The sequence below is a fragment of the Talpa occidentalis genome, unplaced genomic scaffold (assembly GCF_014898055.3).
Source record: "Talpa occidentalis isolate TD23 unplaced genomic scaffold, MPIMG_talOcc4v2.1 talOcc4.14, whole genome shotgun sequence".
In the NCBI taxonomy this organism is placed as follows: domain Eukaryota; kingdom Metazoa; phylum Chordata; class Mammalia; order Eulipotyphla; family Talpidae; genus Talpa; species Talpa occidentalis.
Window position 1 is genome coordinate 42466740 of NW_023601433.1, and position 71943 is coordinate 42538682.

Genomic DNA, 71943 nt, shown 5'->3' on the forward strand with positions numbered 1-71943 from the left:
ATTTTTCTCATCTTTGTGAAACCACTTGAGTATTTTACAGAAAACCAAGATAAGGGACTCAAATCAAAACCAGGTCAACCAACTGAATGTTGTGGACTCAATTTTTCTATTGTGGGCTATGCATGGTCATATTCCCAGTGTGTTCTGTTAAGTAGTTTTCAAAAAGCAAATCGTTTAAAGATACAAAGTCAAATCCTATCTTGCTACCAACGCTGCTGCAGTCAATGATTAATGATAACTAGTATGTATCTTTTATTACCTAAAGTCAATTTACCAAATATTCACCAGTACGAAAACAGACACTACAGAACAAGTCTTACATCTAGAAATTAACACTAATGCAGGTAGGATGGAGGCTTGGGAAAAATTATCTGATTTTAAATACCAGGGAAATTACCATCAGATAGCTTCTGAGCTGGACCTTGAAGGATGGGTACAACTTTGCTGCTGAAAATGAGAAACAAGGGGGCCTCCCCGGTGGCGCAGCGGTTGAGCGCTGGGTTGCAAAGCTGCCCGCGGCCTCTGCGGCGCCGGTTCGATCCCCGGCTGCTCCCAGGCCACCAGAGGAGGGTCCCACATGGCGTGCAGACCTCTCCTGCCGCCCGCTGCTCCCCTCAGCAGTGTACTTCGGTCCTTCTGCCTGCTCTGCTCCCAGCTCTGGCTCTGGTGAATTCTCTCACCCTCCCGCGCTTCTGACTGTACCCAGTGCATGTATAAACAAAAAAAAACAAACAAATAAATAAATAAAAACATGCCTCTATTAAAAAAAAAAAAACTTAAAAAAAAAAAAAAAGAAAAGAAAATGAGAAACAAGGAATACAAAAGACAAGGTGGCCAGAAAAAGTAGGTTAAAAGGTAAAGATTTGGGTGAAGACAAATCTGGGAGGCAGGCTGAAAAAAAGTGCCAAGTATCTCCTTTACCTGGCAAAATAGCCTGGCCAAGCAGGTTAGAGCTGTGGTCCCCAACAACATATTATTTTCAACTTTATTTTTAAGCAATGTCTCTCTGCTCCATGTGCCCCCTCCAGGTCTTCTGGCTCTACATCCTGCTTCCTTCCTTCCTCAGTCTCTTCTGCAGCTTCTTCTCTCCTTGCTCAGCTCCACCCTCAGGTTCCAGCAACTTCCCTGTGGTGGTGATGGGATTTGTCTTTCCCAATGTCCTGATGGCTTTGGTCTGGAGTGGGGGTGGGGTCCACAAAGCCTGTATGGGATTAGCTCAGGACATCCTTTCCCCCAACTCTCTTGCAGCTCTTCCGAAATTTTGTTAGGGGGAAAGGATGTCCTGAGGTAATTCCATACAGGCTTTGTGGACTCCACCCCCACTTCAGACCAAAGCGTTACCCTGTAAGGAGCAGAGAGATAGTCCCTGTCCCTTCACCACTTGCTAGTGATGTTACCTACACCTACCTTGTTACTCGACCTCCTTCCCTGCACTAATCCGGGGGTTTTTGTAGGTGTTTTTCCTCTCTTCTGACTGACACCCCACTCCAGCAGTTTCCTTATTCACGATTCAGGCCTCAACTACTCTGCAAAGACTTCTTTCCCAACACTAGGTCTCGCTCTAACAGAGCAAGGCACAAATGTGCACGAGAATCCCAAGCCCTCCCACCTGACGTCCCTTCTGCCCGCGAAGGCAGCGGCAAAAAAGTCCCGGAGCGGAAGGGGCGTGTTCCTGGAGCGGAAGTGACGGGACCCGGAAGTGCGGCTCGCGTGCTGCCGCTCTCTGTGGCCTGGCCGTAAAAATGCCTTTGGAAAGAGAAAAGAAACAGAAGAAAAGGAGAAGTGCCCAGAAGGGGTGAGTGGCGCGCGGCATATTTACCTAGGCTGGGGGCAAGAAAAAGAAGTGCCCAGGAGGGATGTGGGGGGCGCAGCCTGTTTGCGTGGGCTGGGGGACGAAAAGGAGAGGTGCCCAGGAGGGGTGAGTGGCGCGCGGCACGTTTACCTGGGCAAAGGTGTGCCTTCGGGCTCTCGGGCGGGCGAAGCGGAGGGGCGTGGCGTGGTGTCGTGTCGCTGAGTTTCTGCCATTGGTACCTAGAGAGAACCCGGACGATGGCGTTCGTGGGAGTCAGACAGGAGACTATCTGGTCGGACAAGTCGCCAATAGCTTATTCCACGGCAAGCCCCCCTCCAGCGGCAGCGCAGGTCCACTGGCGTCCCTCTTCGGCTCCTTTGACCCTCAGCTTCAACCCGTGTACGTGCCTGTGCCTAAAGTAAGTCACTGGGTTCTGTTCCGAATGGTCCATTAGAGTAACTTTAAGCAATCTACGGTGCAGGGCATGGCAGGTGGGACAGGTGGGGTTCAATCTAAGTAACTTTAGTTACTGGACATACCAGTGAGAAGAGATGCTAATTTAGAAAAACCACTAAGTTATTAAAAAGGATGAAGTCTCAAAACATAACTTCCAACTTTTAAAAGGAAACCACCAAAAAAAGGAAACAGGATGAGGAGGAGGAAAGTACATCCCAAAATCAAAGACCAATTTTGGAAGAATCTGCCAAAAAAATGAAAGTGAAGAAGAAACTTTCTGTTGCAGACAAAACGTTGGCAAACAGGTTGGTAAAATTGCGTTAGTTGATGTTAGAGATATAAGATGGTAGAGAAATTGGGATTGTTGTACATGTCATAGCTTATTTTTTCTGCTCATTTCAAAGTTCTAATTCAATTTTTTTATTATGGAAAATATACATATTTAAGAGTTGAATAAGGATCTCCATGTTTGCAGCACCAACAATCATTAGTACTCTGCCAGTCTTATTTTATCTTTACCCCATTTATATCCATCTCACTATTTGAATGCAAACTTAAACTTGTTTCGTCTTTAAATATTTCTGCATGTAGGTAAAAGATGCATTCAATTTTCTTAAACTACCTCAGAGATCAAATTTCTCCCATTAACTTGTTTAAATGAACTTCTGTTGCTCTATTGCCTGACAGTTTTCACATATCTTCAAAAGTTTGACTTAATTTTTCCTAACCCTTTAGTTTTTCTGAAGATACTAGTCACTTTTAGATAATGCCACTTTTAAAATTTAGAGATATTTTTGATTGCTAAGCTTATACATACAATAACCAGAAATAGGTGGGAAATTAATCACTATGCTTTGTCAGATTCTCCACCTGACTTCCATGACACTTTTTCTTTCTTTCTTAAAAAGAGAAAATGCTCTAGCAAGTGCAGATTTAGAAGAAGAAGAAGTTCACCAGAAACAAGGGCAGAAAAGGAAAAATTCTCAATCTGGTGTTAAAGTAGCAGATAAAAAAGAACATGATGATGTAGACCACATAGTTGTAAATCAAAGAAAGAAAATTAAAATCAACCAGGAAGAAGAGAGATTAAAGAATGAGAGAACAGTGTTTGTTGGAAATTTGCCTGTCACATGTAATAAAAAGGTGAGTTTGTACTGTATATTGTAAAAATTCAGAGAAATTAATTCATTAGTTTGTTTACTCTTTATTAAATAAGCACATAAAAAGTCATTAATACATAACTTTATTATAAATGACTACTATACAAATTGTTCTACAGACAGATTCTGTATTCCATACCATTCCTTTCCCATAGTCACTGCCCTAATTCAGACTTTTGCAAATTCTTTTGACCTCTTGCTGTGGTCTTCTGTCTGGGTTTTTTCATTCCAGCCACATGCCACCTCTGTATGTGTAGGGATATTTATCTTTTTTCTTCACTGCTCTGTCCTTAGCATCTCAAAATAATACTTAGTGCACAGTAGAAGCTCAATAAATATTAGTTTGTATAAATGAATTAATACAAAAATGTGTAGGGCCTCCCCGGTGGCGCAGCGGTTGAGCGCTGGGTTGCGAAGCTGCCCGCAGCCTCTGCGGCGCCGGTTCGATCCCCGGCTGCTCCCCGGCCACCGGAGGAGGGTCCCACATGGTGCGCAGACCTCTCCTGCCGCCCGCTGCTCCCCTCAGCAGTGTACTTCGGTCCTTCTGCCTGCTCTGCTCCCCGCTCTGGCTCTGGTGAATTCTCTCACCCTCCCGCGCTTCTGACTGTACCCAGTGCATGTATAAACCAAACAAACAAACAAACAAACAAATAAATAAATAAGACATGCCTCTAGAAAATTAAAAAAAAAAAAATGTGCAAATGAATTTTCTTCCATGTGATAATCATACTTTTGGCATTCCTTGGGTCACAATCCTGCCCATCCCTTGAAGGACAATTTAAATTCCACTTCCTTAGACACAAAACAGTACAAAAAATTGCCTGGTTTTTCTCTATCCTTTTTACCCTTTTGTCTCCTAGTATTTTATTTGCGATTATTTTTACAGAACATAATACATTATTTTACTTTGTAGCATAGTTTTGGTTATTGATCTTCCTGTTAGATTATAAGGAGCTCAAAGGAAGGGAGTATGTGTTGTGCTTTGCACATTCAGTAAATTATTTTTGAATTAAAATTGGTTATAGAAATTATTGTCCTAGCTGTCAAACACATTCTTGGCATTCTCCACATTCTAAGCTAGTCTTAAGAAAAACATACAAAATTTACCCTCTAAATTTCAATACGCAATTTTTTTTTTTGAAGATTTCTTTTTTTTTAGATTTATTTATTTATGCATACAAAAGCTGGGGTACAGGCCAGAGATGTGGGGGATGAGAGGATTCACCAGAGACAGAGAGGGGAACAGAACAGGCAGATTGACCAAAGTACACTGCTGGGGGGAGGAGCGGGCGAGTCAGGAGAGGTCTGCTGTGCTATGTGGGTTGCTTCCTGGCTGGCTGGGAATTGAACTCGTGCTGTAGTGGCTGAGGACAGCTTCATAGGTTGCGTTTTAACCCTTGTGCCAACAGGGAGGCCCTAAAGATTTATTTATTTATGCATACAAGAACTGGAGTGTAGGCCAGAGGTGTGGGGGGTGAGAGGATTCACTAGAGACAGAGTGAGGAACAGAACAGGTGCATTGACTGAAATACACTGCTGAGGGGAGCAGTGGGCAAGTCAGGAGAGGTCTGGTGTGCCATGTGGGCATCTCCCTGGCCGGAGATTAAACTTCTGCTGCAGTGGCTGCAGATAGCTTCATAGGTTGCGTCTTAACCCCTTGCACCACCAGGGAGGCCCTCAATATGCAATTTCAATATGGTCCTAATGCCTAGCACTTAGAAAATTTCTCATACTGACATAAGAATCCGTAAAATTCATTTCTGGTTGGCGCCAACATGAAAAAAAAGGTTACATTATCTGTGGAATATATAATCTGAGTTTTCATGTGGTGAAGATTATAAAAGACTGAAAGATAAAAATGTATAGTGGGCCTCCCTGGTGGCGCAGGTGGTTGAGCGCCACACCATGAAGCTGTTCGCAGCCTCTGCAGCAAGGATTCGATCCCGGCCGGCTGGTGAGAACCCCACATGGGGTGGCAGACCTCTCCTGTCTCGCCTGCTGCTCCCCTCAGCAGTGTATTTCATCAGTCTGCCTGTTCTGTTCCCCGCTCTGTCTCTGGTGAAGCCTCTCACCCTCCCGTACATATGGCTTGTACCCCAGCACTTTCATAAATAAAAAAAAAAAATCTTTAAAAAAAAGATGTTTAGTCCCTTATGGATACTAACATGAAATTATGTTTTCTTTTTACTTAAATTTCAGAAAATTTTTTTGTCTTCCAACTGACTGGTCACCCTTTCTCCCACAATGTTCTTATAACAAAACCTGGTAGTAAAAGATTATCAGATGGCTTGACTTTGTTCCTTTTTGTAACCCTTATTTGATATTCTGAAAGTAGACTAAATAAAGAATATGTATATATATTTATGTATTTATTTATATTTTAGAACCTGAAGTCATTTTTTAAAGAATATGGACAAATAGAATCTGTGCGATTTCGTTCTCTGGTAGGTTTTTCCCCCTCCACTCCTTAAAATTGCATAATCTTAAAGTCTATTGTATTGAATCAGAGTTATAAACATCTTATGTTAGTGAAATGGAGGTGTACTTGCCTTTAAGATTTTGAGTCAGCAGGTCGAAATCAACCCAAAAAATTGTTGCTCTTAGTGACTCTCGAACTTTGTCAGTTAATTCAATGAATTCACGTAATGAAATAATATACTTATTGTTACTAAGGCCAATTACGTATTTTGTGGGATGGCGGGTGACATTTGTTTGTTGTGTTTACTAAATAATCAGAAAGGTTAATACTTGTTAAGAAGCATTTCTGGAATCATAGGTATTCAATATGGGAGGTTTGTGTGACTGCTGTAGACAGTACTTAGGTTCTGAGCATGAAAAAGTTTTTTTAAAGCATCAATTTAATGTTAAAACTATATAAATGGTATCTGATTTTACCAACTAACTACTCTAATTACACCATGATCCTCAGAGCATGTAATAAGCATCCCTTGTGTTTTTGTAATTAATATGCATTAGAATACAAGAAATGCTTTTTCCTTATTTCTAACTGCCCTTTCTCATGTGATTCTCTAAAATGGGATTTCTCAACTTAAGTACTCTTGACATTTTGGGCTGGATAACTCCTTGTTGGAGGCCACCCTCTACATTGTAGGATATTTAGTAGTATTCCTGCCTCGGCCTGCTAGATGCTGGTAGTGCCCTTTCTATCCCAGTTGTAACAACCAGTAATAGCTCCAGACATGGTCAGATGTCACAGTGGGCAAACTGCCTACTTCTCTAAAAGTTGACATTTCCCAAGATTTTGGAGCAGTCTATAATTTCTCTGATGGCATTATTGTCTCACTTTTATTACATATATTTGATTTGCCCTTCTGCCTTTTCCCCATATCAGGTTTATGTGTGACATACACACTCTGGTGTCTTGAAACCCCAGTTTTAACATGTCTGTTCTTAAACCTTCATCCATCCCTCACCCCACCTGTGCTGTCTGTTGATTTTCTATATTATTTAGTGCTTCCCAGACTGTGGGCCTTGTGGTTGTCTTTAACTCTTTTCTTTGGCCCACCCAATCTATTGTTATCTTGGCCTGTTTTTCAACTGTGTTTTCTTCTCAAGATTTTTTTTTTCATTGTTTCACCTAAGTTTTCTTTTTTTTAATTTTTTAAGATTTACTTATTTATACAAGAACCAGGGTACAAGCCAGATTTGTGGGAGTGTGAGAGGATTCACCAAAGACAGAGTGGGGAACAGAACAGGCAGACTGACGAAATATACTGCTGAGGGGAGCAGTGGGTGTACAGGAGAGGTCTGCTGCGCCATGTGGCACCCTCGGCAGCCACGGCCGGTATTGAACCGGCACTGCAGAGGCTGTGGACAGCTTCACAGTGCTGTGCTGAACGGCCTGCACCACCAGAGGAAGCCCTCCACCTAAGTTTTCACTACCTTTTGCCAGAACAGTTGCTGAGGCCTATTATAGTTACTGCCTTTAGCCTACCTCTGATTTAGCCAAAATACTGCTGTTAGCTTAATTGCTCTGAAGTACTTCACTCTGAACTCCTGCCTGATATCCTCCCTCTCTCCCCGCTCTGTATGTGCCGCATGCCACCTCTGCATTATGTGCAGGGATATTTATCTTTTTTCTTCACTGCTTTGTCCTTAGCACCTCAAAATAATGCGCATAGTAGAAGCTCAATAAATATTAGTTGTGTAAATGAATAAATACAAAAATGTGTAAATGAAGTTTCTTCCATGTGATAGTCATTATACATTATTCTCTCTCTCTCTTTTTCTCTCTTACCTCTGTGTATCACCCATATATACCTACCTTGGCCTGGTATTATTTTTTGGCAACCTGCCCAGATTCTCATATCACTAGGCCACTGGCATCTTTGGTGACCCTGCTCTGTGCTGTGCAGCACCCACACTGCAGTGTAGTCCTTGTGATACTGTCCTGTAATTTTTTTTATGTTGTTTGTGTACCCCACCAGACTGTAAGCTGTGACTATAAATACCCAGTTTGTCTTGGTTACCAGTACCTGTACATTATGCACAGCAAGTAGGTATGGAATTCCTTAAAAGCTTTCTGTTAGTCTTGCTGTCACTGAGATCCGTCCATCTTAGCCTGGTGGTCTGCACAGGGTGGCCCCGAGGCTCTGTGTTCCTCCACACATAAGTCCTGCAGCCCAGGAGCTATGCCTGTTGCTGGGCGTACCTGTAGCCTTTCTCACCCTTGACCTTTTCTCAGTTCATTTGTTTTGCAGGGGTTCCTTCTTAAACTCCATTTTGCCTCTTAAAATACTGGAGGCAGTTGCATTGTTATTCAAGATTTCATCAGATGACTAAGAAAGAAGTTTTTCAGAGATTTACAACTCCCCTAAATGAGACTGACATTCACAGGTGCTTCTAGACTGTGAACTGTATCTTTTTGCCTTCATCTTCTCAGTACCTGGCGGTATTAACACACACCTGACAGTTATAGTTGTTGATTGAATTTCCTCCATGCAAGTTTCATTACCTGCCCCCTCTACTCTTAAGCACTACATAAGACTATAGTAAAGTGAACCTAAATATAAAAGGGAATTCCTTTTTTTCCCAATTAAAGCTACCACAATTTTTTTTTTCCAACAGCCATATATGAGCTTTTAGAGATATGGATGAAGTAATATGTCTTCTTACATTATAATTTTAGCCTGACCTTTTTTTTTTAAAGATTCATTGATTTATGCATACAAGAGCTGGGATATGGGCCAGAGGTACAGGGGGTGAGAGGATTCACCAGAGACAGAGTGGGGAACAGAATAGGCAGACTGACTGAAATACACTGCTGAGGGGAGCAGTGGGCGAGACAGGATGTGTCTGCTGGGCCATGTGAGCAGCTCCCTGGCCAGAGATCGAACTCGTGCTGCAGTGGCTGCCAGTAGCTTCACAGTGCTGATACTTAATCACTTACACCACCAGGGAGGCCCTAGCTTGACATATTTAAAATCACATGGGATTTGCAAAAAACACCAAGTAGAAATGTTGCCTTTTCATGCTTGTTTTATAAAACAATTTTCTTTACATTCTTCATGTGCATCTTTAACATCATTGTCCCCTTATGATCAAATACCACTTCAAGTCATCTGACAAAGTTTGAGGCCACAGTATGTTTGCTTCTGTTCAGGGCCTGTTGGATCTAAGTATGGTACTATCTTTGGATGTTTCTGTCCTCAGCTACCAGCTCCCATTCACATAGCATTAGGATAGTTGTTTCTGGTTCACTTTCAATCACCTCATATCAGAGTTAGAAATTTAGAATTCAATTAATTAACATTTAATTTGCTACAATATTTCAAATAATTAATTTTCTCTAATTTTTTTTCTCTTAAAAGATTCCCGCAGAGGAAACCATGTCCAAAAAGGTGGCAGCAATAAAGTAAGTTTATAATTAAAGAAAGGAAGTAGTTTTAAACTGTTTGGGAATACATCATGCTTTGACTGTTTCCTATTGTCTGTAATAGCATAGGAATTTGTCACCTGTTTGTCTTTAGGCCTTAATGGAAATTGTAGAGTCATGGGACATATTGTAAAATAACTTGCTAGTAAACGTACCCCAAGAAACTTCAAGGGGGTCGATCAATTTGGTGTAGTTTCGTCATTTTAGGGCACACATTCTCAGATTGAAATCAAGATGCATCTGAAAATCAGAGGTGCTCCATAGTTGTTGGCTGGTCAGGTTTTTGTAGGGACAGTTATGTTCTCTGGGATACTGCCAATCCAAGACCACTTTAAATTCTCTATAAGGGTTTCTGAACCAAACAGGTAGTGTGGCTTCATTCTGATACGCAGGATTCCCGTTTCCTTTCCCATGTATTTCCGCCCTTGTTGCCAAGGGGTGAGCTTGCACGTTTCTTTACTAAAAGTTGTTTCTCATTGATTTTCTTAATTCAAGTATAGTTGCCATATGTAAATTTTATAAAGCCTTTATTTCTCATTTAACTTTAGTTTTTTGTGTTTTTCCTATTAGTCTCCCAATCTGGGGTGTTTTGTCTTTTTTTTTTTGAAAGATTTATTTATGCATACAAGAACTGGGGTAAAGTCCAGAGATGTGGGGGGTGAGAGGATTCACCAGAGACAGAGTGGGGAACGGAACAGGCAGATCTACTGAAATACACTGCTGAGGGGAGCAGCAGGCGAGACAGGAGAGGTTTGCTACACCACGTGGGTCGGCTCCCTGGCCGGGATCGAACTTATGCTGCAGAGGCTGCTGATAGCTTCATAGTGCTGCGTCTCAACCCCTTGTGCCACCAGGGAGGCCCTGTTTTTTCTTTCTTATTGGTACTTGAAATGATGGATTTTAGAAGCAGAGGGGTATATATTGTACACATATACTCACACACATACACATATACATAAGATACATACATAAGATCTCTATAATTTGATCTCTATATAGATAGTTATATTAGATAACTTATAATGTACTGTAAAAACATTCCTCAGGATCCTCTTATATATAAAGATATTTGAATCATCCCCTTGAACATTTTGACAAGTTTATTTCTATGTTCATTCCTAATTTGGAATTATTTGGTGGACCAGGTCTTTGCCATTTTTTCCCCATAACCATTCCAGTGCCAGATACATAGTTCACACTTGATCAGTACGTGTTAATATGTGTTCCTGACTCCCGTAATTTTTCCTCAGGTAACCAAACGTCAGTCTTTTATACAAGACAATATTCAAACGCTATGGGGAATGTAAAACTTGGCAAGACACAGCCCTTCTTCTTTGGAGATTATGGACTTTTGTTTCTATGTAAGATTGGAATCCAGGGGCCTGAATTCAATAGAAGTAAAGGTTCTGTTACAAGAGTATGTCATAATAGTACTGAGGAGATTTGGTGCCAGAAAAATGGAGTCAAGGGCCTCCTGACCCCATTTAAAAACACTTTAAATTTAATTATTTGAATAAGAAATAAAGGAAATGGTTCAAAAGAAAAAAATGTAATAGTGTATGCAATGAAAAGTTCCTACATTTCATCCCTAGTCAGCCAATTTACTGCCTCAGACACCTGTGGTTTTTACTTTACCTTTAAAAAAAATTATATTTATTTATTTTTATGCATCATTGTTCATTTTTGTATAATGTTTGATTTCTCCCCTCATGTGTAATCACCATAAAATTCCCACCACCAAATCACCTGTGAACTGTCACCACGTCTCTTGTGCTCTTTCCTCTTCTTTTTTGACCTACCCCCCTCTCTCTCCCTCTCCTGTGGTGTGTCTCAGTTCTGGAGTTTGCCTGCTTGTTTTGTCCTTTGTTTTCTTACCTGACCCCTTGTTCAGTTTCCCTATATTCCTCCCATCAGTAAAATTACCTGATATTTTTCTTTTTCCTTCTGACTTATTTCACTGAGCATAACCCCTTCCAGCTCATTCCATGTTGCTGTGAATGGCATGAGTTTATCTTTTTTGATTGCTGAGTAGTATTCTGTTGTGTATATGTACCACATCTTCTTGATCCTATCATCTGTTTTTGGGCATTTGGGTTGTTTCCATATCTTAGCTATTATAAGTAATGCTGTAATGAACATAGGAGTGCAGCTTTCCTTTCTAATTAATGGTTTTGTGTCCTTTGGATAGATTCCTAGGAGTGGAATTGCGGGGTCAAATGGTAGATCCATTTTAATAATATAAGGGTCCTCAACACAGTTTTCCATAGTGATTGGACCAGTTTGCAGTCCCACCAGCAATCTAAAAGGGTTCCTTTTTCGCCACATCCTTGACAGCATTTGCTATTGTCATTTTTTTTATGTGGGACATTCTTACTGGTGTGAGGTCATCTATAACCTTCTGGTGACATTTTATGCATTTACAAACTAATATACATGTATGTTCATACCCCACACATAACTTTTGGACCAGTGGTATTTAATATAAACATGTTACTCTACTTCTTCTTTTTACCACTTGCTGTAACTTAGAAATCTGTTCATATCAGTGTAAAAATTGCTTCTCCATTCTTTTACAGGGCATCTTTGTTTTCTATAAGGTATACCGCAATTTGTTTTAACAAACCCATCACTGATGGACATTTGGATTTTTTCCCTAGTTTTGTGTCTATTACAAGTAATGTAGAGTGTGAGTGACCTTGTACTTATTTAAGTTTGTACACACGCAAATTTATCTCTAGGATAAACTTTTTTTTTTTAAAGATTTATTTATATATGCATGCAAGAGTTGGGGTACAGGCCAGAGATGTGGGGGATGAGAGGATCCACCAGAGACAGTGGGGAACAGAACAGGCAGACTGACTGAAAAACACTGCTGAGGGGAGCAGCGGGGAGACAGGAGAGGTCTGCCTCGCCGTGTGGGTTTCTCCCTGGCCTGCGGGGGGTTGAACTCATGCTGCAAATGCTGTGGATTGCTTCATAGTGAGGTTCTTAACTCCTTGCGCCACCAGGGGGGCCCTAGGATAAACTTCTACTAGTGAAATTGCTTGATCAAAAGGTTATTTGCATTTGTAATTTTGACTGCTTTCCATCCCATAGAGATGGTAGCTTATTTCTGTTCTCATACCTTTACCAATGGTATGGTTTTCAGCTTTTTCATCATTGGCAATATCATAGGTAAAATGATATTTCTTTGTTTTTTTTTTTTGTTTTAAAGATTTATTTATTTATGCATACAAGAGCTGGGGTACAGGCTGGAGGTATGGGGGGTGAGAGGATTCACCAGAGACAGTGGGGAATAGAACAGGCAGATTGACCGAAGTACACTGCTGAGGGGAGCAGCGGGTGAGCCAGGAGAGGTCTGCTGTGCCTTGTGACTTGTTCCCTGGCTTGCCTGGGGACCAAACTCATGCTGCAGAGGCTGCGAACAGCTTCATAGGTTGCGTCTTAACCCCTTACACCATGAGGGAGGCCCCTAAAATGATATTTCTAATCTATATTTCTTTTATGACTGAGCATCTTTTCATATAATCAAGAATCATTTCTGTTCCCTTTTATGTAAATTGTTACACATTTCCTCAATTTTTTTCTACTGAGTTTCTCTGTTGAAATCTGCTAGGTGTAAAGAAATTAGCCTTTTGGGACACAGAAACATCAATTCCAAAGAACACCTGCACCCCTATGTTTATAGCAGCACTGTTTACAATAGCTAAGCTTTGGAAACAACCCAAATGCCCAAAAATAGATGACTGGATCAAGAAGATGTGGTACATATATACCATGGAATATTACTCAGCATTCAAAAAAGATAAACACATGCAATTTGCAGCAACATGGATGGCGCTGGAAGGGATCATGCTCAGCGAAATAAGCCAAAAAGAAAAAGAAAAATACCGGATGGTCTCACTCATAGCAGGAATCTAGAAAACTTAAATAAGGGACCAGGAAAATGAATATAAGAAAGTGAAAATCAAAATCAACAAAAAACTATGAACCAGAGACACTTTTAGGGGGGGGGCGGGAGGGAGGGATTGGGGTCAGAATGGGGGGCTGCAATTGTATGGGGAATATAACAATAAAATTTATAAAAAAAAAAAAAAAAAAAGAAATTAGCCTTTTGTTATTTGAGTTATTTTTCCTATTGGTCACTTGCTATTTTTCTTCTACTCACTGGAGATTTTATAATGTAAAACTTATTGCCTTTTAATTTTATAGTTAAACATTTGTCAACTTTTTTTCTACTTTATGAAAGCCTGGTTTACCTTCAAAAGACTGCACAAACTTTATTTATTTATTTATTTTAATTTAAATAAATTGTATTTTTATATTCCCCATACAATTGCAACCCCCTTATTTTGACCCCAATTCCTACCCGCCCCGTCCCCCCACTCCCCATAGAGTGTCTCTGGTTCATATTTTTTTGTTGATTTTGATTTTCACTTTCTTATAGTTATTCATTTTCCTGGGTCCCTTATTTAAGTTTTCTAGATTCCTGCTGTGAGTGAGACAATCCGGTATTTTTCTTTTTCTTTCTGGCTTATTTCGCTGAGCATGATCCCTTCCAGCGCCATCCATGTTGCTGCAAATTGGATGTGTTTATCTTTTTTGAATGCTGAGTAATATTCCATGGTGTATATGTACCACATCTTCTTGATCCAAGACTGCACATACTTTATATGTATAATTTTTAATTTTTTTATTTTCTGTATTTTTTTTTTTAATTTCCTAAAATCATTGCCATAGTCAAGATACTGAATGCTGGGCCTCCCTGGTGGCGCAGGCAGTTGAGCGCAGCGCTGTGAACCTGTTTGCAACCTCTGCTGTGCCAGTTCCATCCCCGCTGGCTGTGGAGAAACCCACATGGCTAGGCAGACCTACTGTCTCGCCCTCTGCTCCCCTCACCATTGTATTTTGGTTGGTCTGCCTTTCTGTTCCCTGTTCTGTCACTGGTGAATCTTCTCACCCTCCCACACATCTGGCCTGTACCCCAGTTCTTGTATAAAAATAAATAAACTTAACCAAAAAATTTTTAAAAATCTTTTCCAAAAAAAAAAAAAATACTGAACGCTTCATGACCCCACCCCTGTCACCAGGTCATCACTGACCTTCTTCCTGTCTTTGTTTTTTGTTTTTTTTTAACATTTATTTTATTTATACAAGAGCTGAGTTACAGGCCAGATGCACGGGAGGGTGAAATTATTCACCAGAGACAGAGTGGGGAACAGAACAGGCAGACTGAAATACACTGCTGAGGGGAGCAGCAGGTGAGACAGGAGAGGTCTGCTCACCATGTGGGTTGCTCCAAGGCCGGCGGGAATTAAACCGGCACTGCAGAGGCTGCGGACAGCTTCACTGCGCTGCGCCCAACCGCCTGCACCACCAGGGAGGCCACTTTCCTGTCTTTGTATGTTAGTTTTCAGTTTCTAAGATTTTATGTAAATGATTTCATTGCACAGGATATACCCTTCTCTGACTTCAAAACAATAGAGTAATGTCTTCTAAGAAGGATTTGTGGTCATTCTGGTTCCTTATTGCTGATTGGTCAAATCTCAGTTATATCACCATTTTGTCAAGCTAGTGACATAATGGGTTTAGACAGTGAATAGCAATGGCTGTGGTCATTAAAAAGTGAAAAGCAGGGCCTCCCTGGTGGTGCAGAGCGTCGAGTGCAGCGCTATGAAGCTGTCCTCAGCCTCTGTAACACGGGTTCGATTCCCAGCCAGCCAGGGAAAAACCCACATGGCGTAGCAGACCTCTCCTGTCTCTTCTGCTGCTCCCCTCAGCAGTGTATTTCGGTCAGTCTGCCTGTTCTGCTCCCCGATCTGTCTCTGGTGAATTCTCTCACCCTCCCCTGCCTCTGGCCTGTGCCCCAGTTCTTGTGTAAATAAAAATAAATCTTTAAAAAAAAAAATGAAAAGCAGTCATTATACCTTCCCACTGAAAGATCAAAACACTGCCTACTGTCTTAACAAAGGGGTTGTGTTTGTTTTGCTTTCATTTTAGAGTGAGAAGAAAAAATCCAGTTGTCTTTTTTTGCATTTCTGTATATATGTTAAATACAGAGCTGCAGCTGAGATTATTTTCCAGCCGTGTGGTGTTACATGGATGGTCCACCTGCTCTCACAGTGATGATTTAGTAAGAAGGCATGGGTTACATGTTTCAGCCAATGTCTGTACAAGTTATGTAATTTTTTGAATTGTTCCTAAATATTTAGGTGATGAAACTTTCTTCAGAAATTTTTGTCATATGTGTTGAGTGAGAGTGAAAAACAACCTGTATATATTTTATTTATATTTACTGATGGAAACATTTTAACACTGTCTTCTTTTTTTCCTGGACTATAGACGTAAAGTTCACCCTGACCAGAAAAATATTAATGCTTATGTTGTGTTTAAGAATGAGAGTGCTGCTACACAAGCGTTGAAAAGGTAATTTTATCGCTTTGAGGTTCAGCAGAATTATTTAAATATACATGCTTTATTCTTTGGTTTCATTTTAGGACAAATATTACAGTAACCTGGGGCTCATTTTTAACAGTCATTTCTTCCTCATATTTATAATACAGAAATGGTGCCCAAATTGCAGAAGGATTTCGAGTTAGAGTTGATCTTGCATCTGTCACTTCCTCTGTAAGTAGTACTTGAGTTGTTTAAAAAACTTAGTCTTGGGCCTCCCCGGTGGCGCAGTGATTGAGCGCTGTGTTGCAAAGCTGCCCGCAGCTTCTGCAACGCCGGTTCCATCCCCAGCCACTGGGCGAGGGGCCCACCTGGCATGCAGACCTATCCTGCTGCCTGCTGCTCCCCTCAGCAGTGTACTTCATCATTCTGCCTGCTCTGCTCTCCGCTCTGCCTCTGGTGAATTCTCTCACCCTCCTGCACTTCTGACTTTACCCAGTACTTGTATAAATAAATAAAATAAAATCTTAACAAAAAAAAAAAAAACAAGAAAAAGTCTTGTAGAGAGAAATGTTTTCTTCTGAGCTTTTGTTAGCAGTGAGCTTGAGGGACGCAGAGAAAGAAATAACCTTTGTCGGGCCTCCCCGGTGGTGCAGCGGTTGAGCACTGGGTTGCGAAGCTGCCCGCGGCCTCTGCGGCGCCGGTTCGATCCCCGGCTGCTCCCCGGCCACCAGAGGAGGGTCCCACGTGGCGCGCAGACCTCTCCTGCCGCCCGCTGCTCCCCTCAGCAGTGTACTTCGGTCCTTCTGCCTGCTCTGCTCCCCGCTCTGGCTCTGGTGAATTCTCTCACCCTCCCGCGCTTCTGACTGTACCCAGTGCATGTATAAACAAAACAAACAAATATAATAAATAAATAAAAAAAAATAAAAAAAAAAATAAAAGAAATAACCTTTGTCCTCTGGAGTCACAATATCAGTGCCAGTAATGGTCCACCAACTTAGGTCTACATTTGCTATAGGATTATGATCCCCCCAGTCCCACCATTAGAATGAATAATCAGAGAGTTAGGTTGGAAGATGTGTTAGACAGCATCTAGGCCAGTGCTTTATAGAATGAGGACTAGAAAGTTAAATAATTCATTTAACGGTTTTTAAGTCTCTGCTTTGTGTCAGCCATATAGTCTCAGTTTCCTAGATGTTCCCATTATAAAGGTGAAGATAAAATTGGAATGATTGAGGTACTGATGACTGTGGCCAATGAATACTGTCAGAAAGGCTCAGGGTACTTCGTCAGCTCTGGTATGGGCGCTTGGCGGGCAAGGTGCCAACAAGAAGCGACAAAGGAGGGTTTTTAGGAAAACAGGTGTTACATCAGACATGAAAGATGAGTCCGTGATATCCAGGCAAAAATTACAAAAAGAGAATATTGGATTAGGACAAACAGTGCAAATGTGAGGACCCAAACTGAATTTGCTCAGGGAATGTCAAGGGCTTGATACAGTTTTAGTGGGTAGCGTGTGAGGCTGGGTAGGACTAAGAGTTGCTATTGGAGAAATAGGTAGAGGCCAAATCATGAAGTCTGTATTCTGCCATGTTGGTTCTGGGTTTTGTGTAGGTGCTATGGTACAGGTGTAAGCATGGGAGAGTTGTGACCAGACTTGGCATTTTACGAAGCTCCTTTGAAATGAAGGCTGGGCTTGTAAAAACTCTTAACATTACTTCAGTGTCAAAGTGACCTGGTTGAGAAATGATAAAGGCCTGGTTGACAGCACTGTCTTTGGTTATGGATCTAGCACAGGTGAAGAAACTGTCTTGGGGGCCAAAACCACTTGCCACATATTTTTTGAAATAAAGTTTTATGGGTACAAACCATACTCATTAGGTTATGTATTGTGCTAAATGACAGACTTGAGTGGTGGCAATACATGGACTACAGTTGCAACACATGGACTACAGAGCCTGAAATATTTGCTCTCTGGTACTTCACAGGAAAACCTTGCCCAGCCCTAACATAGCATGCCTTTCTTGAGCACTGCCATGTGTCAGTGTTGGGTCACCAGTAATCTGAAACTGGTCTCTGTACATGAAGGGCAAGGAGAGATGGAAGAAAAAGACAGACTAGACTACTCCATATTGGCAGGTGGCAGTTTTAATAAGCAAAGGTACTTATATATAGGCTTGTCTTGGGCATCCACAAGACAGGTGGTTTTCCACCCCTGTCCCCCAAATGTTAAAAGTTTGTCTAGAGGCTTTAACTGGGTTTAATCAGGTACACTGTCGAGATGGTCTTAGCAACATATTTTTGTCTCAGGAACATGTCCTAAGCAGTATAGGAGCAAGGAGGCCAAGTGGAACCCCTGTGGAACTCACATGGGAGGTGGGGTGTTTTGGGGAGGCTTTAATTGCCAAAGTCCAGCTACCAGGTCAACAAGTGGTCACATTCTTTGGGTTCCCTTCCCTAACCCAGTGCCAGCTGTGAACAGATAAAACACTCCCTCTTGTGGTGCTATTCACCTCATTATAGGCTACTCATAATAGAGAGGGGAAGGCTGCAGGGAAGGCTGGGTGTGTGACTAAATCAGAGATGGAGGCCCAACAGATATGTGGGGTGAGGGAAAAGGATGGGTTTTAGGATGACTTCCATTTTCTGCTTCATTGACTGATTTTTATTAACTCTTTGTGTTTCAGAGGGAGAAGAGATCAGTGTTTGTGGGCAATCTCCCATACAGTAAGTTTAAATAAAGTTATTTAAATAACAGGGACATAACAACTGAGTTGTAACCTAATGTTTTAAGACTAAAAATTGAGGTATGTTACTTCACTAATTTTCATTGGATTAAGCTTACCTTGCTGTATTTAACACCTGCAGTTTTCTAAGGCAATTCCAAGTCTTTATTTCCTCTTTGGTTGAATTTATTTGTAGGAATTGAAGAATCTACAGTTGAGGAACACTTTTTGGACTGTGGCAATATTGTGGCAGTAAGAATTGTGAGAGATAAAGTTACAGGAGTCGGCAGAGGGTTTGGCTACGTGCTTTTTGAGGTATGAGAGACTAATGCATTGTCACTGTCCTCTGAAATGAGGCTGAGAGGGATTGTCACTGCTCTTTCATCATTCAGACGTAACTGTCACACCCTCAAATTCCATCTTAAGAGAACTAATGAGTAGAGTTCCTCTAATTGCATCTAGCCAAAAGATGTTCTATCAATAGTTCCCTCTTTCTCCATAGTAATGTTACTGAATAATGTTTGAGAAACTGGATATTAAAGATATTAAATCACTAAATATCCAACTTCTGTGAAATGGAGAAAAGAATTGATTGTTCACTTCAAGTAGACGAAAATTTCAGTCTTTGTATAAATTGGTTATATTTAGCTCACCAAATATTAACCACTGTTTCATGCCTAACATTATTACATTATATTTAGTATTAGACTATACATTCTATTCAAATATACATACTGTCTGCTGGCACTTGAGTTTTTCTTCCCTCATTAATACATTTCCTTTCAGTTTTTTCCTGTGCCTTTTTTATAGTTTAACTTATACCTGTGGACCTAAAAATTTGCAACCTGCTTCACTTCGTTTATGTTATGTAAGCATCCTCCATTGAGTGATATAACATTATTTAGACTGTCTTTTCCCTCATGTTTCTCAGATTTTTCATGTTCCCTATTCCTATAATAAGGAAATTGGAGTGGTTGTTTTTTTCTTTAAATGTTTGCCTTTATTTTTGAATTACTTCTTTAGGATAGATGCCCAGTGGGCTGTTAGTAACTAGGTCAATATATATGTTTATTTTGGAGGCTCTTCATAATGTATCACCAGATATTTTTTTTTAAGATTTATTTTACTTATTTTATGCATAAAATAAAGCTGGGGTGCAGGCCAGAGGTGGGGCGGGGAGTGTGGGAGAGAACTCACCAGAGACAGCTTGGAAAGGAGAACAGGCAGATCTTCTGAAATACACTGCTGAGGGGAGCAACGGGCGAGTCAGGAGAGGTCTGCTATGCCCTGTGGGTTATCTCCCTGGCCGGGGATCGAACTAGTGCTGCAGTGGTTGCAGATAGCTTCACAAATGCTGAGACTTAACCCCTTGCACCACCAGGGAGGCCCTCACCAGATAGATTTTTTTTTTTAAATAACATAAAATTTATTTATTTATTTATTTATTTTTATATTCCCCATACAATTGCAACCCCCCCCCCCCATTCTGTGACTTATCTGATTGTTTGACAACTCAAGTACTTCCTGGGGAAAAACTGGTTAGGATCATGATTAAAGCAAGACTATAAACAAAGCTGCTGGGACACTTGTGATCGAACTTGAGTGAGGAGATGGGAGGGGTTTCTGGGTGAAAGCTTGAATGTTCTGATTTATTAAGGTTGCAATTTTACTAGTTTCTTGGCAAAGAAGTTTCTGGTAGAAATTAATATATTGATTTTTATTGCAGAATACAGATGCTGTTCATCTTGCTCTGAAATTAAACAATTCTGAACTGATGGGAAGAAAACTCAGAGTCATGCGTTCTGTTAATAAAGAAAAATTAAAACAAAATTCAAAACCCAGTTCAAAGGATGTCAGTAAACCTAAACAGGGACTTAATTTTGCTTCAAAAAATGTAGGACATTCTAAAAATTTATTTATTGGAGAAAAAGCTGTTCCCATTAAGAAGAAAAGAAAGGCCAGAAGAAAAGTGGACAGACTAAGAAACAGAAAAAACAGAGGTAGCAACTGAAGCTTTTTATTTTTATCTCACTGAGTATTGGTAATAAAAGTGTGGTGGACCCACATATTGAGTTTTAGAATTTTTCATGGATGACGTATGTGAAACACGGAAACTTTCCATTTATTATGTAGAAATAATAACTTTGAAGTGTTTGTTTTAAGGTGTTGGTGGATTAGTCACTTGGATATGTGTTATAGGCGACGGTAAATGATTTTAGACTAATGGTAAACATTTAAAATTTCAGGTTGTGTATGAACTTTAGTGGAAGTTAGAATTCAGATAGTTATTTCAGGAATTACTTGAAATGAGACACAATTAAAAAGTGAGTAGAAAAAGAAAAGAAAAATATTTAAAGAAAAAAATTTAAAGAAATATAAAGCAATAAATAATAATGGCTGTCCCAAGACAAAGTATCTTAATAATAAAAGTGGAAATGCTAACCTATGGTTTAATCACAATCTTTAAGAAGAAAGGTTTTGAGGGCTATTATATAACAGTCACTCATTTTTTTCTTCCTTTCTTTTGTATTTAACAATAAGTGGAGTTCTGGGTTTTAATTTTATTCCATCAACCTAATAATAACTAACCAATAAGACATATAAAATTTGGCTCTGATTTCTTTTTTTTAATTGGTGATTAGACTAGTTATTGAAGTCCTTGGCAAATTGGCCAGAAAACAGATGTCTAATTTTTCTTTCCTATATTTTAATTTGAAAAATATTCTTCCAAGAAAACTTACACCTCATGAAACAATCTTTCAGATACTCATATGTATAGGAAACATTTTCTGATAAAATATGGTAATTATGTCATATAGAATAAAGTTCAACAAGGAGAATGAATATGAGTAGTCCCTTGGAGCTTAACCCTGTGATACAGTTACTTCCCCTCTCACAAATTTTTATACACTGGACCTGTATCCAGGAAGCAGGAGAGGAGGGAAACCAGAGAGCAGATCCTATGTCAGCAAAATCTGGATACGTGCATTCTACCATTTAGGTGGATTAAGAAGATTAGAGGGCTCTAAGTTATTTCTCATTATTTGGCTCTTTTTTTTTTTTTTTTTTTTGTGGGACCCTTGGCCGGCAGCAGGGGAACGAACCCGTGCAGCCCAGCGCTCAACCGCCGCACCACCAGGGGAGACCCTAAGTTATTACTCATTATTTGGAAAATCCTTTGTGGGATGTAACACAGGGAAGACCTAAGGGTCTTTAAACTATAGCTCTGTAGAAAGCAGACAGTTCATTTTCCTGTATTCAGAGACTGGGTGTTTAATGAGTAGTACCCATATGGTACTTAGAACCTTGTTTTTCTTAGGGTTCAGTAAGTACTTATTCATTGATAATTCTTATTTTTTAAAAAATTTTATTTATTTATGCACATAAGAACTGAGGTATAGGCCAGAGGTGTGGGAGGTGAGAAGATTCACCAGCGACAGAGTGGGGAACAGAACAGGCAGACTGACTGAAATACACTGCTGAGGGGAGCAGCGGGCGAGGCAGGAGAGGTCTGCTCCATGCCATGTGGGTATCTCCCTGGCCGGCTGAGATTGAACTCCTGCTGCAGAGGTTACAGATTGCTTCATAGTGCTGTGCTTAATGCCTTGTGCCACCAGGGAAGCCCTCCAGCTAGATGTTTTCATAAGCATTCTGGTAATAACTTCTGACACCAATGACCCAGAATTAGGTCAAACTTCACAGGTTAAGGATACAGTTCTTTACAAGACTACCTTCACTGTAGACACCTATACAACTTGGAAGGGTCTCCATGTTCACTTCTCAGTTGGCTGCTAATTTAAGGGTCCCCAGAAACCCCGATCAGGCTTAATTCACTATAAGGAGTCACAGAACTCAGCAACATATTCTACTAATGACTACCACCATTTTATGACCAGAAAAAGAGAAAAAAAAAAAAAAACCTACAAATAAGAGCCAGCCAAATAGACACATAAGGAGAGGTCTGGGAGAGTACCAGGTTCAAAACCTCTATTGCATCTCACCCTCGCAGCACATGGCACACTGATGTGTAAGCACCTTGTATTGCCAACTCCTGGCATGCTCACCCAACTCTAGTTTTCATTATGCAGGTTGCAGGCTGTGAAGTTGAACTCAGCTTCCAACCCCTCCTGCCTCAGGTAGGGCTGATATCAAGTCCCACCCTCAAGTGGTTGTCTGTAGTTGGTGGTTCTGGCCTGGACTGCCCCCATCATCAGCCATTTCCTTCACATAAACTGTCAGGGCCCACCAAGAAAACAAACATTCCTATCATTCCAAGGGTTTAAGAGGATCCCTTCCATGACTAGGAATAGAGGCCAACCAAATTCCTTATTACAAAACCCTGTACCTCACTGGTTTTACCATACCTCTCATCAACTTACTTGTTAAGGTCTGCTTTTTGTCCAAGATTTTATTTTCTCTTAAAATTGAAACTACTCATGCAATGTTTTCTGTGGCTCCAAGACAACTCACCCTTTCTATTTTCTTCAATCTCTTTAATCGGTTATATTTTCTCAAGAATTGCTCCATTTAATTTTCTTCCACACCTCCCTTGTAACATTCATTTGAAATCAAATCACTAGACTATGGGGCTTGGCGTACAGTGGATTGTGACTTAACTTGAAAAAGCAAATTTCAGTTAAATTCAGGAGTCACTGATTGCCAGCATTATACAATAAAAAGAAGTCTGTCGTCAACGACCTTCCATCTTTGTCTTGACAGGAGCAGGCTGTTGGCTATAGAATCTTCTGAGTTTGTGCATGACCGACATGCACCCCCTCAATACACGCTCAGTGGCTCTTTTTTTTTCCAGATTTATTTATGCATACGAGAACTGGGGTACAGTCCAGATGTGTGTGTGGGGGGGATGTGTGTGAGAGAGGACTCACCAGAGACAAAGTGGGGTACAGAACAGGTAGATTGAAATACACTGCTGAGGGGCGCAGCGGGCGAGTCAGGAGAGGTTCGCTGTGCCATGTGGGTATCTCCCCGGTGGGGGAATCGAACTGGTGCTGCAGTGGCTGCGGACAGCTTCATAGGTTGCGCCCTAACCCCTTACGCCACCAAGGAGGTCCTCAGCGTCTCTTACGCAAGCGCTCCGCCAGTCCCAAACCGGGGCTCCGCCGCCAACCTCCACCCGCCAGACCAAAGCGTCGGGGCCTAGGCCCCCTGCACAGGCGCAGAAGCAGCGCGGGCGCCTCCGCTCAGGCACCGCCGCGGACGTCCCTGGGGGCCTCGGGCGATTAGGGCCGGAAGTGGCGCGCGCTCGGCCTTTCCGCGTCCCTCGCGGCGGGCGGCGGGTCTGAGGGCTCCGTCGGCGCTGAGGGAACGCGGCCAACGGCTTCTCCCCGGGCCCCGCGGCCGCCGCCCCAGCCCCACGACCGAGGGAAGATGGTGGGCCGGAACAGCGCCATCGCCGCGGGCGTGTGCGGCGCCCTTTTCATCGGGTACTGCATTTACTTTGACCGCAAGAGGCGGAGCGACCCCAACTTCAAGAACAGGCTGCGAGAACGTGAGTGGGTCCCTGCGCCCCGGCCCGCCGCGCCCGGCCACCCGCGCGCCGGGCCGGGGGCTTCGTGGGGCCGCGCGCCGGGCGCCCTCGCGGTGCTCAGCCGGGCGGCCGCGAGCCCGCGGACCGGAAAAAGGTGATGGCGCCGGGGAGCGCTCCCCGCGCTGCTCCTGGCTCCTGGGCTCTGCAGGATTCCCTCCATTTTGGAGCAACGATTTTTCCCATTTTGTTTTTCTCCAAGCACGTTTGCCTTCTAAATACACGCTTGTTTGGGTTGGGATTTTGGGGGGGGGGGTGTTGTCGCCAACCCCCTGCTCCCCGCATTTTTTTGCCGTTTACCTTTTAAACCTTTATTCTGAACTCGAAAGTCAATGGTTTTTTGGGTTTTTTTTTGTGTGTGTTTTACGATTTTGTGCCCGAGACTGAATTCTCAAAGCCAGCTCGCGGTGTCCTTGTTGCATTCTTAAACCCCCTTGGTAGCTTGGCTTTAAGTGCTTCCAAGATATGAATGAATGCTATAGAAATTGCAGGGCAGTCCAAAGGGCTGTGCTTCTTCTGTCGCTCAGCTTTATTTCATACCTGCGACATCTTTTTACAAGGGAGAGTTGCAAGAGGAAAATCTTGTCACCAGAACCAATGTGGTCTGTGAATCTCGACGCGCACTCCTTTGCAACGATAGGAGGGCAAATTTGTTGCATAAGAAGTATTTTTGTAACGTAATTTAGGTTACTCAGTGAAAACAGTTTCTGAGATGAAAATTAATGGTCAAGTAATTAAAGTCAGAAAGTAGAAAGAAGTGACAATCCTAGTCTAGATTTTTAAATTAAGTTACAGGTCGTTTCGGAGGCCACGTGTGGCTCGTGACTACCTTTGAACCATGCTGATGGTGTTCATCTACAATATGACATATAATTCTAGCTCTCTTACGTTTTAAGAGAGGAGGCACATAGAAATTTTCATTTATGGTTCAACTAAGGGGAAGGATACCGTTTTGGTTTCAGACACTGAGTCCCCAAGCACAGGTTAGTCACAGATTAGCAGCATAATCTTGGATTTTCTGAATCTTAATTTTCTTAGGTTGTAAAATCAGGTAATGCCCCCCACGTGCCTCTGATTGGTTTTGTGGAGATTAAGACGTTTCAGGTGTCCACCACCATTCCTGACATAGGAAAGGGTTCCTTCCATGAATATAGACTGGTAAATGTATGAGTAGTAATTGGAATTTAGCTAATTTCCCTAAAACTATTTCCTTGAAAATAGTTGGGGGTCACGGGATAGAAGCTTAGCTCTATAAAGAATGGATTAACCCTACCTTTGGAAACACCGTAAATCCTATTGTTGAAAGTTACCATTTTAGAAAAAAGATAAGTTATTTTCAGATTCTTTTTCTGTGACCTTTGATCCATGTTTTCCCCCTCGCTTTAGCAGTAGACTGATTTAAGTTGTCAGGCAGTGAATTATTAGCTGAGTAACCTTGGATTACCCACTTAAAGCTTTAGTAAAATGGTATACTAAATGCAGAGTTGGGTACAGTCCCTGGACTGTGGTAATTGATGAATGTTAAAGATTGTTTATGAATATAACTATTATTTGGTATTTATTAAGCAGCTGAGGCTTTTATTCATAATAATTTTGCAAACTGTTTAAAGAGGTGATTGGTCTTAATAACGAGGTATTTTGCATTCATGATAAGGAAAAGATGCTTCAGGGGTTTAAGGAGACTTGAGATTAGATTCGGGATACTTATTTATTGAGATTTTTGTCTTCCCATTAGCTCGTGTGGATTATCAGAACTCTTACAGCATCATTTTTTAAAAATCACTGAGTTTTTTTTTTTTTTTTAAAGATTTACTTTTATTTATTTATACAAGCACTGGGTACAGTCAGAAGCGCAGGAGGGTGAGAGAATACACCAGAGCCAGAGCGGGGAGCAGAGCAGGCAGAAGGACCGAAGTACACTGCTGAGGGGAGCAGTGGGTGGCAGGAGAGGGCTGCGCGCCATGTGGGACCCTCCTCCTGTGGCCGGGGAGCAGCCGGGGATCAAACCGGTGCTGCAGAGGCTGCGGGCAGCCTCGCAACCCAGCGCTCAACCGCTGCGCCACCGGGGAGGCCCAAAAATCACTGAGTTATTTTTTTAAAGGTATATTTATGCATACAAAAACTGGGGTACAGGCCAGAGGTGTTGGGGGTGAGAGGATTCGCCAGAGACGGGGGAGCAGAACTGGCAGACTGACTGAAATACACTGCTGAGGGGAGCAGTGGGCCAGTCAGGAGAGGTCTGCTGCGCCATGTGGGTAGCTCCCTGGGCGGGGATCAAACTTGCACTGCAGTGGCTGCTGATAGCTTCATAGTGCTGTGTCTTAATCCCTTGCACCACCAGCAAGGCCCCCACTCTAAGTTATTAATAAATGAAAAATAACCTTCAAATTATAGTGTTAGCAGCAGGTGTGTTTCATTTATACAGCACTGCATTAAATGATTCATCATTTTAATATATATTAAGTAATCTATATAAATGAATGCTTTGAAAGTAGACAGATTAGCTTTAACTTGCTAGATTTACACAGCAGCACTTGGGACTAATTGTTAGCAAATACTCAATCCAGCCCTGATTTTGTTGATTGAATGTGTAACTGGTTTTATCAGCCTGTTACTGTCTCTCTTTTTATCACAGAGATAGTATATGAAACTATCTCTGAAAATAAGTCAATGTAACAAGTTGTCTTATGAAAGGAAAGCCAGAATTTTTGATTTAATGCTAGAAATTTAAAGCACTTAATCATCTGAAAGTTTAGTAATAGTATCAAACATACTCAGTAACAAGGTCCTCCACCCCCACTTAAAAAAACTACTGTAAGACTGGTTAATAATGGGAACAAGTGGCCCTTTCCTTGAATTTCATTAACATTTTTTGGTCATTTTCTGTAAATTCTGCATTAGCAAATTATATTTCTCTGTATTCTACAAAGTTGCCATATTCATTTTTGCAGTCCCTTTTATTTTGATGGTAATGTCTTCTCTTATCCTGTAGGGATATAATGTTTGCTTATACGTGCTCTGAAATTCACTGTCTGATTGTGAATCCACACTCCACCACTTAATATTTGTGACTTTGGTGAACGTGGTAACAATACCTATCTTTATGTTACCATGAGGATTGAATAAGGTAGTTAATAACATTTCGAGCAGTGCTTCACATATCATCTAAAACTTAACTGAGGGCCTCCCCCCATGGCGCAGCGGTTGAGCGCTGGGTTGCGAAGCTGCCAGCAGCCTCTTCAGCGCTGGTTCGATCCCCCGGCCACCGGAGGAGGAGGGTCCCACGTGGCACGCAGACCTCTCCTGCCGCCTGCTGCTCCCCTTAGCAGTGTACTTCGGTCCTTCTGCCTGCTCTGCTCCTGCTCCCCACTCTGGCTCTGGTGAATTCTCTCACCCTCCTGCGCTTCTGATTGTACCCAGAGCTAAATAAATAAATAAATCTTAAAAAAAAATAAAACTTAAGTGAGAGCTTAACCCTTATCATCCAGTTCTTTTCACATACTGTTCCTCTGTGAAGTCTTCCTTTTTCTTGTAGTCTTAGTCCGCTCCTAACACTGTAGCATATTTAATAATTAGTAAATATTGCCTGCTGTCATGTTATTTTTTGCCTAAAAACTGAAGAAACTCTTAAATTGAGAGCCTGTTACGTCTTAGGTCTCCTCACAGTTAATTGTCCAGTGATGAACACCTAGGAAAGGTAATTAGTTAGAGAAATAGGCAGTCTTCAAATTATTATGTAAGATAATCTTTAACTGTTCTTTTTTTTTCCTGTTGAAACTGCTAGAATTGTATGTGACTTGGCTTTGCCACACTGTATGTATTATGGGGGCTTGAATTGTAGAATTATTGAAGGCTTTCAGAGGACATAGCCTTGTTTTATGGCTTTCCTTCTCACAGTAGTAAAGTTAAGCATGCTTTTTCCTTTGGAGAGTTAAAGAGATTTATTTGCCAAAGGTCACTCAAGTAGTATTAGAGCCTTGCCTTTCTTGGCTATATGCCACGTGGTCCTTAGTTGAGCTGATATGAACTCAGTATCAGGTACTTCCTTATAAAACAGGCACTGTTAAAATGCTTATGCATTAATTTACTTAATCCTCTCAACCACTGTGAAGCAAGCTCTTAGACCAAATTTATATAGGGAGAAAGTGAGACAAAAGTTACTGTAATTTATTCAGTCAAGGTCACACTGTTAGTAAATGGAAGAGATATAAACAAAGCCTGTGGCTTCTCTTGTGCCAACTCCCTTCACATGGGGTACAAGATTAAATAGCAATTTAAAATAATGTAGTGTAGTAATAGTCGTCTTATTGATTTGATTTAAAGGGTAGACTAGTTGGTGATTAAGATTTTAAACAATATTGATATTTCATATCAAAAACAGATTTAAAAAACCTTTCAGAATATAGGCAAGGCCCCCCCTCCTCCCACCTTTAGCCAGAAATAGTTGCATTAAGATTTTGCCAGTGCATTTCTAGGCACTGTAGTCCTTGGCCTGCTGTCTGTACCCCCACCCCCAGCAGTGGCTTAATTCTTGCTTTGAATTTCTGTCCTGTCTAGGTTAGGGGAGGGGCAAGGGGAGCTTACTCTGCTTATGGTAGTTCAGGAGACTAAGCTGTTGGAATTATCTTCCATCTTGTAAATTTCTGATTCTGGTGCTCCAAAGAAAAGGGAAAAAAGCTCCTTGATCAGAACTATTCATATGACCCTGACGAGTGAGGAGAGCAGAGAGTTAGGAATGTTTTGCCAGTAGAATGAATAACTGCCACAGCTGTTACCTTCTTTCAGTTTTCATTTTAACAATGATAAAATGAAAATATTCCTTTTTTTGCAGGAAGAAAGAAGCAAAAGCTTGCCAAGGAGAGAGCTGGACTTTCCAAGGTAATATTCAATCTTTTTTTTTTGTTATGATATACTCTAAAATTGTTTTAAAATCTACTTTCACATATGGATTTTGAGAAAGCTAGTTACATAAGATATTGGGTGTCTATTTTAGAATGTTCTATTTTAAAATATATGTTTCTAGCAATAGTTAACTCATGTGAGCTGCGGAGTATCTTGATTGCCTTTTGTCGAACATAATAGGCAGCTTACTGTATGAACGATATATAAAGGACAAAAAGGTGATAGTCTCCAAAAGATTCAAATGTTCTCATGCAGCTGCTTTGAAATAAACTAAAATACTTATTGATTTAATAATATGAAAATCTATTAGTTTCCTTCCTCCAGCTTTCTTTAAAAGAACCACATGTTACTTATTCCAAAAGTTACATAAGATTATTCAATTCATGCCCACTGATCCAAAATTCCAGCACAATTTTTTTGTAGGAATATGTAAATGTAGATATAAATCTTTTATTCATTTTTTTCTTTTTATAGATCCTGTGTTCATGATTATTTTTAATGACTACATAGGTTTATCTGCTTGGTAAAATAATGTTCTGTGACATGTGTAAGTAAATTAAGTAAGTAAATGTTAATCATTGTGCATATAGCTTTACATTTTTATTAAATTAGTTTCATTGTTTGGATTCCCAGGGTTTGGGCTACTGAATCAATAGTGGTTCTTTTTAAAGCAAGTTGAGGCAAGGAAATATTAAATATTAAATCAATAAATGTTGCAGTTTTTTATTTTGAAACAATAGAAATAACCAACTGGACACTTAAGGAAATAGGGAGATTATCACTTTTAAGGATATATGAAAATAGATACACAACAGCTTGTCTGTTTAGATTCAGGTATAATCAAAATCTTCCCATGAGCTGAGATAGTAAATGATTGATGCTTCTATTTCAGAAATGTACATTTTTCAACAGTTGGATAGAAGTGTATATAGGGTTCCCCTGGTGACCCTGGGGTTAACATCTTAGTGCTATCAAGGTATCGCCAGCCATGGAGCCAACCCACATGGCACAGCAGCAGCGTATTTCAGTAGATCTTCCTGTTCTGCTCCCACTCTGTCTCTGGTGGAGCCTCTCATCTCGCACCTCTTGCCTATACCCCAGTTTTTGTATGCATAAATAAATAAAATCTTGATTAAAAAAAAGAAGTGTATGTAATTCAAGAATCAAAAACTGTCAATAGAAGTGTTAAAATGGACTTTTCAATAACTGATGGCACTGTATATTGCCATAATATTTCAGCCTGGTAATATGTAACTACTAAATAAAACCATGGCTTATTTAAATAAAGCTTCTTATAATTTACAGTAGCAAGAAAATTGAAAGTTCAGATGCCCACAAAGACATAATGATTATGTAATCATTTTCCTTAGTGGGATTTTCTGCTGCCATTTAATAATAACTAATCTTTTAGGTGCATGTAAAATCAATACAAAAATAATGTTGGATCAGAAGAACACATTGTAGTTGTGTAAGTATAATGATGGTGATTAAAGATAGAAATAATAAAATACATGTTTTATGGTAAAAGTATTTGTACTCATAATTTTTATTTTTGTTTTTATTTTTTTTAGGATTTATTTAGTCATGCATAAAAGAGGTGGGGTACAGGCCAGAGGTGTGGGGGGTGAGAGGATCCATCAGACACAGAGTAGGGAACAGAACAGGCAGACTGAAATACACTGCTGAGGAGAGAAGTGGGTGAGACAGGAGAGGTCTGCTTCGCCATGTGGGTTTCTCTCTGGCCGGCCGGGGATTGCAGAGGCTGCGGATTGCTTCATAATGCAGTGCCCTTGCGCCACCAGGGAGGCCCTGTACTCTTAAATTTTTTGTTTTAGATTTGAGTCACAGCTTTTTGAAAATTGTTCAAATACTAGTTTGATCCATAAATATCTTTTGCATTTATTTGAATGTAGATACTAAACTGTTCCTTGCAAGTGCTGAATGGTGAATTTCTTTTTATCATTTTTGTAAAAAGAGCTACTCATCTTATTTTTAATAGCAAGATTTTCTGTGTATTGGTTATATCTCCTGGCATAATTGCGGTGTCAGTTAAATATTCTATTTCCAAACAGTTACCTGACCTTAAAGATGCTGAGGCTGTACAGAAATTCTTCCTCGAAGAAATACAGCTTGGTGAAGAGTTATTAGCACAAGGTAATAGTCATTGAAACTATATAGAATCATTAACTATATAGACTAGGAAACTATATAGAATTATTCACAATAATGTAAATTTATGGTAATAAGGAGCTTTTTTGGGTACAGTATGGCTAATTTTTTAGTGTTCTAAATATTTTGTCAGGTTTTATGTGGTTAATAATGTGATTATTTTACTTAGAAATAAATTTTTTGGATTGTTCATAATATATTTTGAGTAAGTTGTATTTCATACATGATTTGGAAAAGAAAATCTTTACAAATGAGATTACTTTTAAGTAGTTTAGAGAATATAGTCATAGTTTGATATGTAAATAATGACTGGAGGGATATGATCGAGGAATATTCTCCCTCAGCTATCTAATTTTCAGGTCTTAAATAAGACTAAATAAGTACTTATGGGAAGGAATGGCTAGTAAAAAGTATTTACCTGATCAGTGCATTATGTCACCTGATTTCAGAGTCTACCAGTGATCTAAATCTGACTCAGGTTAAATTTTATCAAGTGATGACTTGATAATCCTATTCTCATTGCTCATAATATCCTTAGTGTTAAGATATGTATGCGATTTGAGACATTTGTGGTTTTTTTTATGGGAAGAGAGTAAAAGTTTAAAATGGTGGTGGCCATCTTCTTAATGTGTCTTTTCCCAAGAAATTCCTTTATTCCCCCCGCCCCCCAAAAAAAAGTGATTGCCCTTTTTTGGATGGGATAGTAGGCTGATAATATAAATTAAAGTAGAAATGCTTTATTAGATTATACTTTGTAACTTCTCAATATAAATTTTAGGCTGAATCATTGGACAATAGTAAAGCACTTAAATCCACATAAGGATCATTTGGGAGGCTATAATTTATTACTTTAATATGAAATCTGCTAGTAGTGATATCTACTGATATAGATTGTCATATTTCAGTTAATGCAAATTTTCAAGTAATGTTTGTGTTCATGAAGATGTCCATTTGCTGCTAGCAAAGTTTTCTTCTAGTTCCCCAAAATAAAGTACTGTTTTGAATTATTTTACTTTAAGATATTAGAATATATTACACTCCTAAATGCTTACATTTGGGTTATCTTGGTTATCATGGTTATTTTGGTTATCTTGGTTATCATGCCCTGTGACTGTCAATCTGATTTAAGCTTTTGGATCCAAATTGATAAGGACAAGTATTTGTGGTGATAGGAGGAGGTCAAAGAGGGACAAGGAAGAGTTGTTTTTCCAAAGCTCATGTTCCACACAACAGCCCAACGTGGTCCGAGGGTTGCTTAACAACTCGTCATTCAAGCTGCCTTTTTATGGAAACTCTCAGCCCAACCAGAAGTAAAAGACATGGATGGTTAGAGTTAGGGGGGAAAGGTCAGTATCATCATAAGCAGTTTGGGCATTTAACTTAGTTGCTTGACAAGGACTCCTTTTATTTTTTAATGGATTCTATTTTTCTTTCTTCAATTTTTTTTTTTTTTTACATTATTATTTTGACAAGGACTTTCTTTATCCAGAGTCTCCCATATGCATATTCCATTAACAGAAAGATTTATCTTGGGATATGTAGACAGGATCAAATCTGCAAGTGCAGAATTGCTATGGCTGTTTACTGTGCCCAGTGTATTTAGATGTAGTAGAAAGTGTCTCATAATCCCTGTGTTCTACCCATGCAACTCCAATAACAGCAATATTTCCATTTATTAATCAGAATTAACATCCCCAGACAACAATGTAATTCATTCCCTCTATGGCCTGTAAAATCAGTGGCTAAGTAGCACTGTAACTTCCAAGTCATTGGAGCCATTGAGTCCCTTGATGGAAGTCCAAGTTCATGCAGAAGACCAAATGTCTTATATTTTAGTTTTCCATTTTAAAACTTTCTTTGTAAAGTTCTGATTTCTTCAGTTTGAATACCTCAGCGTTAAAATTTTTTCAAGTACTAACCATCAGTCCCTCATTTGATCACATTCTTATTCAGGGTAGGAAAACCTTTTTGTGTTTTCTGCTTCATTATAAAAAATAAGATTTCCATTAAGAGCAGCCAGATTAAAGAGCTGTATTGGACAAAGTTTATAGGTGGGTAGGGTGAGGAGCAGCTTCTGTGTCTTATCTGGGCATGCCAGCCTATCAGCACCTGCAGAACAGGCAGGCGGACCAAAATATACTGCTGAGGGGAGCAGTGGGCGAGACAGGAGAGGTCTGCTGCGCCATGTGGGTATCTCCACAGCCGGCCAGTATCGAAGCCACGCTGCAGAGGCTGCAGACAGCTCCACAGTGCTGCGCTCTACCGCCTGCGCCACCTGGGAGGCCCTTGCACAATATTTTTGATCGACATCACTTGGAGATATAGTTGAAGACTTCAAAGCTGAATTTTTGATAAAGGTGAAGACTTTTCAGGTTGCATGTTAATTTAAATCTTCCAGGTGAATATGAGAAGGGTGTAGACCATCTGACAAATGCAATTGCTGTGTGTGGACAGCCACAGCAGTTACTGCAAGTGTTACAGCAAACTCTTCCACCACCAGTGTTCCAGATGCTTCTGACTAAGCTTCCAACAATTAGTCAGGTAAGCATTTGAAATGTTAAAGATAAGAGCGAGTAGAATCTGATAAATATTTTAAGGACATTGGAACTTTAAAATGAGTGTAATGTGCATGATAAAGTAAGGAGACTCATAATGAAAATGGTACTGGAAATACCAGTTCTCAAGATTTTCTTCCCTAGTAGGAAAGCATCCAAATGAGTGGGCATAAGCTCTAGCTTTGGATCAGGAAGTGTGTTTCAGCCTTTGGTCACTCAGCTCCTTTCTAAAACTGCCTGCCTGCTTTTTTGTGGGACCATGCTTTTTATGCCAAGGTGGGCTTTGAGTTTAGAACTATTTCACTATATTCCTATTGAATAGTATAAAATACTACTGTATGAAAGATTATGTATAACAAGAGTAAATTAAAACAGATTCTGTTGATTTTTGATCCTTTCCAAGAAGCCAAACTAAATCTGCTTTTCGGAATAGTTTATCTGTTGCATATATTAATTTCTGTGGGTGGTATGGTTAAAAATTGGTAAAATGACTGGCCAGTTAATGCTTCCAGTTGATCTTTATTCAGCTGGATTGGAAAGAGAACATTTCCAAAGGTTTCAGAAGAGTTGAAAAAATAAGGATTTAGTATAAATCTTATTTTATTTCTACTAATGTGGGTTCCTGTCTGTATCAGAAACCTCTCTAATATTAATAATCCTCTGCTTGATGAATCTGCTCTTTGAATGGTAGCATAGCATAGTGCTTTCAGAAAATTAACCTGAGAGGACGTCTTTTGAAATAGGGAAAAGTTACGAATGAAGCTTGAATTTCTTTATGAAAATGGCTTCCTCTTCAAAGTTAAGGTACACCTTTCATCTGGAAAAATTTTTTTAAAAGCTGGTTTTAGGATATTGTATTCCTTTGTATAATGACTGACCATTTACAGGTCAAAGACAAATGATTATAGTTTAGAATGATCGATGAAACACTAATTAGTATTTTTAGTTTTTTTGTGGGAGTGAAAAGATCTTATTTTATATTATTGACTACTATGTAGCACATATTATATGCCTCCTTTATTTTAATTTTGAAATAGGGACTGAGTGTATGATCATTATTTTCTTAGTTAACAGTTTATAAAGTATTTAAATGTTGAGGTAAGTTTCACAATGGGTAAATTTTAGCAAGATTTGATTTTTTGAGAACAAAGCATATTGAACTTAGAATACTGATTAAATGCCTATTTTTTAAATTGAAATTTTTTTCTCTTCCAGAGAATTGTAAGTGCTCAGAGCTTGGCTGAAGATGATGTGGAATGAGAAACAAATGTCAACATAATAATCTCAATTAAAAATATTTTTAAAATCTTAACTTGGAAAGTGAACAGCTCTGGGGGAATAAGGGCAAATATGCTTGTTCTGGACTGTCCTACACTGAAATCTACCAAAGTTAATTTTTACTTTGTGTAGAGCCATTTGTTTTATTTATTTTTCCCAGTGAAAAGTGTATTTGTTAGGAAGCTTTTCATTTTATAAATACACTATGCGTTACTGAAATGGATTTTGTTCATCCCTAAAACATAATTAAAATGTACATATAACATCACATTGCTTACATTGAAAAGACCCAGGGCTCAGTTTTAAAAATGGTGAAGTATAGGAGAAAGCTGAAGAATGCACATTTTTTAAGCTTATAAATTTTGCTGTATATCTGAAAAATGGATGGGAACCTGTGTGTTTATCAGAACTGAGTATTAAAATTTTTGAGATGGTTTCTACCACTTAATCTCTTTAAAATATGAGATGTGCTGCTGTGCTGTGTTAACAACAACACCCCCATCCTGTGTATCAGTCTTGAGATGTTTTGTTTAAATCAGTGGGCTTAATGTGTCTTGGATATTTATCTCCTTGTATTTTAGATATATGTAGTTTTCAGGTAGCGCCGAGAATTAGATCTCGTACACTCCTAATCTAGCCATGTGCGCTTCGTCAGTTAATGTCTACTCACCTACTCATTTATAAAATGACGAAATTGGTCTGCCCCTTTTACCTTTAATTCATTTGGTTCTGTTCAACATCTTCTCATCCACCCATCTCCTAAGGGGTTTATTTGTTTGGGCAACCAGGCCTTGCATTTTTTTATACTCTGAATTTTGCATGCTTGCCTGACTTAATGTTTCCTAATTGATTTTTATTTTAAGGTATAACATACTGATTTTCACTGAAATCAACTGTTTGTAAATTAATCTAAAACTTAACCTTTAAGTTAACTGGATGATAATGCTTGTAAAAATGTTCCCCTTTGCTTTTATCTTCAATGTACCTCCCTGATCCGCCTTCAATCTGATTTATCTTGCTTTGATGAGACTGAGATGTAACCTTGTGGCTGAAGCAAAGAATGGAGGTAACTTATTCTCAAAATAGTGAAATATAAACTGCAGTCACAGATTGAATATCAGATCTGAGAATAAAGGTCTTTGGTAATTAGTATCATCTTTTGACTTGAGCAGCATTTCTCATTGTCCACGTTGCCTTTCTTCTCTTTAAAAATTTGTGGAGACTCCCAAAGACTTGTATTGACATACAGCCTTTTCCTAACCTTAACCTTGGATTTCTGTAGTAATTGTGTAGTGGAAAGAGTTCAGAAAGTTCTAGTTTTTGCCTCCGGATAGCTGCACAGCCTTTAGCAAGTCACATGACATTTCTGCACTTACCTCCAGTATTCTCATCTATAAAATTAGAACATCAGAGTAGGAGACACATCAAAGGACTTCCTCAGGTACCTTCCAAGCTTGTGTTCCTAAAACCTTAAGCAGTGTGGTTTTATTTTTTGTTTGTTTTTAATGATGCCCTGCATGTTTTTTGGGTGTGGGATAACTAGTACAAACATGCCATGGGGTTACCTTTACTAATAGTATCCCAAATCCATAGCAGTGCGATAATTGATTGGTGATTGACCATGCAACTAGAAAACAGTCCTGCACTTTCCAGAACACTAGCTTTGTAAAATTACACCAGTGACAGTTGGGGAAGCTGGGGAAAAGTCCGGGGGTAGACAGCTCAGCAAAAGAATAGTCCCAGTAAAAACTAAGGGCTGGCTGAGGAATAAGGGTCAACGTAGGCTGGGGGGGAGGTTATCAAGTCAGCTGGGCATCAATTGGCTTTCTGAAAAATAATTGTCTTTGTTGTAGTAATATTGAAAAGGCAGTGTTATCTGCCCTTTAGAACTAATTAAGCTAAGCATACTTTGTTTAAATGATGGCTTTGGTACTTTAGGTGCCTCTTTAGGAAGCTATTAAGAGTTACCAAAAAACCAGAAAGAAACCCAGCAGAAACAATTGCTGAACACTGTTTCCTGGCTGAAGTTTTTACAGGGTGGTGAAACCAGGCAGTTGTGATGCTATCTAAATGGGGTTTAACCCAATATTTAAATAGTGATAACATGAATAAAATCTTTGGGAATGGAGGTATGTATTTGTGTGTATAGCATACTTGTTTGAGTAAAGGTCTGTTGTTTGGATCCACCATCTGTATTTATAAAGTGAAAGCATTTAAAACAGGCTCACCTGGTGGTAGCAATGGTATTCATTTAATAGATAACTAGAACTTACATTGCATTCCCTTACCCCCAGGGTACTATTTTTACCATCTTCCTGCCTTTCTGACTGTATTAAATCAACCTATGGACCAGAGTATTAGTGAAATGTCACTGCATCACAGATATAAAGAAAATTGATAGATCGTGCAGATAGAATTTTCTTGTAACTTAAAAAATGCAATTTTATTATTGCTTTTGTGCCTCAACTGTTTAAGTGAAGATTATTAAAGGGCTTGGAGAAAATTTTGTCTTGGTGTGTATTTGCAGAAGTGAATGCTAAACGTTTGTGACTAATACTAACAGTTTCTAGGTTAACATCATTTTGAGACTTGGAATGCAACCTCTCCCCAGGAAAGTATATATTTGCTTTTGACTTCAGGGGATTCACGTATCCCCGGCTAAGAACCCTTGCTTTAATGTCAACAGTTGAGGATTCTGTGGCATAGAGATTATTCTACTTTAGCATGTAACAGAATTATCTAGAAGTGTTAAGGCAGTAAATCCACCTGTTCTGCTCCCCACTCTGCAGCAGGTCTGGGCCGGGAAGAAGAACACCAAGTTTCCAGGTCATGGTGATGCTTTTGGTCCTGAGTCACAGCATAGGTTTGACAGACACTCCAGTGATGTGGAAAACATGAACAGGAAATTCTTACAAGAGAACACTAGCTGTGTAAAGTTGCAGGTGAACTTCAGCACTCTAACCATGCGATGAGATTACAAACCAACTGATAGCAGAATGTGATTATCTAAGAACATCTAGGATGGTTGATCTGAAGCATAAAGACCTTCCATTATCTGTCTCCAAGATAGTTAATTTCAATGCATTCTAGGACGGGGCCTCCCTGGTGGCGCATGGGTTAAGACAGCGCTATCAAACTAGCACCAGTGACTGCGACATGAGTTCGATCCCCTGCCAGGGAGCTAACCCACATGGAGCAGCAGACCTCTGCTTGCCCACTGCTCCCCTCAGCAGTGTATTTCAGTAAATTCACCTGCTCTGCTCCCTACTCTGCTGAATCCTCTCGCCTCCCACACCTCTGGCCTACACCCCAGTTCTTGTGTGCATAAATAAATGTGTTGTAGGAAATTTCAGAAACTAGCCCATCAGGCAAGTCAATTTAGCAGAAATTACATTCCTTATTAAACATTTATAGTTGAATTTATAAGTAAATACACTGAGTATATAATTTAAATACCTATGTAAATATGACTTTCTTTTCATCTTTTAAAGGCTGAAACTAATGGACACAATCCAGGAGGCACTGTGGAAATCATAAGTCCTTGTTTAATCTTAAATGCTTGTTTAATTTCCATTAATGTTAATAAGGGAATCAAATATTTTGACATAGTATTGATAAAGAAGCTAGAGGTGAGAGTTGAAGGGAAGGGAAATGAGGAAGGGATGCTGTTTTTAACTTGGAACTTGATTGATCTGAAAAAAGCAGTACCTAGTGTTCAGCACAGTGTCTTCATGTGTCATGTGCTGCCAGCATGTCATCTGCACATTCAGGGAAAACGACTGGATCCCATTGGAACTTGCTGAGATCTTACAGTCCATGAGGCCCTGCCTTTTCTTTGATGCATAGGAAATAGACTGAACTGAGCTGGCCTTTGAGTTTGTTCCTCGATGGAGTGGTCATCTTTGAAGTTCTAAAGCCAGAACCTGTCTCACTTTACCCAGAGTAACACACAAGACTAGTCCTCAAATTGTTGATTCAGTGATCAATGGGCAATTCTCACCTGTGCCATTTCTTGCCCTAGTCAGCTTTTGGAAGAGGCTTGTGGTCTTCAGCAGAGATGGATTCTTTCATAAAGCAATTATGAAGAAATGCTCTTGTTAGTGTTTCAGAAAGAGTAGATCTCTAACTGTTAAGATTAGAATGATGATCTCTAAGCCAGGACAGCAGCAACACCCCCCCCCCCATTTCTGCTTCTAACTGCTTGTTTTTACAAGCATTCATTTAGAGAGGGTGAAGCTATGGGCACTGGCAACTCCAGGCCTATATAAATGACAGTAATATCTGTTGGGCTCTATAATGTGTTCTCACTGACACCTCACGGTCCTATAACTTAACTTGGGAAGAAACCTGCCCAATGTTGCATGAGAAATGGAGATTCAGTGTCTTATCTTTCCAGCTTTATTGTATGATTTACAAATAAAAATTGTATATATTTATACTGAACAATGTGAAGTTCTGATGCAAGTATACATTGCTAAATGATTATAATCCATTACCTCAAGTCACTTTTGGCGTGTGTGTGCATTGAGAATACTTAAGATCTACTCTGCAAATTTCAAGTTTACAGTAAATCATTAACTAGTTAATATGCTTTACAGGTTTCTAGGACTTACTCATAACTGAAAGTTTATACCTTTTGACCAGCATCCACCCATTTCCCTGACCCCTTCGCTCCTGGTAACTACCATTCTACTCTGTTTCTGTGAGTTTTTTTTTTTTTTAGGTTGCACATAAAAGAGATGCAGTATTTGTCTTGTTTCGCTTTATAATGTCTTATAGGAGGTTCATTCATGTCAAAAACAGCAAAATTTTCTCTTTAAGGATGAATATTCCTGTGTGTGTAATCACACTACTCATTTACAGTCACTTGGGTTGTTTCCATATCTTTATTGAGTAATAATGCAAAAGAGGCATATATCAGATATTTGAGAGAGTGATTTCACTTCTTTGGACATACATCTATCAGTGGAATTGCTAGTCAGGTAGTCTTGATAGTTTTTTGAGGACATCCATACTGTTTTCCATAATGGCTATTCCAATTTACATTCTTAGCAGTGTGCAAGAGCTCCTTTTTCTACAAATCCTTACAAACCCATCTCTTGACTTTTTGATAATACCCATTCTAAAAGGTGTAAGATGTGGTTTTGATTTGCATTTCCCTAGTGTTTACTGATACTGCACATTTTCATATACTTGGCTATTCATATGTTCTTTGGGAAAATGTTCAGGGTTCCCTATCTTTAAATAGGGATCTGTGGGGTTTTTCTATTTATTTTTTTTTTTAAATTCTTTTTTTTTTTTTTTTTTTTATAGAGGCATGCTTTATTTATTTGTTTGCTGGTTTGTTTGTTTGTTTTGTTTATACATGCACTGGGTACAGTCAGAAGCGCGGGAGGGTGAGAGAATTCACCAGAGCCAGAGCGGGGAGCAGAGCAGGCAGAAGGACCGAAGTACACTGCTGAGGGGAGCAGTGGGCGGCAGGAGAGGTCTGCAAGCCATGTGGGACCCTCCTCTGGTGGCCGGGGAGCAGCCGGGGATCGAACCGGCGCCGCAGAGGCCGCGGGCAGCTTCGCAACCCAGCGCTCAACCGCTGCGCCACGGTACAGTCAGAAGCGCGAGAGAGTGAGAGAATTCACCAGAGCCAGAGCGGGGAAGAGAAACAGGCAGACTGACGAAACGAAATACACTGCTGAGAGGAGCAGCTGGTGGGAGGAGAGGTCTGCGCACCTTGTGGGACCCTCGCCTGCGGCAGGGGATGGAACCGGCACAGCAGAGGCTACAGGCAGCCTCGCAGACCAGCACTCAACCGCTGCGCACCGGGGAGGCCCTCTTTTTTTTTTTTTAAACTAGAGTTGTTTGTATGAGTTCTTCACTCTTTTAGATAATGAACTCATCAGATATATGGTTTACAAATAACTCTCCCATTCCATTGGCTTGCCTTATTTTGTTTCTTTTGTTGTCTAGAAACTTTTAGTTTGATGCTGATTTTGCCTTTTATTGATTGTGCTTTGGTTTCATGTCCAAAAAAAAATCATCGCCAAGACCAATGTTGACAATTGTCTTCCTTTTTTTCTTATAGGAGTTTTTTGATTTCAGGTTTTACATTTAAGACTTTCATCCATTTTGAGTTGACTTTATTTTTCATAATTTTTTATGAATTATTTTATATAATTCTTATATCATTTTTCATTTTTGCATAATGTATGCATTTTCATTTTGGTTATATTCCCCATACAATTCCCACCCCCTTTTTCTGACCCTAATCCCTCTTCTCCCCCCACCCCCCACTGTAGTGTGTCTCTGGTCTATAGTTGCTTGTTGATTTTGATTTTCGCTTTATTGCAATTAGTCTTTTTCCTGGTCCCTTATTTAGGTTTTCTAAATTCCTGCTATGAGTGAGACCATCCTGTATTTTTTTTTTTTCTTTCTGGCTTATTTCGCTGAGCATGCTCCCTTCCAACTCAGAAACATTATTTTTCAGAATATTTTTAAAATTGTATCTTTTTATTGAGGTAAAGTTGATTTACAACACTGTCTATGACTAAGTGGGTGTAGGTTCACACCTCAGGTGTATGTTACCACACCCACCAGCAGAGTGTCCGTAAACTACCATAGTCTGTTGGGCCCACTCTCCTCTTTGTTTCTGGCTCCTTCCCATCCCCTTCTGGTAGCTTCGGTTTTGTAGTCAGATTTCAAAGGTTTGTTTGGTTTAGTTTTGTCTGTTCCTTTGTTTTGTTTGTGTTCCACATAAGTGAAATCATCTGGTACTTGTATTTCTTCCTCTGATTTGATTTGCTTAACATAATCCCCTCCGGTTTCACTCATGTCACAAATGGCAAGGTTTTATCTTTTTTATAACTGAATAGTATTCCATTGTGTGTATATATATACCACATCCTATCCACTCATCTATCATTGGATACTTTGGTTGTTTCCATAACTTGTTTACTGTAAATAGTGCTGCAGTGAACATAGGAGTGCATACATCCCTTCAAGTTAGTGTTTTTGTGTTCTTTGGCTGAATACTGAGGAATAGAATTGCTTGATCATATGGCAAGTCTATTTTTGCTGTTTTGTGAAATCTCCATACTTTCCATAGGAACTGGTCTAGTTCCATGTTCTCACCAACAGTATGCAAGGGTTGCTTTCTCCCCCTAACACCCTTCCCAACATTTGTTGTTTCTGTCTATTTAATGGGTCATTCTCATTAGAGTGAGATTTTATCTTGTGGTTTTAATTTGCATTTACCTGATAATAAGTGATGATGAGCATTTTTTATTGCCTGTTGGTCATCTGAATGTCTCCTTTGGAAAAGTGTTTACTTAGCTCGTCTCCCCATTTTTTGACTCTATCATTTTCCTTTTGTTGACTTGTTTGAGTTCTCTATAAATTTTGCATATTAGCCTGTTGTCAGGAGTATGATGTGCAAATATTTCTTTTGTATATGGTATAAAATAAGAGTTTAATTTCTTTCTTTTGCATATGGATATCCAGGTTTCCCAACACCACAATCCTTTCCCCATTTTGTATTCTTGGCACCTTTGTAGAAGATTCCTTCACTGACTAAGATTCGGGACTTGATTAGGAAGATTAACTTGCACTGTATATATGTATATACTTGGCTACCAAAATTACATAAAAATGAAGGAGTTGGGCGGCCTTTTTTTTTTTTTAAGAATGGGAGTACTTTTCACCAAGGATGAGAGACATAATGAGCAAACAAAACAGAATAGCCACTGTGTGATTCAAGTTGCATGTAGAACTGATGCCTGTATCTTGTGAGAATACAGAGTCTGAGAAGAGTTGAAAGCACCACTTCAGTGGTGAAGCTTGGAGATTCACTGTTCTCTTAGAATCCACCTCCCAATTATACTTCATTACCACAGCTACCCTCTCCCAAGAAAAAGATAAAATGAATTAACTGTGATAAAGATGTTTCCAGAAACATCTAAGTTAGCCTAGCAAACATCAGCCCTATAGCTGACCGTATACCTGGAAGACTCCTCTTTTTTTTTTTTTTTTTTGTTTTTTTTTTTTTGTTTTAAATAATAACTTTTATTTTTATATTCCCCATACAATTGCAACCCCCCCATTCTGATCCCAATCCCTCCCCTCCCACCCCCCACCCCCTGGAAGACTCCTCTTAACAAATATTTACTGACCGGTTTAAATAGTTTATCACTTAATTTTTTTAGTTCATTTCATGCTGAAAAGCACTTGAGAGTTAAAGGAATAAACTCAGCAAATTAAAAAAATGCACTTCTGACCAATTTTGGGTTGGTTTGGCTATAGATGTTTTTAATATGTGGAGCTGTTGCCCCTTATTTGCTATCCTGTTATCAAAGATGGATTTGTTAGTTATCAGGCAAGATGGTGTCAAGGTGAAGACACAGGCTTGTCTCTTTACACTCAGTGAGACTGCAGCAGGACACAGCCAATAACTTCTGAAGGTAAGACAGGACTTCAGTGTGTTCTGGGAGTGAGATCCACAGGAGAGGGGTCCCATCCCAGTCACCAGCCCTGAAGGTACCAATGACAGGGTCTGACCCCACTCACTGTGGCTGAAGCATCAAGCCAAAGGGACATAGTTCTCTGAAAAACAGTCTGGTGGGTAGGGGTAGGATTGACAATTCTTTAAGCATCAGAGACTAGTGCAGACTTAAACAGTGTGGACACTGAGGAGAATTATGCTACATTGGACGGGAGCCAGTGGGTGGAGAAAAGTACCTAAGGATTTTGTTCTGGACACTAGTGGCAGGGCTATCAGCTCAGCCAGGGTCTGGGGTGGGGGGTTGGGGGGGGCAGGGGTTGTATAGAGGCAAACACCCTTAAAGGAGGGGAAAGCCTTGTGAAGGAACTGGAGTTCTGGTGGAGATTACTGCAGGGGTTCTGGTCTGCACTCCTTCCCACCCCCTAGGACTTGTGCATATCACTAGGACTTGTGCATATCTTGTGAGGCACACTGAGAGCACAGGGACTGCTGAGCTTCATCCCAAACCCCAGAGAGAAGGATTATTGGGGTGTCACAAACGAGTCGGCCCCATCCCAACTCATCCAAGCTAACATCTAGATTGTTTTAAGCCCCTCCTGCTAACTCAGTACAAAACAGATCCCAGGGCCTCCCTGGTGGAGCAAGGGGTTAAGACGCAACCTATGAAGCTGTCCGCAGCCTCTGCAGCACGAGTTTGATCCCTGGCAAGCCAGGGAGCTACCCACATGGTACAGCAGACCTCTCCTGACTTGCCTGCTGCTCCTCTCAGCAGTGTACTTCGGTCAATCTGCCTGTTTTGTTCCCTACTCTGTCTCTGGTGAATCCTCTCACGCCCCCACACCTCTGGCCTGTGCCCCAGCTCTTGTATGCATAAATAAGTAAATCTTTAAAAAAAACAAAAAAACCCAATACACACAGAAGCCAGCAAAAAACAAACTAAAGCCACAGCACCACCTGTAGGAAAAATAAAGTAGTTTAATACTTACATTACTGCTAAAGATATTTAAAACAATAAAGGGAGATGTCAAGGACAAAATCATGATCATATTAATAGATACAAAGGAGGCATTAGACAAGTTTCAGCACCTATTTATAATAAAATTCGGTAAAATGGAGTTAGCAGGAATAAACTCCAATAATAAATGCTAATATGATTAAACCCACAGCTATCATCATACTTAGGTGAGAAACAAAGTTTTTCCACTAAGATCAGGTACACAACTCATCAATACTATTCAACAAAGTAGTGGAAATCCTAGCTAAAGCAGTTAGGCAAGAGAAAGTAAGACTCCAAGTTGGAAGGGAAGTGAGACTATCACTATTTGCAGATTATATAAATTTATCTCTAGATCTATCTGTAAGTGTGTGTGTGTGTGTGTGTGTGTGTGTGTGTGTATCATCCCTAGAGACTCCACTAAAAAACTTAGAATGATTCAATACAGTAAAGTGACGGACTATAATATCAACATACATCAATCGGTTGCATTCTTCAATGCAAATGATGAATCAGAAGAGAAAGAAACCAAGAAAAAATACTGTTTACGGTAGCATCAGAATATATTAAATACCTAGTAAACAAAGGAGGTGAAAGACCAAAGGAAACTGTAAGACATTACTAGAAGAAACAGACGATGCCCGGAAATGGAAAGATAGTGTGCTCATGAATTGGCAGAATTAACATAGTCAAAAGGTCCATCTTTGCCATAACAATTTATAGATTCAGTGCAATCCCTATAAAAATTCCAATGAATTCTTCAAAGAAATAGAACAAATATGACTAAAATTTATATGGCACCACAAAAGACCCTGAATAGCCAAAGCAATTTTGACAAAAAATAGGAATGAAAGTTTCACGCTCCCTGACTTGAAACCATACTACAGCTCCATAGTAATCAAAACAGTATTGTATTGGGATGAAAATAGATACACAGACCAATGCAATAGAATTGAGAGCCCAGAGATAAAACCACATTATATGGATAATCTATGACAAAGGAGCCAAGAGTATGCAATGGAGAAAGGAAAGTCTCTTTAACAAAGGATGTTGGGAAAACTAGTTAGTCAGATGCAGAAAAATGAAACTAGACCACTCACGCCATATACAAAAATTCACTTGGAGTGGATGAAAGACTTGGATGTAAGACTGAATGTCAAAAATACATAGAAGGAAACAAGCAAAACACCCTGACAGTGGCTTCAGTGATATCAACTCCAATGGTAAAGAAAATAAAAGCAAAAAATAAACAGATGGGACTGCATCAAACTAAAAAGCTTCTGCAGGGCCCTCCCTGGTGGTGCAGGGGTTAAAGACAGCACTATTATCGCCAGCCACTGCAGCACAAGTTCGATTCTGGCCAGCCAAAGAGCAACCCATATGGCGCTGCAGACCTCTCCTGCCTTGCTCCCTGCTCCCCTCAGCAGTGTATTTCGGTAGGTCTGCCTGTTCTGCTCTCCATTCTCTCTGGTGAATCCTCTCACACCCGCACCTCTGGCCTGTACCCCAGCTCTTGTATGTATAAATAAATAAATCTTTAAAAAATAATAAAATAAAAAAACAAAAAGCTTCTGTACAGTGAAGGAAACGATCATTAAAATGAAAAGATGTCCCACCGAATGGGAGAAAATATTTTCACATCATACATCTGACAAAATTTACATCTAAACTCAACAAAACACCCCATACATTCCAATTTAAAAAACCTAATTAAAATAGGCAGGTATCCTAAATAGACACTTCTCCAAAAAAGACCTACCAATGGCCTACAGTAGCATGAAAAAATGCTTAATGTCATTTATCAGGGAAATGCAAATCAAAATCACAATGAAATGCTACCTCACTCTAGTGAGAACAGCACATACACACATATATATACACGCACACAGCATATACATATATACAGTACATATATATAGAAAGAAAAGAAAAACTCGCCATTTATGACAACATGGAACTACTGGAAGGGATTAGACTAAGTGAAATAAGCCAGAAAGAAAAGACAAATAGTGGATAATTTCACTCTTATAAAATATAGAAAAACAAAACAAAGGAAATGATAAAATTAAACCAACAGAAACCCTAGAAATATGACTGAAGAATTGAGGCTACCACAGGACAGTGGGGTTGGGGGGTTCATGGCCTATGGTAAAGGCTACGGGAGCTCTGATGGTGTGGGTGGTGTGGTTTGCATCTGAGGGCGTGCAAACCTATTTCCCTGCATCATAGTGCTGTTAAACCAGTGTTACCTCAATAATAAAAATAGAGCAAATAAAAAATTGAATTTATCAACCATAGACTTCCACTTCATGTATGTGTAAACAGGAAGGTGTTTTGTGCTTTTGTGGTGTGTCATCATGAAACAAGCGAAATAACAGGCGAGCTTTCTATATATCTGTGCCTCATCTGGAAAGGCACAGCAGAGGCGCATGGAAGTTCAGTCTCCACTGCATGGGGTTCAATGCAATTGAGTCATAAGACGCTGGACCACGCTTTTTGAAAAACAATTACCAGCGAAGTGTGTGTGTCAAATTGTATTTTCACATAAAACGTAGGCCTCCCTTATCAATTTTTCTCTGCCCTTGGCAAAGTGCATTTTCCACTGTTCTGATCTTAGCGCCTGGGAGACTGATTTCTCACGGCGAGGCAGAAGACACAGGTGGAGGTTAAGTCTGCAAGAGCTCAGAGAGGAAGAGGATGCTGAGGTCAACGGGCGTCGGATTCTCCGCTCCTGTTCCAAGTTCGGGGGAGCGTGACAACACTTAATAAGCGCCGAGGCCCTGAGAAGGACGTCCAGACTGTGCACTGGCTGAGAACGGCCGTCAGGTTAGAAACGGGAGCTCTGGCGCCATCTAGTGGCGGCGTCTCCGCCCACGACCCGGGCGTTCAGCGTCCAGTCCTGACTTGGGGAGACGTGGGAGCCAGGGGTGAGGGTGGGGGTGGGGTGGGGATGGGGGTGGGGTTGGGGGTGGGTGGGCGATGGAGACTCACTCTGCCAGTGCTAACTGGGGTGATGACTTGGAGTACCCCGCCCAGAACCTCCGATGTGGACACCAGCCATCTCCAGCACTGAAATGTAATTCTATAGTCTGTAAAAGGCCTATTGGGGGCAGTCCAGAGTTCCAAGAAATAGCTTCACCCAGTTACCCAGTGATCCGCAAGGGTCCCAGGATGAGAGCCCAGCACCAGCAGTCACCGTTGAGGTGCGAACCAGAGACTCCAGAGCCAAATAAGGGAAAGAAAACCTGCTCCCTGTCCTGCCCCCAGCAGTGGATCACCAAACACTAAAGCAAAACCACTGTTAAGTTTCCCACTAGCGCGAAACAATTGAGGGCGAGATGAAATCACCCTTGCTCACCCTCCTAACTGCAGCGCTGGACCTGAAGGAGATAGAGTTTTATGTATGGAGATCAGCTGTGCTTGGCCCATCAGATTCTGTATGTGAAGGTGGTGTTTTTTTCTGGATATCACACTTTCATCCCATTATCTGTTTAAGCCAGCAGAGGTTACTGTCTGCACCAGAATCTGTCACTGCAACGTGGCCATCAGGGAATCATTTGGACCTCGTTAGAGAAGACTTTGAGTCCTGCTTTAACTGTTTCAAAGGTTTTGCTGTTTACTTGTTCTCTTTTGGCAGATGGCAACCCTGCGAATCCTCTGTTTGGAAGCAGAGCCACTCAGCATTTGACTAACAGAGCAGAAGGTGACAGGATAGGCAGACAGTGGACCGAGAGAGAGGCAATGTAATTCACATAATGCACCCATGTGTGAAGCAGCAGAAGGCATCTTGTCACTGTGCTGCACATCTTTATAGCCTTTACAGTACAAACTTCTGTGTAAATGTTATACTGATTCTACTCTCTGCTTTTATCCTTTGGATACTGGGACACTCCCCACAAAGGTAAATACTCTAAAGAGTAGACCTTTGTAGGTGTAGATTAGTTTTCTTCAAAACACCTACTTGCAAGTCTTGCTTCTTTGGGATAGCAAAATGTGCTTTATGATGTACAAAGTATACTGGTCCTGAAGTCTACTAAATATTTTGGTGCATTTTAGCCCAATTCATATTCTGCATGAAGTTATAACAATGGTAATGTCAGTTGCATTAAACCCAGGTCTGAGTCTGTGGTTCATGCTGTCATGAAAAAAGTTTACTTTTTACCCTTGTCAGTTTGTAATGAGAGAATTTCCTTTCACCCTTTATAGCTCAGAGAGTGTGGGTCTGCTAAACTTAAGCGGCCTGTTCGGCTGCCATTATAGTTACCTGCAGTTCTGCATTCCTATACAAGGTCAGAACTGCCCTTCAGAACTGATCAATCAGCCATAGGAGCCAACCCTTATAAGGTGCCTTTCCAATGAATCAAGAGCAGAAAGCTTGATCACCCTGGGAAGTCTATGCATCAAAAGGTATGACCGGGAAAGCCCAGGGGGCTGAGGACTGATGTATGAAAAGGGACCCCAGAAGCTGAGCAGTGGAATACCTTGTTGATAAGATTAGGACCATGGCTCGGGTCTGGTTTCGATGACAAAACTCATGTTCCCCCAAGCCCTAGATGACATTCCCCTGAGTTTCACCCATTCTTTTTTCCTTGTCCTCCTAATGCACGTAGCTGATGCTGTACGATTATTCTATCAATACAAACGGCCAGGATCTTGCTCTCAGACAACTCCCGTGTCTTTGTCAGTGTGGTGTTGCCTAATGCAACAAGAGAGCACCTCATGTATCATCTCTGACACAATAAATGTGCTCCTAAAGGCATAAAAAATAGTCTGGCAGGGCCTCCCTGGTGGCACAAGGGGTTAAGTCTCAGCACTATGAAGCTATCCGCAGCCACTGCAGCATGAGTTCGATCCCTGCCAGGGAGGTGACCCACATGGTGCAGCAGACCTCTCCTGTCTTGCCCGCTGCTCCCCTCAACAGTGTATTTTAGTCAATCTGCCTTTTCTGCTCCACACTCTGTCTCTGGCAAATCCTCTCACCTGCCACACCTCTTGCCTATACCCCAGTTCTTATATGCATAAATAAATAAATCCTTTTTTAAAAAAGTCTGGCAATTGTTAAAAAATGTGTCATTTATTTCTTCAGGAAAAAAAAAAGTTCTTCCTGGAAAATGTACTAGGATGACATTTTGTGAAGTCTTAATTCAGATCTCCATAAATAAATTTTACATGGGAATGTGCCCATGAGAATGTAATTCAGAAAAATAGTTGGAAGAACAGCTGACTTGCCAAAGAAGAGGCATAATTCCAAGTTAATCTTCAGAGTGTTTCAGAGCAATTTTTGTATCTTTTAGATTAAAGGCAAAGAATAAAATATAGCAAGGGGTTACTTTAACTCCTGAACTTCCCCATCCTGTGTAATTGCTGTGCGAAGTATAATGGAGCAAGTGTGCTCTTTGGAATCAAACCTGCCGCACACCTATCCTTTCATTTGCCACTTACTAAGGACCTTTATTTCTTGGAGGCTGAGTTGCTTCATTTCCAAAGAGCATGACGGCATCTTCTCAAGAGGAGAATTAAAACCGCATCTACTAGGCCTGTGTGTGATTGTTGCCTTTCTGCCTATTCCTATCAGGGAGCTGTCCACAATCTCTCTACCAACCTCTACCGGGTTGCCACTCATTCTAGGCCATTCAGGGACGTTGCTCTGGCAATACTTTTTTTCTGCATCATGGGTTCCTCCCTCTAGGGTAGATACTTCCACCTTGCACAGACATGGTATAACTTTTCTCATCTTAACACAACCTCTTGGCTACTTACCCCCTGCAGCTAGCACTCCATTTCTCTTCTCACCTATGATATAGCAACACACCCCTCAAGAGTCTCCCATACTGGCTGTCTTCATCTCCCCCATCCCTCATCTCCCATGCTAGCGGCCTTCTGTCTGGGTCCTTTTACAGAGGCTGCTTTTGCCAAGGCAACCAGTGACATCCTTGGTGCCGAATTCTGGGGTCAGTTCTCAGTCTTTGTCTTCAGTATTTACGTGATCATTCCCTTCCTTTTTTTTTTTTTTTAAGATTTGTTTATTTATGCATACAAGAGCTGGGGTACAGGACAGAGGTGTGGGGGGTGAGAAGATTCACCAGAGACAGAGCGGGGAACAGAACAGGCAGACTGACTGAAACACACTGCTGAGGGGAGCAGCAGGCGAGACAGGAGAGGCCTGCTGCACCATGTGGGTAACTCCCTGGGTGGGGATCGAATTCATGCTGCAGAGGCTGTGGATGTCTTCATAGTTTGCATCTTAACCCCTTGTGCCACCAAGAAGGCCCCATGATCATTCCCTTCTGGGTATCTTGTGTTCTGGGTATCATACCACTATTCAGTCTTGAATCTTTTACCACATTAGCTGGTATTTCCAAGCTTCCAGGGCTCTCTTTGGATGTCTTTGCCAGTTATGCTTACCTCTTAGTGATTTTTTTCTAGTCTCAGGCATAAAATACTATCTGTATTCTGATGACTTCAGAGTTGCCTGGACTATACCCCTGAATTCCAGACTTACAGATCCAGCTTCCTGCCTGACACCTTGCAGAGAGATGCACATCTCAGGGCTGTCATATTTAACTTCTGACCTTTTCCTCAAGATCCGCTCTCTGGGGTCACATCCATCCTAGTTAGTGATTCCTCCAGGCTTCTGGATGCTCAAGCCAAAAGTCTTGAAGTCATCCTTGGCCTCTCTTTTCTCTTACACCTCACAGTCTATCAGGAAATCCTATTAGCTCTTCCTCAAAATATCTCCAATTCAGTCACTTCTTATCACCTCCACTGTCACTCTTTTTTTTTTTTTTTTAAGATTTATTTATGCATACAAGAACTGGGGTAGAGGCCACAGGTGTGTGTGGGGGTGGTGGTGAGAGAATTCACCAGAGACAGAGTAGGGAACATAATATGCAGACTGACTGAAATACACTGCTAAGGGGAGCAGCGGGCAAGTCAGGAGAGGTCAGCTGTGCCATGCGGGTTGCTCCCTGGCCGGGGATCAAATTCGTGCTCCAGTGGCTGCAGATAGATTCATAGGTTGTGTCTTCAACCGTTGTGCCACCAGGGAGGCCCCTGCACTGTCACTCTTGTCTTAATTTTGCTCATGATGTTCTATGTCTTTCATTCTTATTTATTAATTTAATACCTATCTCCTCCACACAAATGTAAGCTCCATGAGGGTTGGGCCCCCCACTCACTGAAGTTTTGTTCATTGCTGTATCGCCATGGCTTCAAAACATCTCCTAATTAGTGCCCAGTAAATATTGGCGAGAGAATGAACAAATGAAAATGTATATGTTCTGACAAATGTATAATTGGTCACTATCACTTTACACTGTCCTTAGATATCTGATTTGAATAAGCAATTTAAAAAATTGCACTGTGAGGAAACAATTAGACACATGCGGAAGGCAGGATATTGTACGGAACCAGTTCTTATGAGGTATGAGGGGTATGAGGTTATGAGGGGAAACTATCCTGAATGAAAAGAAATCTGAGAATTAAAAACACCAAATACATTGTGTGTTCTTGATTGAGCAAAATGGCTTTATAAGAGATATTTTTGTAATATTTGGGAAATTTGAATATGAGCTGGATATTAGATGATGTTGAAAAGTATATTAATTATTTTTTAAAAGATTTATTTATTTATTCATACAAGAACCAGGGTACAGACCAGATGTGCGGGAGGGTGAGAGGATTCACCAGAGACAGAGCAGGGAACAGAACAGGCAGACTGACGAAATACACTGCTGAGGGGAGCAGCGGGTGAGACAGGAGAGGTCTGCACGCCATGTGGGACCCTCGCCGGTGGCTGGCCGGTATCGAACCGGTGCTGCAGAGGCTGTGTACAGCTTCACAGTGCGGCGCTCAACTGCCTGGGCCACCAGGGGAGGCCCAAAGCTTTTTTTTTTTTTTAAAGATTTATTTATTTATGTATGCAAGAGCTGGGGTACAGGCAATCGATTGAACTCATGCTGCAGAGAATGCGGGTTGCTTCATAGTGTTGTGCTTAACCCCTTGCACCACCAGGGAGGCCCTTTATGGTTAAAACTTTTAATAACAGAAAAGTCATAGAAAGCATTCCATGAACTTTAGTGGAATACTGATTGCCATAAAATGTTTACAGACTGTTAGTGAAAAGAGACCCCTGCCCCCTTCTCCCTGGCAACCCCCTAACCCCCACCCCCTCAGCCTGTGGGCCAAGGACTATGGGTGACAGCCCCCAGCTCTGGTGGACTCAGTGCTAACCCTCCGCCCTGCCTAACAGCATCCCTATCGCTGCTCAGCGGGGCCCCCCACCCACTGCCGTGGGTGCTGCCTTCCCAGGCTCTCCTCTCGCAGTGGCTTCTAAAAGGGTGGGGCAGCTCTCCGCCAGCTCAGCTGTTCTCACCAAAAGACATTTGGTGCTGGGTCAAGCCCAGGGCCAAGTGTCTCCTCAAGCATCGCTTCTGGTGCCTATTGGTACAGATTTGTGACTTTTGACCTTAGAAGAGAAAAAGAATCCTGAAATCTAAGTCAAAATCCTGCTAGAACTACCCTCCAAAGCTAAACAGACATGAACTAGTAACTCCCCTCAGTGAGCTTCCAAGGCGTAACGCCTGTGAGTTTTGGGTTTTGTAGGGATGACATGTTTGAAGGCACTCATGAGCCTTTTTCCTGTCTTCAAAGTGCAATTTGGGAACAGTAAGTCCATTTGTCATCACCATAGATTGCGGGGCTTGTGGTGATATTTTTTCTTGTATTTTTCTGTGTTTTTTTTTCCAAAATTCCTGCCATCACCACATGTTATTCTCATAGTAGGAGGTAACAAAATATGACTTTTTGTCTATACCTACTGTAACAGTTGGGACACTTTCGGCAGTTACTAATCACAAATCCAGATAAAACTGAAGTTGAGGGAATTCACCGCTTCACAGCAGACTTCAGGTATAGGTAGGCCTGGGGTCCAATGATGAGCCTAGACCCAGTTTCATTCTCTCCTCATCCTCCAGGTCCCCCTTTAGATTTGGCTCCATTTCCAGGCAGATGCTATCCTGGTGGTCACAGTGCAGCTCAAGAGGCTTTCGACTTGTATCTGTCTAACTTCAAGTATAGTGGAAACTGTTTTCATCCTTGATTCCTGGCAAGATATTCTTTTGATCTCGTTGACTCACGTAAATCACCTAAAAGTTAACACTGTCGCCAAGGAGCTAATGCTCATGTCAGGTTGCTTACCTCACCCCTGAGATGGAAGTGGGACCTCCCTCTGCCCAGGCACATGAGCTAGGGTAGTTTCCTAGAGGAAATTTGGTGCTCAGTTAATTAAAAGAGAGGGAATAACAAAAGAGTTGGAAGATAGCCAGAAAATGGCAGACTTCCTACCTATTCTGATCTGCAATAATACAGGGAGGAGAATACAACAATTAAGGAAATTTGCTCTAATTGAATGCAGAAATTAACTCTGAGCTTCCTGGCAGCCAAGGCAAAAAAAAAAAATGTTAACTCAGGATTAAATAGCAAGAAAGAATCACCAACTCTTATCAAACTTTCCGAAGATCCCAACTCTTGGTTTAAGCTGTGTTCTTCCTCTGTTTTCTCTCTCCACAGCCATTTCTTGCTGCTTCACTTTTTGTCTTTCTAGACAGTGTTTGCTGTTTTTCTCATGCTGCTGAGAGGAGTCTTTTTCCTCTGTCTTTGCCTAGTCACCATATATGGTTGGCTGATCTTTCGTCACCATTAAATGGGAAACTATCAGAACATCCAGAGGCTGTTTCTATGCTGTGACAGCATTTCATTATATGCTCCTGAAAGTTTAAAAACCCATTGCTATTGGAGAATCAGCCAGAAACAAAGGCCAAGAGAACTGGAGTTGAATCCTATTTCTCTTTGACTTTTAATTAAATTATTTTTAATTGAGGTAATATGAAGATACCTCTGTCAGGTATTATCATTGTTGTGTACTCACCACCAAATTACCCAGAGGTCACCAACAGAGTCCATTGTGCTTCCTTCCCTCTTTGTTCTTATCCCTCCCCCAACTCCTTCCCCTGTTTCTCTTTTAGTATCATCCACCTTCTCTGGTCTCTTCTTCCTTGGAAAATGAACTGGATCAGAAGGTGACGCCAACCTTTCTTCAAGACCCTGCAGAAAGCATGTTATTTCCAATGGGAAAGCAGCATTCTCCTTGCCAAAACCCATTTCACAATGTCTTTTGCATCAAAAAGGTTTTCAGAGATTTTCTTCCCAGACCACATAGTTTCTCACAGATGCTGAGAGCTTCACACTCAATTCTTTTTCCTGTGTTGACAACCAGAGGAAGCACATCTGTTTATGGTGGGTGTGGCCCTGGCCCCTTCTCTCCGGGCTGGTTTGTTGAAGCCAGAGTAGAGCCAGAGGATTCAGCAGCTGCAGATGTTGAGGCTCATCTGGCCCTGCAGGGAGCCTCCCTAGCAAATGTCACGGTGGCTTTGGGAAGAGAAAATGTTGACCGAGTGACCTCTTCTTCCCCCACTCCTAGGCTTCAAGCTTACAAAATAGCTTCAGGGGGCTACTGATTCTCAAAAGTGGAAAGAGAAGGGCACCTTTTAAATTCTCTCTCTCTCTCTCTTTCTCTCTCATAAGGCCAGATCAAAAATAATTTGATCCATGGAATGATTTATAACCTTTTTTTTTTTAAGATTTATTTATTTATGTATTTATACAAGCACTGGACACAGTCAGAAGCGCGGGAAGGTGAGAGAATTCACCAGAGCCAGAGTGGGGAGCAGAACAGGCAGAAGGACTGAAATACACTGCTGAGGGGAGCAGCGGGTGTGGCAGGAGCAGTCTGTCGCACCATGTGGGACCCTCGCCGGTGGCCAGGGATCGAACAGGCTCTGCAGAGGCTGTGGACAGCTTTGCAGCCCAGCGCTCAACCTCTGCGCCACCAGGGGAGGCCCTGATTTATAACCTTTCCAATATAATCTGCTCAGACTATTTGGTGCTATTCTTAAAGTCTGAATTTTATCTGGATTTTAGTATTTTAACTTGGAGTTGTATGGTCTGTGGAGTATCTACTCATTTTACTTCACAGAATGTTTCTGATTCAGCAACAATCACCTCCCTCATCAGAAAGGCCATTGCTCATATCCCCACTCTGAAGAACTTTCTTTCCACTGCTTCTGACTGTTTTCTCCAAAGCAGACCCAGGGCCAGACTGCTGTGACTTTCTTCCAAGACAGAAGCCCCACCAGGTCACTACTTGTGTTACAGAGTTAGAAGCCTTATTTTAAAACTTGCATTGCAAAGTAGAGTGTATCTCATAAGATTAACATGCCTTTATTCCACCAATGGGTTTGTGAGTCTGTTGTTACATATGGATTAACTTTGCTTTAAACAGAAAGCCTTTTATTATGCTAAGTGACAGTGTATAAACACAGATTAAGGTGTGTGTGTGTTTCCCTGAGAATAGTTGTTAGGAAACACCCACAGGGAAGAGTAACAGATACTTTTACAGATGGTGGTACTGTTTGTAGTTTAGGATGAAAGAAAATGATTTAGTAGCTAAAGCCAGCTTGTGCCTTGCCGTGTGAGTGGCCATTTATGAAACTGCAGCCTGGGTCCACAGCAGGGACTTTGCTTCAAGAGCAGTTGTAACTATTACATTGAACTCAGGAGACCGCCTTTAAATAAGCAAATGTTTCTAGTTGACGATGGGACTGTAAACATGATTCCAGTTAGTGAATTTGTTAATAGCTATTTCCTATCTATGATTTTAGCTGTGTGCAGCTGAGAGTAAAATTTCTCCTTTTCTTCGCACTTACTCATCTCCAATTAAGTTACAACCAATTCACACGCCCTCAGGGATTATCAGCTAATTTTTCAACATTGACTAACATTCTGCAAACAGTAAATTCAAACCCCACAGGGTAGGATAGTGCTTTCAAAATTTTTTCTTGTGATTGCTATCAGGGGTCATCTTCCCTTCATTGCCTTTGGGGGTGGGGTGCATGAGGGGAAAACATGGATCAATGTGACCTTTGAATTTCTTTGGGAGGAAACAGGTCTTTGTGCTAGCACTTTGACCTCACTACAGGGGGGAAAAGAGCGGGAGAGGGAGAATGGGGGAGAGAGCGAGAGTGACATTGAGGTCTTCATGCACGATCATGGCCACTCTGGACCAAAATGTGTGTATGTGGTGATTCATTTTATGTGTCAGCTGGAGGGTGTTTTAAAATGAGATTAGCATTTAAATTGGTAATTGAGTAAGGCAGCTTGCCCTCCCTGTTTTGGGTGGGTCTCATCCAATCCGTTGAAGGCTTTAAAAGAACTGACTCCTTAAACAAGAGAGGATTTCCAGTAGGATTTTGGTCTTCATCTCCACCATCAGCTCTCTTGGATCTTCAGCCTGCTGGCCCACATTACAAATTTTGGATTTACGTGGATGGAGCTAGAAGGAATTACGCTCAGTGAAATAAATCAGGAATATAGGGGAACCCAATAAGACATCAGTGTAAAAAAATAATAACAGTACAAAACACAACAAAGCAAAAATGGACAATTATAAATCAGAGACATCCTGCAGGGGAGGGTGCGGGAGAGGGATTAGAGGGAGGGAGGGAGGAGCACAGGGGACTGAGGTGATGGTGCACGGGTGCACTGGTGACGGAAACTCTATGGGGACTACACCTGAGGGGTGGGGGGAAGCAATTATTGTTTAAAAATGAACATGATGTAAAAAAAATAATTGAAAAAGCCCAAAAAACAAATTTTGGATTTGCCAGCCTCCATAATTGCATAAGCCATTACCTTATAATAAATCCTTTTCTAGACATATCCTATTAGTTCAGTTTCTCTGGAGGACTCTGATGAATCTAGTGAGTGCCTCTGAGACCGATTCATCTGTGCAAAATTGCAGATGTTCATTCGTGGGGATCTTTTAGATAAAAAGTTACCCTCTTCTTTGAAGCTCTGTCAAAAGCACCTACCCTCTGCTTCTCAGTTGGAGCGTCTTGGTGTGCTTGGGTTCCATCTAGTGGCAAATGCAGGCACTGTAGTGTCCTAGCCTGCCTACTTCACTGTTTCTATCAACATCATCGCTTTTTTTTTTTTTTAATATTAACTGCAGTTCATGCTTTATTCAGACTTCTTTAAAGTTTTTAACCAGACATCCTTTTCATTCTCCAGGATCTCCATAGTTTCAGGTTCTCCTTCTCCAGGATCTCCAGTGTAATCATGAGAGAAACATCAGACAGATCCCAGTGGAAGGTCATTCTGGAAAATATCTCATGCCCAGTCTCAAGAACTGTCAAGGTCGTCAAAAGCAAGGTACATCTATGAAATTATCATCATCTTTTAATCCCCTAAGCACATATTAGTAGACCTCCTTATCACATGTGTCATTTATACTTGTATCCATCACCAAACACTTAGAGAGGGCTTGCTTCTGCATGGGGCTTTGCAAGAGATGCGAAGTGGTCTTTCCTCTTAATAAAGCTCATAGTCCAGCTGGAGACACAGAATAAAAGCAGATGATTACAATCACGTGTGCACAGGGCCAGGCCAGAGCAAGGGGCTAAGTTGGATTTGAGGTGGTCACTATTTGATGGAGTGGTTTGGAGTGTTTATAGCATTCCAGGCATGGTGTTGACTCTGGACTCAGAGCGGGCACTGCTACTCCCCTCTGGCAACTTTAGGTCTTCAGGGCCCATTTGCTTCACCTGAGGCAAGCAGGGACCCACCTGTCTGCTTCCTTTGAAATGGGTGTGTCCTATAGTGAGCACAGATGCACTGGCCATTAGCAGAAACTTAGATCTGAGCTACATTACCATGTCCAATTTCCTTAATTTATGCTTGAGGAGAGGTAGCTTCAGGGACACACAGAGCATGGGAGTGAAGACAACGGGCTTTGGAATTTGACTGCATAGGAGCAGATCCAGGCTTGGGAGAACTCACCTTAACACTGTGTAGGGCAGGAGGGGACAGAGCAGGATCTCCAGGATTCAAGCAGATGGGTGAAGGAGGAGTCCTGGAGCCCTCAGTGGCTTTTTTCAGGCTTTTATTGGGTTTACCAGGTTTCACGGCAGGCAGGGAGGCCCTGGGGGGTCGGGAGGCCAGGAGGCTGGCAGGCCTCCCAGCCCCCGGGAAGTCTTCTCTCTCTCTGGGCCCTCTCGTGACCGTTGCTTCTCTGCTCCTTCTGCTCTTTCTTGTGCTGCAGTTCTGCTCTTATAAGCCCAGTCTCTGAGCCCAGGTGTACCCACCTATGTCTGCCCACACCCCACTCCAGGTGCCCGCCATCAGGCATGCATTCAGGACTGCAGGGTTCCCTCATCTATCCTAATGGTGGGAGGGCAGAAAAACCTGACACTTTACCTTACCCTATATACCCTCATGTATCAAATGCAAATAATAGTATCCTTGTAGTATTGTATGTTACGGATATTGAATGCGATGGCATGTGTGACTGGTCTGGATTCCCCCATTTTTTCGAACACCAAAAATTAAACCTGGCTAATTTAAGTAGAAAAAGGATTTCTTAAAAAAAAAAAAAAAATCAGCTTCCAGAAATAAGGGGAAGGCCGAGACTGTTTATACAAGTCTGTATTCACTCTCTCTCAATAATCTTGTGCCTGTACCAGTTTTGTTCTGACCTCACTCTGCAGAAAGACTCAGCTCTGTACTCCACGTGGAGGAAGGCAGCGCTGGTTACATCTCGCAAGCTCACAGGCTGAGCACTGGGCCTCTAGGAAGTAACTATTTCTCAGAAAGTCAGATTCCCTGGCTGGGATCTGGAGCAGGTTGGCCCAGACCAGGTGTGGGCTCATGGCATACCTGACTGCTGGCAGCTCCCTACTCTGGAACTCGGCAGCAACGAGGCTGCAGAGAAATCCGTGTGGTTGAGCTCACCGGTGTGAGTCAGTACGGCATGACTGTCAACCCCAGGGATGCTGAGACAGGGGTTGGCTGTGAGACCATTCTCAGGTGAGGGAGTCGAGTGTCGTGGAGATGTCTACTCTGCTTCCAGAAGGGCCCTCCGGATCTGAGTCTTCCTGAAAGCCCCCATGGCTGTGGGTTTGCCTGTCAGGACATCCAGCCACACAGCTCCACTCCCCCAGTTGTCTTCTCAGTCCCTGGCCTTGAAGTGCCCTGGTGCCACAAGGGAGCCACTCTGTCCAGTCCTTGTGGTGATCTTCCTGTGTGCCCAGGCCTGTGTCAGCGGGCCGCCTGGTCCAGGCAGGTCTGCCCGGCCGTGTCTGGCTCTGACCTCTCCTAAATGCAGTGTGTTCCCTGGTCATCCTCGGGCACAGAGCACACGGTTGACCTCTCTAAGTCTGCTAGAGTGTGGTAAGGCTTCTTCAAAGATCAGGGCCCTGCACTTCTAAGGCACCAGCAGTTGCTGTGGGGGCAGCCATTGAGATCTGCCTTGCTAGGAAGGGAATGTCTGGTAAGAAACCGGGGGTGGGGGTGCAATGGGAAAGAGGGACTGGATCCAGGGTGGGGTGTGGTCCCTTCACTCCTCTTTGGAGAACAGGAGGAAGCCTTTCAGGTTGGTTGCTTCACTGGCTGGCTCCCTGCCTCCTGCCCCCACTCAGATCTCAGCGTGACGTCCTTCCCTCTGCCTCATCACGCTCATGGGGAACTCATATGAGACGACATTCATTCCTGAGACACGAGGGGGGCTCCCTTAAGTCCCAGATGCTGGTACTGCTTTATGGGAGAAGCTGCTTTAAGTCAACAGTAATAACCAATTATTGAGCACCTACTATATGCAGGCACTGTGCTTGGTGCCTCCCACATGTTATTCAATCCTCCTTTGCCAGGTGCTGCCATTCCTATTTTGTGGATGTGACGATTGCCTCAGAGGGTTCGGGTCATTGAGACCAGGTGATGAAGCCTAATGTCTGCCTGGCCTCAGACTCTCCCTACTTCTCTACCTGCCATGGTGGAAATTCAGGTGTCACTGAATAGTCCCTTCACCCCAAGCAGGGGATTATGTGGGCAAAAGTAAGGGGACTTCTGAGATCCCCTCTTCCCCCTGGGGCAGGCTGGCTTGCCCCACCCCCTTCAGAGTCTCAGGTCTAATGAGGGGGCCTGTACCACCTCACCCAGCCATTCCTTCCATGGTCTGACTGTCCTAGATACTGAGGTTGTCATGATGAAGATGTTGACGTGTGTGGCCTGCTTCTGGGAGACACCCAGTTGGTGTCCTTACACGCCGCTGAGGGCCAGAGTTGACCACCGGCCTGAGAGTCTCCCATTGCTGCTAGAGACATAGCTTTGTTTCACTCCTCATTTTATTCCATGATCAGCTGATTTCTCAGGTATTTTAGACTCCATTGGGAATAGGACATTGGGAAAACCAGATGCCAAGAGATGATCTGGGGTACACCAGTACCCCAACAGCTTGGCCATATGATTTTAGGCCTTGGAGGGACAGACCGCTGTCTTTTACCCTGGGTTGGCAGCTGGACAGGGTTCTGTGTATACTTGGCTAAAGGACAGGTGGGCTCTCCTTTTTAACCTGACCCCCAAGCCCATGCGCCCTGAAGTGATGCACCATCGCTTTTCCTAGTTGGGGACCAACCCATAACTTCCCCAAGAACCTGGGGGCAGTGGCCTTTCATCCTGCAGCCATGCTTAGCTGCAGTTCCTTCTCTGCAAGTACTTTGGGGCTGCACATGCCCCATCTGGGCATGTCCCTGGGGAAGGTTGGGGTGACTCATTTGAATTGAAAATGGATGTGGGTGAAGCATGCAGGTAATCGATCATTTGGGAGGCCTCTGATAAGAGTGCAGAGGGATGCTAGGGACTGCAGCCAGCCCCATGCTCTCCTTCCTGCCAGGAGGCAGGGGGTGCTGCAGGATCAGGTCAGAATGTAGCAAGTTGTTCTGACATCTGCTTGGAGTGATCATGACTTTGGGAGGTGGTTGGTTATGAGACAGAATGAGGATTTATTTATGTATGCAAGAACCAGGGTGTAAGCCAGAGGTGTGGGGTGGGGGTGGGTGAGAGGATCCACCAAAGAAAGTGGGGAGCAGAACAGGCAGATCTACTGAAATACACTGTGGAGGGGGCAGCAGGCGAGACAGGAGAGGTCTGCTGTGCCATGTGGGTTGCTCCCTGGCCAGCTGGGGATTGAACTCGTGCTACAGTGGCTGGCGACAGCTTGATAGTGCGGTCTTTAACCCCTGCGCCACCAGGGAGGCCATGGATATATTTTTTTAATGGCAGATGACTAGGATAAGTTGGGATGGATTCTCAGAGCTCAGGAGCTGTTCCTGGTTATGTGAGAAGTAAGTGAGTGTGTGAGAGCTACAGACAATATGACATCACCAGGCCCTGGTCTCTGTGGCAGGTCCTGTAGAGGGGGTGAGACTGCAGCATTCTGATGCCATCTTTGCCCTAGAATCCTGGCTGTGTCTTTGTGACATACCATAGAGGTATTGGCCCCTAGTGTTCCCCACCTCCCTCTCCTGGGCACCCAGGGAGTCCCTCTCCCGACAGCTCAGGGATTAAGGTTGGGATGAACTGCGGCTGCACCAGGGTCCACTGGAATGTGGGGAATTAAGAAAGGCGTGGGAAGGGAAGGGCCAGGCATGGAGCACTGGGATGAGAGGCTGCACCCAGCCCCAGATCTTTACTCAGCACCTAAATGTCAGACCCTGGCAAACCTCACCAAGAGGACAGACCTGTTCATTTCCTTTTAGGATTTACAGATCAGTAAAGCCAGAAAACATCCCCAGTGTGCACAGACTGGTGCAGGGGAGCACAGCTAGGCAGCAAAGACCTGCTACAGGAGTGAGCACCAGATACCCACAGATACCTCTGAACCCCGCCAGCACTGCATTTTGTAACATCCCAGAATGTGCCCCTGGTCTTTCTCCTATGTGACATTTTTTGCAGGTGGCTGAGGTTGTAGAAGGAGCACTGGCCGGCTCTCTGTTTTACAGCTAAAGTATTGCAGCAGATGTAATTCTAGGATTCAGGACCGCAGTCCAGAAGACACAGACCAAGAGCCCGGTGTTCAAACGAGGCAGCGGAGGGCACACTTACAGAGCCCCCAAGGAGGGCTTAGTCCCCATTCAGCCCGCTTTCTGCAGATGAGGTGTTCAGCCAGCTGGGTTCTGATTGGCGGAAAGCTGGTCAAGCAGTGATTGGTTGCATTGCAACCCCGCTGGGTCTTGGCTCCCGGGAGTGGTTTCATTTCTTGGAGTCTGGCCACACACCGAGGCTGCATGGAGGTGCCTAGAACCTGACCCTGACAACCTCCTGACTGGTTCTTGCCCAGACTCGGGCTGGCTCCATGTTTGTTTTCCTCTTTTAGACTATTTATGAGCAGGATTGTTCTGATGTAAATGTCTGTGAAAGCACTCTGGAAGTTGGAATACACCGTGGAAACACAAGGGCTGGTTTCCACGGGTTATTTTTTAGGAGTCTTATTTCTGGCACTCGTAGACTCTTGGTCCAAGGGGGCTGTCTCCATCATCCGGTGGAGGCCTGTCAATCTCAGCTGAGAAGCAGCGGGCACAGTGGCCATGCTCCTGCAGCCTCCTGTGGTCAAGCAGGGGCAGCTGACCTGGTTTCCTGCCTCTCCGTGCCCAACACATCATCATTATCCAAGGGATCAAGGGCTTTTTGAGGTCAGGAAGTCCTTCTCCTCTCTCAGGAAGCCAATGTGGACGGTAGAATGTGAAGGACAACTCTGGCTGGCAGTTGTGGGAAAAGGCCCAGTCCCTGTGGCCTCCTCTTAGCAAGCCAGGGCTGCCTGTGTGTTCAGAGGGGAGCTGGGTCTGGGTCAGCTGGGGTAACAGCCTTCCTTGCTCTGCGACATCCCTGTGCAAATCAGATGCTTCCCCCTCAGACAGTAGAACCTCGATAAAATCAATAACATGCGCCCCAGCTTTACCCGCTGGGACCACATTAATCTTCACATTTTTGCCACATCACTGGTTCTCATGACAGCTCAAGATGTTTTTCTGCTTCTGAGTATCCCTTTTATTAAAAGACTTTTGAGCCCCACAGACGTGTTAACCAGAGGGCCCCCTGGTGCCCCCATGCTTTTCCATTTTCCCAGCTCAGCTTCTGCCTCTTCGCTTCTCCCACCAGTCTTTCAACATCATTCATTTTGACATTTAAAAGTTTCCAAGCTTGTTCTGAAATGCCACAAACATTGCCTTTGTTTTTTGCTGGGCTTTGGAATGCTGAGAATCCCAGGACAGGAGGAACAGCCGGGGCTGCCTGCAGCCGCCCGCCTGGGTCAGGAAGCAGAGGGCCTACGCCTTTGCTGGGGAGATGCGTGTGGGGTGAGGACTGTGGCTGCTTCCATCCCTCCCTCTGCAGGGCCACATCTGGGTCCTGCTTGCTTCCTGGACGTCTTTCATTCAGGACCTCATTTTCTCTTCCTGAGCCCCACAGATCACTCCAGGCATCCCATTTACTCAGGAAAATCACTCCTATCGAGTCCATGCACAATTCCGTCACTTTCTGGTGGGTTCCTGCTCATAAAGCGCCCTCCATTTTTCAGTGGGGGATGTTAGAGGAGACGGACTGGTACATGCTTGGGTCTCCAGCTATGAAGACTGTCTTCTTACAGTTATTAGGCAGGCCTCGGATTTCATGTCCGGTTTGCTTTGGCCAAAGGTGCTATTTTGGGAAGCCCACAATGCTCTAACCACAATCTGCTAGTCTTGGATGTGCCAGTAGCAAGGGGGTAAACACGGGCAAGCCTGGGTGGGCAAGGCTGGGCTGGCGCTGGCTCTGTGGGACCTGGGACACCGTGTTTGTATTGCCCATACATCTTTCCAACCTGTTTCTGAGCTCTCCTAGGGAGGAAGCACCATGCAATGCTCCTGTCAGAACAGGCACCCTTCCTTTTGGGTTTCCCCAAGCCATGAATGATTGCACAAACACTGCTGTACCCTAAACCTTAATGTGGAACACACTTTCAATCGACTACAGATGGTAGGAAAATCAGCAAGACATACTTTCAAGCTCCGTTTTTATTAGCTGTTCCCAGACTTTTGGGTTCCTGGGCCAGAGAAATGATAACATGATCGGTATAGTACCCACGTTTTTTTTGGCCTACCGAAGACACAAAACAAAACAAGACAGAGGTACATCCACATCCACAATCACTCTCACTTCCTAAAGCAAAGCACATTTTAATGCCAAAAAAAGTAGGGAGGGAACAAAAGCAGAGTGGAAGACGGTGCTTGCTGAGGATGGGCAGAGCTCACACTGACAGTTGCACTGCAGACCAGAGATAATTCCGCTGCAATCCAGCGATGGTGGATCCCCCCTTCTGAATAAGAGCTGCTCAAACTTGAACACAGGCTCGCATCTCTGAGGGTTTTGTTAAAAGGTAGATTCTTACTCACCAGTTCAGGGTGGGGCCTGAAGTTTTCCTTTCAATGCACTGCTGGGTGAGGCCAACTCTCTGTGCTACTTGGAGTAGCAAGTGTCTGCTCTGTGCTGTACCAAAGACAATTGTGGTACAGTCATGCCAGGGAAATACAAAGAGAGACAGTGGTCATTTTGTGTCATCTAAGTAAAACATCACCTTTCACCTACATTCTCTGCTACTGCATGGATCTGGCCCTGGCTGTCAGACACAGACAAGTACTGGGTTGAAAGCAGCAATGGACAAGAACCTTTTCTAACCATGTATGCTGGTGAGAATAGTGCTACTGGACAGCATTCTCACTGTCCAGGGGCCAGCACAACCAAAAGTGACCAGGAGCTTTTTTTTTTTTAAGATTTATTTATTTATTTATACAAGCACTGGGTACAGTCAAAAGTGTGGGAGGGTGAGAGAATTCACCAGAGCCAGAGTGAGGAGGAGAACAGGCAGACACGAAGTACACTGCTGAGGGGAGCAGCAGGCGCAGCAGGAGAGGTCTGCACGCCATGTGGGGCCCTCGCCAGCGGCCGGGGATTGAACCGGCGCTGCAGAGGCTGAGGGCAGCTCAGCCCAGCGCTCAACTGCTGCACCACCAGGGGAGGCCCAAGTGACCAGGAGTTTTTGGCCTTGCTTCTTGGACTCTGCTGATTTCAGCAGCTATTTGTTCTAGGTCCCACAACCCCCCCAACCCAAACCAAATTAAAAAAAAAAAAAGACCAATGCAGAGGAAGCCTCTGAAGACAGGAAGATATGATTGGGTCAGTCATGGAAATTCCTGAGGTCCGACTAGTATCACAGGCAAATGGGATGATGTGAAGGTGCCCCTTGGTTTGGGTACACGTGCGTGTGTGTTGGATTGGGTTGAGGAGTGAGGAGAAGCAGAGGGAGATGTGTTTGGACTGGAGCCTGAGAATTGGCTTTGACTGAGATTCACAATGAGGGTGCATTTGACAACTTTACCCCATGCATGCTTTTATGGAACTGAAATCAGATTTTACACAATAATACCTAGCTTTCGTTCTTGTGACAAAATCTAATTAAAAAAAATTCTAGGGCCTCCTCTGGTGGCACAGCAGTTGAGTGCTGGGCTGTGAAGCTGCCCTCAGCCTCTGCAGTGCTGGTTTGATCCATGGCCCCCGGTGAGGGTCCCACATGGCGTGCAGACCTCTCCTGCCACGCCCGCTGCTCCTCTCAGCAGTATACTTCGTTCGTCTGCCTGTTCTGTTCCTCGCTCTGGCTCTGGTGAATTCTCTCACCCTCCCGCGCTTTTGACTGTACCCAGTGCTTGTATAAATAAATAAATCTTTAAAAAAAAATTCTAAAATGCTGGTTCTGATCCACTAAATTGATTTCAGGGCCCAGTGTTGGGGTGTGACCCAGAATTTTACTTAAGTACCTTGAAATCCGTCTTTGGTATCTCTCTTTTTTGAAATTTACAGTTTTGACAAACCAACCTGTATAACTGATGCTTTTATTTATTTATTTATTTTTTTATATTTATTTATTTTAAAAGATTTATTTATGCATACAAGAACTGGGGTACGGGCCAGAGGTATGGGGGGTGAGAGGATTCACTAAAGAGAGGGGAGCAGAACATGCAGATCTACTGAAATACACTGCTGAGGGGAGCAGCGGGCGAAACAGGAGAGGTCTGCTGCGCTATGTGGGTCACCTCCCTGGCCAAGGATCGAACTTGTGCTGTAGTGGCTGTGGATAGCTTCATAGGTTGCGTCTTAACCCCTTGCGCCACCAGGGAGGCCCATGGTGGACCGTTTTGAGAATCATGGGCTGAGCTATGGTTATCCCACGCCATTCATGGGATGATGACAAAAGTGGCTATGACATCATGGAACCCTTTGTTCAAACAAGATCATACCTAAAAGCCAAACATGGAAGAAGGATGAAATCGGACTTGTTCTACTAACGGGAGTGGCATCAAAGTCCCACCAAATTGGTCCTGGGGCCAATCCCCTGGGGCCTGTGGAGTAAAGTTTCAGAATCAGGGCTGTAGTTCTGTCCCCTGCTTTGGGAGAAAATTAGGACAAAGAGTGAGGGTACCTCCTCAAAGGTACAGAGCATCTTAGGTACAGAGTCCTGGTGGAATGTTCTCACTTCTTTTCCTTCCCAATTACCTATTATACCTGCTGGGAAAGTCTTTTGTTTCTTTTAAATTCCTCCATTTTGAAAGAAAACCACTTTCATATTCCTAAGGTGAGTTAATTTTGGCTTGCAGAATTAAAAAAAAAAATAAAGAAAGGAATGCCACTGAAGTAAGAGAAATGTCGGCAGGCTGTGTCTCTGGCACAGGTATGTGCTCCCCAGATCCTGTCTTGCTCAGTACCCTTTGTCCTCAGCTCTCCTTTGAAGGTAGACAAGGGTCTGAGGGCACCGGCAGGTTTGCTCTGCTCCCTGACCAAGTTTCAGGTTAAAAATGTACTTCAGGGGGCCTCCCTGGTGGCGCAGTGGTTGAGCGCCAGGCTGCGAAGCTGCCCGCAGCCTCTGTAGCGCCGGTTCAATCCCCAGCCACTGGGTGAGGGTCCCACATGGCACGCAGACCTCTCTTGCCGCGCCCGCTGCTCCCCCCAGCAGTGTACTTCGGTCCTTCTGCCTGCTCTGCTCCCCGCTCTGGCTCTGGTGAATTCTCTCACCCTCCCGTGCTTCTGACTGTACCCAGTGCTTGTATAAATAAATAAATAAATAAATAAATAAATAAATAAATAAATAAATAAATCTTAAAAAAAAAAAAAATGTACTTCAGGCCTCCCTGGTGGTACAATGGGTTTAGCACTGCGCTATGAAGCAATCCGCAGCCTCTGCAGCACAAGTTCGATCCCGGTCGGCCAGGGAGAAACCACATGGCGCAGCAGACTTCTCCTGTCTGGCCTGCTGCTCCCCTCAGCAGTGGATTTCAGTCCCTATTCTGCCTGTTCTGTTCCCCACTCTGTCTCTGGTGAATCCTCTCACACTCCCACATCTCTGGCCTGTACCCCAGCTCTTGTATTCACAAACAAATAAATCTTAAAAAAAAATGTACTTCAGTGCCACTCATGGGATGATGACATTTGCCCGAGCAACTCCCAGCGATGCCTGTGTGTGTGGACAGAAAGGTGAATTGAAACACCTTGCAGGGACGCTGTAAATACATTCTTCTATACCCACGGGGGAGGATCCCCCACCTTCTTGCAAACCCTAGGGAATGTGGCTGGCTAGGTCACTGAGAGGCGATGGGCTGGCCACTGCCCACTAGCAGGGTGCCCTTTGCAAAGCCTCTCAGTGGGGTCAGCTCAGGCTTTCTGGAGGCTCTGCCCTGCACCTGCTCCCAGCGCCACTGGATGGCACTGTTAGAACTGGAGAAACAAGACCGTTTCCCCGAAACAGTACCTCCCACCCCCCACTTCGACGAATCCTCTTCAAACTGTCATTTCCACCCTCCTTGCAAGCAGAACAGAACAAAATCGTTTCATAGTCTGTTCCTGCTGTTGTGCTTCCCCCCACCCTACAATGCATCCCCTGGGCTGTGATCAAAGATTTAGTAACCCCGCTACCCTCTTTCCTGCCTGCATACTCCCAGTCCTCTGCCTATTTTTCAGATCTTTATCATTCTGTGTGTTTGGGGGGGGCTCTGGGGTTCCAGGCAATCTGTAGGAGGCGAAGGGGCCATGAGAAACTTATAAGAAGCCAGGGAGCTAAAAAAGAAAGCAGAAGTGCCTGCAATCTTCTGGTCGCATGACTTGTTTTCTAGAAGAAGGAAAAAAATAGTGAGGAGAGAGCAGAAAGGCTGCGTGGAGAGGGGTCCCTGGGAGAAGGTGCTGAAGGCATGGAAGGAATGTGCAGAGCGCGCAGGAAACAGGCTCTCTCGGGCGGAATCTTGGCATTAGGTTGCATGGCTTAAAGGCTTTCTGTTCTTGGCTCCCCAGCTGCCACTGTGTCAGCCCCCCCTCAGCTGGGTCAAGTGTGGGTGGGGGTGTGGTCAGAAGCGACCCTCGCCTCCGTCCACTTGCTTTGGCCTCTGGTTCCCAGTTCTTACTGACACTTCCTCTTCTTGGGAGATGTCTGTGGGGGACCTCGCTCGAGTGGGGAGAAAGCACAGCCGTCCTGTCCTTGCACCCTGGACCTCAGGTCCCATGGAGTTATTGCCCCCGGCCCACCTTCCAGGGGCTCCTTCCCTCTGGAGGAAGGAGAAAACACCATGGCTTGGGAGGAATTAGCTGTGAGGAAAGCATTTTCCCCAAACAATTACCAGGAAATACTGTCTTGACTGATATTCCCGACATGCACTGCCCTCTTGGCAGTTATTTGAAGGCTTGTTAAAGCCTGCAAACGCCCGGGAGACACTGTCCCCAAGCTCAGAGTGGCCCCCCTCGCCCAGGCCGCCCAGGCCTCTTGGATTCTCCTTGATGGTGCTAGACATGCTCCCCACTCCGTCCTCTTGGCCAAACCTGACCTTGAGTGGGGATCCAGGCTGGCTCTCCCAGCCAGCTTGCAGGTGGGAGGTCATCCCTGCTGACTCAGGACCCGACTGGGGCAGGTGCCTGCCTTTAACCCCATGAGTAATGCAGGGCTTTTCATCTTCAAAGAGCCTTCCCAAGATTAACCAATTAGTCACCCCCAGGAGAGCTACAAAGCAGGTTATTATTGTCTTCATTAAGCCAGTAGTGGGGAGGGAGGTAAGTAGAGTCCCCACCCCAGGCCAGTGAGAGTCTGGATTTGGGTACAGGAGAGAAGCCACTCAAGCTGTCCCAGGGTGCTGGAGGGTGGGTGGTGATGAATCAAGATGACACATAAGTGCAGACTGGAGCTTCTCACGGGGCAGAAGTGGGGGAGACCATGGAGCGGTGAAGGGGAGGGATTGGAGTGTCTTAGGCCAACGGTAAAGGGAGTCTTCAGAACCCAGAGTGAGGAGAAGGATCAATAATCCATACAGGCTGACCATACATACAATCCATACATGCGGAGGGCTCCACATGTGTTCGCAACCATTCAGAAAACTGGTGACATTGTGTTTAATTTGTTCTGGCCCTCTGAGCCATCCGGATATTTGTGAAATGAATCTTGGAACACTTTCCTTTTTGTATCCATACTGAATAACTGAAAATGGTAACAGCACTTGTCACCAAAGCACCTTGCAAAGCAAAGGTGTGATGTGACAGCTCAGAAGAGCCAGAGGCGAATGTTTCTCTCTGCCTCTCTGAGATGTGGGTTTGTCCCCTTTCAGATGTTGGAGAACTGTAGGAGGTACGTCCATGTCCGGGTGGCAGATGAGGACCGATGCACCTTCTGGAAGCCAGACTACAGAGTGATCCTTTCACTCAACCCTGTCTGCAGCTGCTTTTTATAAACTTGGCATAAATATGTGCTTGGGAACGCCAGGACAGTGTATCTGGAAAATCTTTTCTACCATTAGAACACACACACACACACACACGCTTGGAAAGGAAAAAGAACACAGCAGAAATTGTGCATAATACAGAGTGGCTTCACTTGTGGTTTTTTTCCATTATGTCCTCAGTTCATTTTTCTGCTGCCAATTTTAGAAGGCCATAAGTCATAGTTGTTGTTAAACTTTGTCAGTTAAAATGTAACTCTAAGAACAAGTCATATGATATGCTGCAGCCAACTGGCCTTTGGAGAGCACTGGTGGAAGGCACCCTCCCAAGTCGAGTCCGGTGTCTCCTGGTTTGCTCGGGTGCATGTTATGCTTTGTGCCCATCTGGCCATCCCGGCCCCCTTGGGCCCCAGGGCGGTCACTTAGGCTTCAGTACCCAGGAACCACCTATCAGAGGAGAGGAGATGTGATGAGTCAAATATTCAACATTTACTTTGTGTGACCCGGGAGCAGAATGTGGTCTCAGATTCATTTGGATTTCCCTACTTTTCTTCCTCCTAGAAACGACGGGATCTACTTTCTTTTAAACCTCCACCCAGCAGAATCAGAAATTAAATGGTCAAAGGGGAGGAATTAGCTGTGGGTGGCACCTGCCCAACTTCTTCCTATCTTGGAGGAGCTGCAGACCCCGGGGAGGAGGGGCACACAGCCTGGCTCGCTCTCTGTCCCTTGAGATGCCAGGGGCTGCGCTGTTGGTCTGCCCAGTGCAGACGGCAAACTGGGGGCCTTCGGAAGGGAGGGCCCTGTGTTTCCCCAGCCGTCTTGGTGCTGAAGGCAGGGTCAGGAACACAATCAGCACATACCTTTACATGCACTTAACACCAGGGTAAAAGACAAAACACCACCCCGCAGCGTGGAGAGGCAGCCGGATGGTCCCCTCCTCCTTTTCGGTTCCCGAATGTCCTTCTGTCCCTTTTTTCTTTTCCTCAGTCTCACTGGCCACTGAAGCCATGTTGAAGTCTCGGAGGAAAGTCAGAAAAGGCTGGGAGACAGGAGACTGCAGTGGTCAGGCTGCTAACCTGGAGTTAGGGTGTATTCTGCCTGAGGCAACTGTGCGTCTGAGACCATCGATCTAAAAACAATATCACTGCTTTAGACTATGAGTCCACCAGGCAATTTATGGGCAGGGCCCACAGGTCTGCTTCCAGCGTGACTGGCAATGCTATTTTCAGGATAAACTCTGGCTGTCCTAGCTCTCAGGCATACCTGGTGTCAAAGGAGAGCCCCGATGCCCTCTGCTGCCTGGGGACACCGCAGAGTAACTTGACGGGGATGCAGAGGCCGTGGCTCTGCTGATAGCAAAGGCCCTTCAGATGTCTGCACAGTTTGAGGGGGCTTGTGTCTCTGGCTTCAAAATGACCCTTGTCGGCTGAGGTGCTTGAGATTGCCAAGCCTCTCCTTCCGGTCTTCTTTCCTTCTTCAGGGCTGCGACTTTTGGCTCCTTCCTTCCTTTGCTCATCTGACAGTTGCACGCCACAAAGTCACTGCGCTCAGGTCTCTGTGCCAGCCACTGCCTCCACCTGTGAGCGAGGCGAGCTGCTGCCTTCCTGAAGCTTTCATCCTCTTCTGGGGAGGTGAACAGACGGACAAGGCCAACTCACCCACAGATAGCTTTGGTGTATGGTGATGACAACTGCAATGGAGGAGCAGGAGCAATTGCTACGAGGATACACACAGCAAAGATGACTTAGTCTGTTTGATTGGGTTTACCCTTAACCTCTCCGAGCCTCATCTGTGACATGGGCACATTATGGTTTGCTTCATGGGGCGGCCGTGAGAAGTAGTGAGTGACAGTGTATGTGAAAAAGCACTTTGACAGGTGCTGGCTGAGCCCATAATTCCCTCTGGTGTCTCTAATC

General features: G+C 42.9%; 2 protein-coding genes and 1 non-coding gene across 3 annotated transcripts; all 3 read left to right on the forward strand.

The window, feature by feature from the left end:
* Positions 1 to 1654: 1654 nt before the first annotated feature.
* Positions 1655 to 21426, forward strand: RBM34 (RNA binding motif protein 34). Its single transcript, XM_037510398.2, is given in 12 exon segments — positions 1655 to 1795; positions 2036 to 2210; positions 2417 to 2553; positions 3157 to 3391; positions 5793 to 5852; positions 9240 to 9283; positions 15647 to 15730; positions 15868 to 15931; positions 18385 to 18424; positions 18620 to 18738; positions 20150 to 20366; positions 20369 to 21426. Coding segments are annotated over 12 exon segments (1287 nt in total). The 5' UTR covers positions 1655 to 1742; the 3' UTR covers positions 20428 to 21426.
* Positions 21427 to 23705: 2279 nt separating this feature from the next.
* On the forward strand, positions 23706 to 35180 carry TOMM20 (translocase of outer mitochondrial membrane 20). Its single transcript, XM_037510399.1, has 5 exons — positions 23706 to 23932; positions 28800 to 28846; positions 30943 to 31024; positions 33438 to 33580; positions 34810 to 35180. The coding sequence occupies exons 1-5, from the start codon at positions 23812 to 23814 to the stop codon at positions 34852 to 34854; spliced, it is 438 nt and encodes a 145-aa protein (XP_037366296.1). The 5' UTR covers positions 23706 to 23811; the 3' UTR covers positions 34855 to 35180.
* On the forward strand, positions 24385 to 24519 carry LOC119245415 (small nucleolar RNA SNORA14). Its single transcript, XR_005125343.1, has one exon. It is a non-coding gene; the product is annotated as a small nucleolar RNA SNORA14 (small nucleolar RNA).
* Positions 35181 to 71943: the final 36763 nt, after the last annotated feature.

Excerpts from the sequence above, each read along its gene's own strand:
- TOMM20 (XM_037510399.1), top strand. The coding sequence starts at position 23,812 with ATGGTGGGCCGGAACAGCGCCATCGCCGCGGGCGTGTGCGGCGCCCTT. Across the intron at positions 28,847-30,942 it reads AGAGAGCTGGACTTTCCAAG|TTACCTGACCTTAAAGATGC; the intron begins GTAATATTCAAT and ends ATTTCCAAACAG. Across the intron at positions 33,581-34,809 it reads AGCTTCCAACAATTAGTCAG|AGAATTGTAAGTGCTCAGAG; the intron begins GTAAGCATTTGA and ends TTTCTCTTCCAG.